Genomic DNA, 72,089 nt, shown 5'->3' with positions numbered 1-72,089 from the left:
ATGAAGACTTGCCTGTTATTCCCGAGGGTTATGTTTTTGATAAAGAAGCTTCTTTAGGTATTTTAGCTTGCAAGGATAGACACGAACTCAAGAGGTTATTAGCTAAATGGAATAAGCAATCTCTAAATGCTAGAATGAAACCTGGCCCTACTTTTGCTACTTCACCTATCTGTGTTACTGATAAGGATTCTGAATTATCTGTTGATCCTGATATAATTACTTTGGTTGAATCTGATCCTTTTCATGCCTATAAATCTGAAACTGTTGTGGCGCATCTTACTAAATTAAATGATATATCCACCCTATTTACTAATGATGAGAGAACTCGCTACTTTTATACCCTTAAAATATTTCCGTTCTCATTAAAGGGTGATGCTAAGATATGGTTTAATTCTCTTGATCCTGGTTGTGTGCGTAGTCCCCAGGATATGAATTATTACTTCTCCACTAAATATTTCCCTGCTCATAAGAAACAAGCTGCTTTAAGGGATATACATAATTTTGTGCAAATTGAAGAAGAGAGTCTCCCACAAGCTTGGGGGAGGCTTGTCCAATTACTTAATGCTTTGCCTGATCATCCTCTTAAGAAAAATGAAATACTTGATATCTTTTATAATGGACTAACCGATGCCTCCAGAGATTACCTGGATAGTTGTGCTGGTTCTGTTTTCAGGGAAAGAACACCGGATGAAGCTGAAATTCTATTGAATAATATGTTGACAAATGAAAATAATTGGACACCTCCGGAGCCAATTCCTGAGCCTATTCCTAAACCAACTCCGAAGAAGAGGGGTATTCTATTTCTCAGTCCTGAAGATATGCAAGAGGCAAAGAAATCTATGAAAGAAAAAGGTATTAAAGCTAAATATGTTAAGAATTTACCTCCTATTGAAGAAATACATGGTCTTAATTTACCGCCTGTTGAAGAAACATATGATCTTAATCCTTTACCTATTGAAGAAACTCATGGTCTTGATAACCCGACACAGGTAGTAAAGGTAAATTCTCTCTATAGATATGATAAAGCTGAAATCCCATTTACTAAGTTTGCTAGCCCATGCTTAGATGAGTTTGATAAATTTATGGCTAAGCAAGAAGACTTTAATGCTTATTTTGGTAGACAATTGAAATACAATTCAAATATGCTTGAACACTTGGGTGATTATATGGCTAATGTCAAAGGTGAACTTAAACTTATTAGTAAACATGCTTCTATGGTTACCACTCAAGTAGAACAAGTACTTAAAGCTCAAAATGATTTGCTCAATGAATTGAATAGTAAGAATAATGATAATGCTGTTAGAGTTATGACTAGAGGTGGTAGAATGACTCAGGAACCTTTGTATCCTGAAGGCCACCCTAAGAGAATTGAGCAAGATTCTCAGAGAAATAATATAGATGCACCTAGTCCTTCTAAAAGGAAGAAAAAGAAAAATGATAGGACTTTGCATGCTTCTAGTGAACCTATTACTGAAACACCTGAGAATCCAAATGATATTTCTATTTCTGATGCTGAAACACAATCTGGTAATGAACCTGAAACTAGTGATAATGTTAATAATGTTCATGATGATGCTCAACCTAGTAATGATAATGATATAGAAATTGAACCTGCTGTTGATCTTGATAACCCACAATCAAAGAATCAACGTTATGATAAGAAAGACTTTGTTGCTAGGAAACACGGTAAAGAAAGATAACCATGGGTTTAGAAACCCATGCCTTTTCCTCCCAAACCATCCAAGAAAAAAGATGATGAGGATTTTGAGCGCTTTGCTGAAATGATTAGACCTATCTTTCTGCGTATGCGATTAACTGATATGCTCAAAATGAATCCTTATGCTAAGTATATGAAAGATATTGTTACAAATAAGAGAAAGATACCGGAAGCTGAAATTTCCACCATGCTTGCTAATTATACTTTTAAGGGTGGAATACCAAAGAAACTTGGAGATCCAGGTGTACCCACTATACCATGCTCCATTAAAAGAAACTATGTTAAAACTGCTTTATGTGATCTTGGAGCCGGTGTTAGTGTTATGCCTCTCTCTTTATATCGTAGACTTGATTTGAATAAGTTGACACCTACTGAAATATCTTTGCAAATGGCTGATAAATCAACTGCTATACCTGTCGGTATTTGTGAGGATGTGCCTGTTGTAGTTGCAAACGTTACTATTTTAACGGACTTTGTTATTCTTGATATTCCCGAGGACGATAGTATGTCTATTATTCTTGGAAGACCCTTTTTGAATACTGCAGGGGCTGTTATTGATTGCACTAAAGGCAATGTCACTTTTCATGTTAATGGTAATGAGCATACGGTACACTTTCCGAGGAAACAACCTCAAGTTCATAGTATCAACTCTATTGGAAAAATTCCATCGATTATATTTGGAGGTTTTGAATTTCCTCTTCCTACTGTCAAGAAGAAATATGATATTCTTATTATTGGGGATGTGCATATCCCCGTTGAGGTAACATAGTGTTATTCGAAATTTCTCCGGCTCCATGTTATTCGGAATGAGTTCGTTAACACGACTTGATCAACCTTGTTAGTGGATTCCTTTTGATGATCATGAGAGGGATGAAACTAGAAGGCACAACCTTCTATACTCCACTTTTAGTTTCTGTTATTTATATTAAATAAAATAAAAATAGTATTTTTCTGTCTGTTATCTGATTATCCGTGCAATATAAAAATACCCCGAAAATAAAAGTTCTCCAAATGCCCTGAAATTTAAATATGATTTTTTCTGGAATATTTGAGAATATTTGGCACTAAGAACACAGCAGGGGGGTCAACCACCTGCCCACGAGGGTGGAGGGCGCGCCCTACCCCCTTGGGCGCGCCCCCTGTCTCGTGGGCCCATGGTGGCCCAACTCCACTTATCCTTTCACCCACACACTCCTTCTTCCTCCCACAAACACGAACAACCAGCTCAAACCCGAGTCCAAGCTCGTTTTGCTGCCATTTTCGATCTCCTTGCTCAAAGCACCTCTCACAAAACTGCTTTGGGAAATTGTTCCTTGGTATGTGACTCCTCCATTGGTCCAATTATTTTTTGTTCTAGTGCTTTATTCATTGCAAATTTGTGCTGCCTATGTGACCGTGTTCTTGAGCTTGCATGTCAAATTTATATGGTTCCAAAGTAGTTTTGATGCATGATATAGGCCCTAGGCACTTGTAGGAGTAGTTGCTATCAATATTATTGAGTTTGGTTTACTTTTATTTTGAAGTTACTAAAATTTTTCAGAATTTTTCAGAGGAAGAAATATGCTTAGGAAAATGTTTCAAGGTGGTTCTTCAAGGAAGCAAGGACCCAGGGTTGCAATACGTGATGCTGATGACGAGCCACCAGGAGACGCTCCAGTGCGTCCTTGTGAATGGCCTTCTGAGAACTTTATGGATCGAGCGGGAATTAAGGAAGAATTTAATGCATATTTGCGTAACGCTGATTTTGTGAGCTTCGAGGAAGAGAAGTGCAGCCAGTATCACAATCTCACTAGTACCTTTGTGAAGAGGTTTGAATTTTCATCTTCACGTAATTCTCCAACTGTCCTGTTTGATCTTTATGAAAATTCTTATACTATGGACTTAGAGGATTTTACCACTGCTTGCAAACTTCCACAATGGGGTAGTATCAGGGATCCTCGCAAATCTGAATTTAGGGATTTTCTTGCTAGTATAACTGTGGGGGAATCTAGAGATATAACACAAGCTACCATAGGGAGCATTCACTTTCCTGCTATACATTATTTTGTTCTCTTCATAGGTAGATGCATTAATGGTAAACATGAAGCATGTCACATGTGTGTTCCTGACCTCAGTATTTTTAGGAGTGCTGTGTTAGGAGACAAATCTTATAATTTGGGAGCCATTGTTGCACGTAGGTTGCATCTTAATAGATTTAATGGAGATTTCTTTGGAGGAATTTATGCAACCCGCATAGCTAATTTTCTTGGTGTTGCCATACGCGAAGATGATATTGAATTACCACCTGCTTACCTAGACTTTAATGCTATGGTTCACCACCAGTTTGTCGAGAGGAATGAATCACCTCTCCAGTATCGACTAATCTTTGACAGACGTCGTGCTATCCATATTACTCTCCCTGCTCCTGCCTTGTTTGATCATCAGGCAAAAGGAAGATATTTTATTACTAGAGGGGAGGCAGATGAGTACGAGAGGAGAGCGGAGGCCGCTCGTTGCCACGCTGTAGCTCAGCAGGCGATAGCCGCTGCATCGCAGTATGACCCCAACTATTATTATGGATATTCTCCAGGCCAGCCGTGTCCATATACCAACTTAGGCCAAAAGCCTAAGCTTGGGGGAGTACGTATTTCCCACCGACATTACATTTATGTTCACACACTCATTGCTAGATGTCGGTGCTCATACTTTTTCATTGTATCATACATGCTAGTTTATTTTCCTTTTATGCTTTCTTCTTGTGTGTTTGATAAACCTTAAGAAAAACCAAAAAAATTAGTTGTAGCTTTTAATTAGTTTACTTTGCATGCCTGTAGTAGTAATTAAAAAGAAAACCCAAAAAGACTTCCTGTTCTTCTTTTACTTGTTGGGAGCTCTCCCGTGTAAATAGTTTCATTTATTTTCTTTTCTTTGGGGGTCGATAGGAGAAGACCATAATTAAATTGTTGAAGTGGGTCTTATATAGATTATTGTTGATCTGACAAAAGAGCCCATATTGCCTTGTCTTCTCCTGTTTATTGATTGCTTGCAGATTCCAGCTTAGTCCAATGCACGTGCACTATTATTATTATTATTCACATCGTTCGGTCATGCAAGTGAAAGGCAATTATAACGATATATGATGGACTGACTGAGATAAGAAAAGCTGGTATGAACTCGACCTCTTTTGTTTTTGTAAATATGATTAGTTCATCGTTCCTGATTCAGCCTATTATGAATAAACATGTTTGCAATGACAACTAGAGATCATAGTTTCTTGTGCCATGCTTGATTAGCTATGAGTTATAATGGTTTACCTTGCGTGCCAACATGCTATTAAAATGGTTATGATGTGGTATGATAGGGTGGTATCCTCCTCTGAATGATTTAAGTGACTTGACTTGGCGCATGTTCACGCATGTAGTTGAAACAAAATCAACATAGCCTTCACGATATTTATGTTCATGGTGGATTATATCCTACTCATGCTTGCATTCGGTGTTGATTAATTTTAATGCATGTTCATGACTGTTGTCGCTCTCTAGCTGGTCGCTTCCCAGTCTTTTGCTAGCCTTCACCTGTACTAAGCGGGAATACTGCTTGTGCATCCAATCCCTTAAACCCCAAAGTTATTCCACATGAGTCCACTATACCTACCTATATACGGTATCTACCTGCCGTTCCAAGTAAATTTGTATGTGCCAAACTCTAAACCTTCAAATAAATATCCTGTTTTGTATGCTCGAATAGCTCATGTATCAACTAGGGTTGTCCGTATCTTCCATGTTAGGCGGGTTATTCTCAAGAGGAGTGGACTCCGCTCCTCACTCACGAGAAAATGGCTGGTCACCGGGATGCCCAGTCCCATGCTTTATGCAAACTAAATCAAAATAATTGCAAACAAAACTCCCCCTGGGACTCTTGTTAGTTGGAGGCACTCGTTGTTTCGAGCAAGCCATGGATTGATGCTTGTTGGTGGAAGGGGGAGTATAAACTTTACCATTCTGTTTGGGAACCGCCTATAATGTGTGTAGCATGGAAGATATGCCATCTCTTGGTTGTTATGTTGACAATGAAAGTATACCGCTCAAAATATTATTCACCTCTATTTCAAAACCGAGCTCTGGCACCTCTACAAATCCCTGCTTCCCTCTGCGAAGGGCCTATCTATTTACTTTTATGCTGAGTCATCATCCTCTTATTAAAAAGCACCAGTTGGAGAGCACCGCTGTCATTTGCATTCATTACTGTTAGTTTACATTGAGTATGACTTGACTGGATCTCTTTTACCATGAATTACAATGTCTAGTCAGTCCTTGGTCTTTAAAGGTGCTCTGCATTTATGTTTTGCGGTCTCAGAAAGGGCTAGCGAGATACCATCTTGTTATATCATATTATGATTGTTTTGAGAAAGTGTTGTCATCCGAGATTTATTATTATTGCTCGCTAGTTGATTATGCTATTGATATGAGTAAACTTGAGACCTAAGCGTTATTGCGAATGTGGTTAGTTATAATCTTTGCTGAAAACTTGAATGCTGGCTTTACATATTTACAACAACAAGAGCAAACAGAGTTTGTAAAAGTTTTTCTTTATCACTTTCAGTTTGTCAACTGAATTGCTTGAGGACAAGCAAAGGTTTAAGCTTGGGGGAGTTGATACGTCTCCATCGTATCTACTTTTCCAAACACTTTTGCCCTTGTTTTGGACTCTAACTTGCATGATTTGAATGGAACTAACCCGGACTGACGCTGTTTTCAGCAGAATTACCATGGTGTTATTTATGTGCAGAAACAAATGTTCTCGGAATGACTTGAAAATTCACAGAGCAGCTTTTTGGAAAATATAAAAAATACCTGCAAAAGATGAAGGCCAGGGGGCCCACCACCTGTCCACGAGGGTGGGGGGCGCGCCCCCTACCTCGTGGGTCCCTGGAGCTCCTCCGACTCCAACTCCAACTCTATATATTGTGTTTCGGGGAGAAAAAAAATAGAGAGAAGGATTCATCGCGTATTACGATACGGAGCCGCCGCCAAGCCCTAAAACATCTCGGGAGGGCTGATCTGGAGTCCGTTCGGGGCTCTGGAGAGGGGAATCCGCCGCCATCGTCATCATCAACCATCCTCCATCACCAATTTCATGATGCTCACCGCCGTGCGTGAGTAATTCCATCGTAGGCTTGCTGGACTGTGATGGGTTGGATGTGATCTATCATGTAATCGAGTTAGTTTTGTTAGGGTTTGATCCCTAGTATCCACTATGTTCTGAGATTGATGTTGCTATGACTTTGCTATGCTTAATGCTTATCACTTGGGCCCGAGTGCCATGATTTTAGATCTGAACCTATTGTGTTTTCATCAATATATGAGTGTTCTTGATCCTATCTTGCAAGTCTATAGTCACCTATTATGTGTTATGATCCGTTAACCCCGAAGTGACAATAATCGGGATACTTACCGGTGATGACCGTAGTTTGAGGAGTTCATGTATTCACTATGTGTTAATGCTTTGTTCTGGTACTCTATTAAAAGGAGGCCTTAATATCCCTTAGTTTCCGTAAGGACCCCACTGCCACGGGAGGGTAGGACAAAAGATGTCATGCAAGTTCTTTTCCATAAGCACGTATGACTATATTCGGAATACATGCCTACATTATATCAATGAACTGGAGCTAGTTCTGTGTCACCCTAGGTTATGACTGTTACATGATGAACCGCATCCGGCATAATTATCCATCACTGATCCATTGCCTACGAGCTTTCCATATATTGTTCTTCGCTTATTTACTTTCCCGTTGCTATTGCTATCATCATTACAAAATACCAAAAACATCACTTTTACTACTGTTACCTTTTGCTACCGCTACCACTATTATCATATTACTTTGCTACTAAATACTTTGTTGCAGATATTAAGTTTCCAGGTGTTGTTGAATTGACAACTCAGCTGCTAATACTTGAGAGTATTCTTTGGCTCCTCTTGTGTTGAATCAATAAATTTGGGTTGAATACTTTACCCTCGAAAACTCTTGCGATCTCCTATACTGGTGGGTTATCAATGGTTTCCAATTTGTTTTCAACCACGTGAATGTGCTTGTTCTCGCGCATGCTCTTCCTACTAGGATTTCGCCACGTATAGCCATTCCAATAGTAACTTTTTAAGCTCCCTGTTCAATAGTACTAGTGGAGTACTGACAACATCTGTAGTAGAGTATGCAGTGCTCATAGTACTCCCTCCTTCCATTTATATACTAGGGCCTAAGAGCAAGTCTAATAACGCCTAGTCAACAGGCTATAAGACTTGTCATGTCATTAAAATCCTACTTGGAGGAGTGAGGAGAGAGGAGAGAGAGTGAAGCGGGCTCTTATATTCTACAGCCCGGCCATAACACATAGATCAAGAAAAAAAGTATGCATGCAACTCTCTTCCAATCATATACCTTCCTCATGCAAATATTAAATGCTTAGAGCCAACCTAATAGCCATTAAGAGCCAACTTACATGGCACTTTTGCGGATGTGAAGGAGAGAGATCTGAAAAAGTAAGGGGAGTGAGCTATCATGCAAGAGCCTAGCTATATATGCATTCCTAGGTAAATACAATAAATATGAAGAAAGAGATAGTAGAGAGGAGATGGGAAAAAGTACTAATACAATAGCCGACATTTTATATTATTTTTTTGCGGGAAATAGCCAACCTTATAGCCCACACTATTGTATGAGTGCATATAGATGATGGCTATAGATGACATGGCAGTTCGTTATAGCCATCGGCTGGCTATATTATTAACCATGCTCTAATGCGTTTTTCAAAACCGCCTTTGACTATTGACAAGGTTAATAGTACATGAGATGTATAATGTGAAAATTATATCATTGGAAGCTCCTTTTACATACGAATTTGACTGTATGCTTTGTGCAAGTTGCATGTCATATATTATTACTCCAACATTTGGTCAAAGTTAGCCTCGAAAAATGCATTAGGCCCTGTAGATGGAAGGACGGAGTGGTAGTGGAAGTGGATCCTCTGACGTAGGATCCCTGCCTTACCCTCCCTTTCGGTCACTTACTGGCGGACCCATGCTTGCTAGGCCCCGCATGTCAGTTACTCAATGGGTTCGGCCACGTCAGGGGATCCTCATCCGTAGTATACTTCCTCTATTTTTATTTACTCCGCATAAAACAGAGGGAGTGGTAGTATAAATGACGCGGGCGGGGGAGGGGGAGGGATGTCATTTTGCTCTCAACTGCGGTCCCACAAGCGAGCGAAAACGCAAGACGAAGCGTGTTCCATTCGGTGAACAACGTGGAGGGTCCAGCGTGCCGGGGTGCAACAGGAACGCAACAAGAGCGATGTACAGTCAAAACTGATTGACCGATTGTCACATGAACCACTATTCACACCAGAACCTTCGCTGCTCAGCCTACGCCAGGTACTGCCCCAAAACCACACCTCCTTTCCAGCCCATTCCCCCACCTTTAGATCCCCTAGCCCGCATCAAGCGTCCCCTAGTTCGCCGGAAAGCCATGGTGCGCCGCAAGATCACGTACTACAAGATGCTGACGCCGGAGCGCCACGCAGAAATCGCGGCGGCGGACGACGCCACAGACCTCAGTTCCCAAGCTCGCTTTGCGGCGGGCCAATCCCCGAGTTCTCTAGAGCCAAGATACGAGGAGGAGGAAGCCGATCCAATGTTCATGGCGGCGGTCACGGCGCAGAAGGCCCCCGATGGTTATGAGATGATGGACGTCGACTTCGTGCCGGTGTCCGGGTCCCCCATGGTGCAGGTGGACTAGTGGTTCAACCTGGCGATACTAAAGGAGGATCGGGAGGCAGAGGCTCAACTCGACACGGAGCGCGCGCATGCCACTGCCATCGAGGCTCTCCTGCAGGCGGAACCGGATGTCGTGGATGTGAACCGGGCGGCGGAGGCTCAACTCGATGCGGAGCGCGCGGATGCCGCTGCCATTGAGGCCCTCCTGCAGGCGGAACCGGACGTCCTGGACTTGAACCAGGAGGCGGAGGCTCAACTCAACGCGGAGCGCGCGGATGCCACTGCCATCGAGGTCCTCCTGCAGGCGGAACTGGATGTCCTCGACTTGAACCGGGCGGTGTCTCATCCGTGCAAAGCGCCCGCATGCTCCACGTGAACAAGTAGCTGGAGGACAAGGACAACCACGGTGCGGAGACACACGTCGGTAGCTACGGCTGGTTCGCGCCGGCAGCCAAAGACAACGAGGCCGTCTCGTTTCGCGAGCAGTGATAGTTTTTCTTTATGTTGTTGTTTTTAGGGATCTTTTGCTGTGTAAAAACATATATTGTTATGCAAGCCGCCTGACTTTCATCATTTGGGTCAGTCTACCATTTCAGGCGGTTGGATGAATATCGTACGTCTCCTAACCCTTCTTCTTCACCTCTTCTTCTTCCTCAACAGACCACCGCACCGGCCATACGGTTCCACCCCAACATGCGGTTGGATAAACATAATGTATGAACGAAAATTATCTATCAGTGGTAGCACGTGTCAGTGAGGGTGTGTTCCCTTGGTTGGGTTTGTGGCATGCAGGAGCGACTGTGTGAGGGTGCGGTGTGACCGCCGCATGCAGGAGCGGCCGTGTGAGGGTGCGGTTCGATACAAATCATTGTTTGACGTGTCAAATAATGCGTATTTTTTCCTCCAAAGCCCAAAGAGCTAACCATCTCACCCCTCATCGCTTGATTAATGCAGCACCATGCAAACAAACCTTCTCACTTCCGCATGCATGCAAGGGTATATTAATGTCCTTGGTTGCTAGTACGAGGCAAACCCCATCAATTTTGACTCGATTAGTGTTAGCGGCCTTTTGCAAATTGTAATTTTGATATACTGGCTTGGTGTACAAAAAAATGGAGGTAGTAACTATTTGACTTCCTTCCCCATTGCGGTGACGTCGATGATATCTTGAATGTTGTGGTTTGGCAAAGTGCGTTCGACGGAGAACGCCATTGAGGGAGACCACGGTAAGTCATTCGCAAGTGCCTCCTGCAAGCTGAGACAACCGCCTTATTTGCATCCAGGAAGTTCGTTGAACCAAAGGACGTGTAAATGTACTAGTACTACTGGTACACAATAGCGTTGTCCGTCCAGCTTAGTGCGGTGAGTTGGTTTCTCGTAGAAGACGATGGAGAAGCGGAGTTGATAATCCCCAAGTGCAGGGAATCATCGTAGCAATTCCCAAAGGTGGAAGTGATAAGTATGGAGTGTCGAACCATCAAGGAGCTAAAGGTAAGATCAATATTCTCTCAAGTCCTATCTGCCACTGATACGACTCTACGTACACCGAACGTTTTCTTCCAACTAGAAATGAGAAATAAAACTACATTGTGGGTATGAGGAGGGTAAGTTTGCATGGTATCGGAGAGATAAAATATAAAAGTAAGGGCTGTTTTCATAAAGTTAGAATATATTACTAAATATTATAAATAGCGAGTGTCGAATAATGATGGATCGGTGTGCGGAATTGTCTTAGGCAATTGTTAACAAGACCGATAGTCGTCATTGCAATTTGATATGAGGGAGAGGCATAACCTAACATACTTTCTCTTCTTGGATCATATGCACTTATGATTGGAACTCTAGCAAGCATCCGCAACTACTAAAATCATTAAGGTAAAACCCAACCATAGCATTAAAGCATCAAGTCCCCTTTATCCATACGCAACAACCCCCTTACTCGGGTTTATGCTTCTGTCACTCAAGCAACCCACTATAAGCGAATCATGAATGTATTGCAACACCCTACAGCGTGAATCCCTCACGCTTGCGCAACACGGAGGGCACAATAGGATAGCACCAAAATAAAAACATACAACTCGTACCAATCTAGATCATTAATCAACCCAAAGACAAAGGATATCTACTCAAAACATCATAGGATGGCAACACATCATTGGATCATAATATGTGGCATAAAGCACCATGTTCAAGTAGGGATTACAGCAGGGTGCGGGAGAGTGGACCGCGTAAAAGAGATGAGGATGGTGATGATGATGGTGATGTTGATGAAGACGATCACCGCGGCGATTATTCCCCTCCCGATGGCACTCCGGCGCCACTGAGAGAGAGGAGGAGAGGTTCTCCCCCTTGTGCTTCCTCCTCCATGGCCTCCCCCCTGGATGGGCAGAGGTCCCCCCTCTGGTCCTTGGCCTTCATGGTGATCATGGCCCTTCCGGGATCCTCCTCCATAGCCTCTAGTGATGATGGCCCCCTCCGGCAGGGTGCCAGAGAGGGCCTAGATTGATCTCTCGTGGCTATAGAGGCTTGCGGCAGCAGAACTTCCGATCTAGGTTATTTTCTGGAGGTTTGGGCATTTGTAGGAGAGGTTGGCATCGAGAACAAGTCAGGGGCCCCACGGGAAGTCCACGAGGCACAGGGGCGCGCCCAGGGGGGTGGGCACGCCCCCTCCCTTGTGGGGCCCACGGGTCTCCCCTCCGGTAGATTTTTGTTCAAGTATTTTTATATTTTTCAGAAAAATTCTCCGTTGATTTTCATCGCATTCCGAGAACTTTTATTTCTGCACAAAAACAACACCATGGTAGTTCTGCTGAAAACAGCGTCAGTCCAGGTTAGTTCTAATCAAATCATACCAAAATCATATAAAACTATTGTAAACTTGGCATGAATACTTCATAAACTATAGATACGTTGGACATGTATTAGGAGTCAGCGAAGAGTGAAATGATGATTGCTTCGTCCATGCTTTGTGATTTGATGCCTCACTACTCTGTGATTTGTGATAGAAGGGACAAGGGAGTAGACTCTATGCTCTATACCGTACATGCGTCCAAGCACGGGAGAAAGAGGAGAGACGTTGAATTTTTCTATTCCTTCAATCAATCAGGGAGCTTCGGTTCCATCTTTTTGGCTTTGGCAACACCGTCCACAAATGGTTCCCATTGATGACAAAAGCTATTTTCACATTTGGCTACACATTGTGGATGCCCTTAACTGTACCACTTGGTTTTGCTCCTGTGTGCTATCTATACAAATCTCAATTATATTAATCTAAAAAATTATAGAATCAAGATTAGTAAAAAGGAGGTGGCTTTGCCGTGCGGATGGCGAGGGAGGTTTCTTATTTTTAAAGTACGTTGGCCTGGCGGTTTGCTAACATGCGGTCCCATGTGTCAGTGCTTTACCAAGCCAAACCGCGTCCTGCATGAGGCAGAACAACGACAGAAGCAACACGTGGTTAACTTGAAGAAGATGGGAATAATCAAGAAGATGAGGAAAAAGAGGATTCAACAATGAGTGAAATGATGGTTGCTTCGTCCCTCCAAATTATTTTTTTACTAGCATTATTATTACTTCATCCCTCCAACTTAACCGCAAGAAAGGTGCAACTTTCTGATTTGACGCATCATTGCTCATTACTACGCCGGCGCCATGACTGGGGTGCTTCACCCCTGCTGCTCTGCACTGTATTTTGGTATGGCACGTGGACCCGGTAGCTTGATGTCCACATGTTGGTTAAAGGGACTAGAACATTTATGAAAGCGAGCGCTCCACTCTTACGACGTAGGAGTACACGACACGGCGGCCCAGTGAACTGTCACTTGTACTGTATACTAGGACTATAGTTTTGCTGTTTCGCACGATCCATCGATACAAACCCGATTAAATAGGAAAGGGTGGGATTTTCCCCGGGCGGTAGATGATACTGGCCATACATTTCAAAGGCAATTTTAATGTACGCAAACTGAATAATTAAGTAACAATATGATATCTAGTAAAACTAAAAACACATATGATTTATTGTGTTAGAGTGTAGTAGTAGTGCTGTATTGCATAGTTGTTAGATGTAACATGCGAGAACGTGTAGAGATGTAGTTTTGGAGGGCCTACAGAGTGAAAGCATAATACGGTCACCGAACTTCAGAATACGCTCATTACGGTCACTATATACGTTTTGCGGTGATTATATGGTCACTTGCTCACCGTTCAACATCGGATTGCACTCTGTTGACTGGCCAAATAGTCTGCATGGCACCATGTTGACTAGTTAAATTGACCACGTTCCTTATGGGTCCCACCTGTCAATTCGCATAGGAAAAAGGTCAGATAAACACAAATTTATGCAGGCGTGACAAGACTCCAACCCGTGCGCGGGAATCACCTGGTTGTGTATGTGTTTGTCAGGGCCTGATGGGTGCGCATGCATGTGTAGGTTGAGCACTTGAGCATGAGAGTGTCTGTTGGTCGTGTGGTGTGTGCATGCATGCGCGCGCGTGTGCGTGTGAGTGTTGCGTGCGTGCGTGGCTGCGTGTGTACGTGTGAGTGTTGCGTGCGTGCATGGCTGCATGTGTTCGTGTGAGTGTTGCGAGCATGCAGTTCGTGTGCATGCATGCGTGTGTGTGTATAATCACCACACCAGCTCCTATGTGTTAAAACAGACGGCTCAGCATACCAATACAAGGCCACCTTGTCCGCTGTGCCCACGGTCATGACTTCGAACCACAGTCCAATATTTTTTTGTCATTTGTTTTCATTCTTACTAGCAAGATGCCAGTGCGTTGCATGTAACATCAAGATGCATTTGTATGACTAGTTTATCTTGTGAGAGAAAAGGATGAACGAGGGAAGGCCTTATTTGCAAATGTGAAGAGGTGTGTGGCCTTATTTCCATATAAATCAGATGGCCTATATTGCAGGATGGCAGGCACACCATCATCACCAACTCTGTTTTTTATAAAAGTGTAGAAGAGTAGATACAAGCTGACAGGTGGGCCCAATGGTAGTGAGATAATGTGATGCAACACTAGATGTGCCACATGGAGCGTTTAACTGGTCAACTAGTCATGACTTGAGCAAATACAGAGCTGTACGGTGAGCCCGTGACTGTATAATAACCACAAAACGTAAATGGTGACCATAATGAGTGGATTTTGAAGTCCAATGTACATATCGTGCTTTCGCTCCAAATATAATGATCGTCACTGTATATATCATGAGAGAAAGATGAAACATGCGTGAATGTGCTGGGGGCTTAATTTTAGAGGACCTGGAGATAGTTTGTGTGCGTACGTGAAAGGGGCGTAGAGGGGGTGTATGCGATGGGGAGATAGATGCTCTTCGTTTCTCTTTATTATGACTAACTTTATATATAGTATAAAAATATAAAAATTCACAGTGTGGAATAAATATCATTGTGGGCACCATGCAACAAATTAACGTTCATACTCCTCCATATAACTTTGTAATGTTATATATATGTAGAAATTCTAAAATAATTTTTTGGCCACACTTTATTCAAAATGAATGTTGTATGCGAAATAAATGTGAAGAGAGGGCTTTTTAGATCAATGGGGTACGTGATGTAACATGTGCGAATGTGTAGTTGATGTATTTGGCAGGGCCTAGAGAGGTATGTGTGTGTATTACATATTCGAGAGAGGCATGGATAGAGGGGCCGGTGGGGGGAGGGGGCGTGGGAGAGATAGCATGAGAAATGAGAGATCTAGAGAGAGAGACTAATATGATGTCACGGGGAGAGATTCCCTTGAGTGTGTATATGCAAGGGGGGAGGGGATAGAGGCACGAGGATATTTTTTGTGTGGTGTCTGTGTTGGTATGTGTGGGTGTGAGAAGATAACGAGACCTGGGGGTAGAGGGTGTGTCACCGCATGAGGTCCTGTGGGTCGAGGTGAGGCCCTTGGTTCGTTTCCTGCGCCACATTGGTCGGCCCGTGACACATTTAGGGAGACCCATGCATAACTTGTCGTACAAGACAACGATAGCAGAATTGTGAAGGACTCTGTGTCCACTAACAAAGCCGACTAGGATTTGTAACCGTGGGTTCTCGGACTAAGGTTACCCCTTGTCTCTGATATTACTATTCATCCAACCTAACTTGAAGGGGCATCCTACAGAATGCTCTGCTAGAATCATACTCGTCGATTAGGAAGAGATGTGGGAGACAATGCGTGAGAGACAGACCTAAAGATAATGTGCATACAAGAGACACGTAGGAAGGTCTATGTATATAGAAAGGGTCGATGGGGATTGTGTGTGTGTATGCTTGTGAGAGGAAGAATGCTTGTGATAAAGGTTAGTGAAAACAGTCGTAAATGGTTACGAGAGGGAGGGAGGGTTATATCGAGAGCATGTATGAGAGAAAGACACCTCGGGATAGAGTGTGTGAGCATGTGTGAGATACCACTGATGGAGAGTGAAACTACACGTAAAAGACTGATGTACACATTGATTAAAGATATAAATTGTATCCAAATATTAGGATGTGATCATGATATTTGCAATTCGCGTAAGGAACGGTCATTGATCCATCAGACATCTAGATTCTATCGAATTTGAGCATGTCTAAGTTATTATTCGACATAATTGATCCACATAGTTAGTATTTTGAACTCCAGACAATGCATCGCTTTAGCAATCGAATATAAACGTGAGTATAGTTCATGTTGTGTGTGTAAAGCACATTATACATACGAAAGTTACACAATGAACATTATAAATAGCTAGCTACGAACTAGTATACATTTGAATTCAACTTAAGGTGGTTTAAAAAGACTGAATTCAACATGAAGTCTATTCAATTATTTGAATTCGATATCATGGAATTTGTAAATCATACCTAAATTATGGGGGCACCAATCTTTGCTCTGATTTTGTACATAATAGCATATATATAGTCGTGTACAAAATAGATTCAAATTTAGCTCCTCCATTCCAAAATAATCGTAGTTATAGGATTTGCAAGTGTCAACATTTCAAAAAGAAGCGGATAATTTAGTGAGGTTTTCAAACATATAAGGTCAAATTCAACATTGTCTATTTAGGTCAATGCTCAAAGTTCAAGAGTACTCTAAACATGAATGCTTCTGTTTCAAAATTTCGAACGAAGCGCCAAAAGAGCCTCTACTCGCCCGAAACCACGTGAGACCAATGTTTGGTAGTAGAAGGAAATTACTTTTCTAGCTCCGACCCGTGAAACCTACCGGCCCGACATCCAAAGGTCTAAACCGGGGTAGGTTTGTAGCTTCATCTAGATGCCACGCACCCGCCACCGAAAAACATTCATACACAATGGCGGACTAAGCCCACATGCGCGCGGCCGAAATCGCTCCCGCACACTATTTGAGACACCTGGGATTACCATCCTACCCCCGACCTGCAGTAGGTCTGAAATTTAAGAGGGAGGCAAAGTTTGTACTTTCCCCAAATTTCAAACAAGCGCGTCCCATATGTTCAAAAAAGCCAAAAAAACAAGCGCGTCCCAGACCGAAACATGGTTCTCCCTGAGCTCCCCCCATCCGATTCCCCATTTGTACTCCGTGGGCGCCAAAACTACCTCTCCACCAGCCGCGAAACCCCGGCGTCCTCCGTCCGCCACCCCATCCCACCCATCAACCGCCGCCCTCCTCCATCACACCAGAGCCGATACCCCGACGTCGTCGTCCACCGCAACCTCAACCGCAACACCCTCCAAGCCTAGTAGTTGAAGCCGAGGCCGAGCCGTCCATACCCGAGCCAGTGCAACCACGCCGCCCTGCGCCTCACCGCTACCACTCCAACTTCGCCACCATCCACCGCACCGGAGCTATTCTTACTATGCCGTCCTTCGCCGCCTCGGATCTGCTTCCCCTCTGCCAACATACAACCACAGCAACACAGTCAACAATTTGGCCATGGGTTTGTCCAAGCCCGCACCCTCCTCCAAAACATCGGTTTCCCCGGCAAACAGATCGACACGACATGTGGAAGCGAACACACTAGCAACCGGAAATGGTACTCCTCTTTCCTTATTCGTGCAAATCTTACATGTCTGCTTGCACGGTATTCATCCCACAGAAGACACTAGTTGACCGCTTCTTCTTGATACTAGATGTTCCTAGTTAATCGCGATGCACAAGGTTTCTCCTCATATACTATTTCACCTTAGCTAGAGGTCTGTTGCCCCCTGGATTTCAATTCCTAGTCAGTTGATTCCCAATTAATGGAAGCATTCCCAAGTGTAACAGGCGCTAGTCCGCCTATTACGTCGGGGAAGCAGAGCCTTGGTTTTTATCTTAGGGGCGTGTGGGGCCTAGAGCTGCTAGCGCCTGATCTGGAGGTCGGCCGGGATTAAAGGGATGGCCTGGGGGCACTGCCAAGCACGGCGGTGGTGTGAGGTCGAGGGTAGGGCGGGGCGGCGGATGCAGGGGTCTGGGCTGGTGGTCGCTGGCGGTTCGAGAAAGATCGTCAACAGTGACTAGCGGGAGGTAGACGAAGGCCATCTGCCCGTTCCTTATAGATCGGGCGGTTCATAAAAAAATCGACTGACCTATTTATTTTCAGTCGACTGTTATCTTGATAGGACCACATGTGGTGGTGTGCTGGAGGAGTACCTGCATTTCCTGTGCTCATATATTACAAAATCATATGTAGTAGAATCTAATTTTGTTTGCCATGCAATGTTGTAAAGCTATCATATGTCTCCTGTCATTTATTTTTCAGCCACCTTCTATCTGCTACTTTTACAGTGCACTAGTTCTGCACACACTTCACCCATACTGTCACTATTGTGTTTTTATGCAAGGGTATTTCAGACCCTACCTTGACAGAAGCAGAAAAGAGAAGAGAGAAGTCGCTCCAGCGTGGTACGTGGCTAGTCCAGAAACGTTTCAAGACTTTAAAGGGTGTAGTGTCAGCAGATGGAGACGGGGAACGTAGCTCTGGAGTTGATGATCTCGCTCGCCGTGTACCACCATCCTAGGTGCTTGTTTTAACTTCACGGTGTCATATGTGGTTGCATGTTGCATATGGTGTCTAGCTTGTATTCGAAAGGCCAAAGTCAGTCTTTATCAAGATAAGGAAAGATATTTTTACATGAACCACCATCCCGGGAGCACCAGAAGACAAATAGCTAGTCAGGGCACTGGCTGAGCCAGTGACAAGCCCAACACAGACATGCATCACCTGGAAGCCAACTAAAAAGCCACGATGGTGGCGAAGCAGCCCGCCTCCCACCAGGCGCTCAGGTCCTAGATGATCATGCTCACCACTCCAGCCGGATGTCTAGCTTGTACTGCTTCCAATTTGGTTAAATTGCATCTGCTTAGCTTACACACTATACATTTGAATATGACACGCCTTCCTGTTTTTGGCACATACTAGTACATCTGTCTATTAACCATGTTCTTACATCAAACAAATGTTCTTGTGTATCCCTCATCAATCACTTATGATGAGGTAGTCAGGCCAGTGGACTACTATGATAAAACATCCTCATTTAAAGAATGCAGCGTCAGCCTCCCCACATGATTCTCAAGAAAAAGCAAGGGTAGATGAAGATAGTGAACGTAGCTCTATAGTTGATTACCGCATTTCCCCTACACTAGCATTGCAGGTGCTTGCTCTAACTTGGTAGCGTGATATGTGGTTGCATGTTTCATATGGTGTCTAGACAAAAAGGGAGAAAGTCTCACATCGACGCGGCTAATCAACGGGCTATGGAGATGCCCATAAATTGATGTCAATGTGAGGAGTAGGGATTGCCATGCAACGGATGCACTAAGAGCTATAAGTGTATGAAAGCTCAAACTGGAAACTAAGTGGGTGTGCATCCAACTTTCTTGCTCATGAAGACCTCGGGCATTTGAGGAAGCCCATCATCGGAATATACAAGCCAAGTTCTATAATCAAAATTCCCACTAGTATATGAAAGTGATAACTCAAGAGACTCTCTATATGAAGAACATGGTGCTATTCTGAAGCACAAGTGTGGTAAAATGATAGTAACATTGCCCCTTCTCTCTTTTCTCTCAATTTTTTTTATTTTTTTCTCATTTTTTCTCTTTTTTTGGTTGGCTTCTTTGGCCTCTTTTATTTTTTGTGGGCTTCTTTGGCCCCTTTTATTTTTTTTGTAAAGTCCGGAGACTCATCCCAACTTGTGAGGGAATCATAGCTTCCATCATCCTTTCCTCACATGGTACAATGCTCTAATAATGATGATCATTACACTTTTATTTACTTACAACTTAATATTACAACTCGATACTAGAACAAAATATGACTCTATATGAATGCCTCCGGCGGTGTACTGGGATGTGCAATGATCTTGCGTAGCAATTACATCAAAAACGGACAAGCCATGAAAACATCATGCTAGCTATCTTACGATCATGCAAAGCAATATGACAATGAATGCTCAAGTCATGTATATGATGATGATGGAAGTTGCATGGCAATATATCTCGGAAAGGCTGTGGAAATGCCATGATAGGTAGGTATGGTGGCTGTTTTGAGGAAGATATAAGGAGGCTTATGTGTGGTAGAGCGTATCGTATCACGGGGTTTGGATGCACCGGTGAAGTTTGCACCAACTCTCGAGGTGAGAAAGGGCAATGCACGGTAGCGAAGAGGCTAGCAATGATGGAAGGGTGAGGGTGCGATCCACGGACTCAACATTAGTCATAAAGAACTCATATACTTATTGCAAAAATCTATTAGTCATCGAAACAAAGTACCACGCGCATGCTCCTAGGGGGATAGATTGGTAGGAAAAGACCATCGCTCGTCCCCGACCGCCACTCATAAGGAAGACAATCAATAAATAAATCATGCTCAGACTTCATCACATAACGGTTCACCATATGTGCATGCTACGGGAATCACAAACTTCAACACAAGTATTTCTACAATCCACAACTACCCACTAGCATGACTCTAATATCACCATCTTTATATCGCAAAACTATTGCAAGGAATCAAACATATCATATTTAGTGATCTACAAGTTTTATGTAGGATTTTATGACTAACCATGTGAATGACCAATTCCTGTCATCTCTCTAAATAGATATAAGTGAAGCAAGAGAGTTTAATTCTTTCTACAAAAGATATGCCCACTCTCTAACAAATATAAGTGAAGCAAAAGAGCATTCTACAAATGGCGGTTTTCTATGTGAAGAGAAACAGGCAACCCAAACTTCAAATGATATAAGCGAAGCACATGAAGCATTCTATAAAGCCATACTCAAGAGATATAAGTGAAGTGAAATGAGCATTATATAAATCAACCAAGGACTATCTCATACCAGCATTTTTCATAAAATAAAAGTGAAAACTACATGCAAAAGGCGCTCCAAGATTGCACATATCGCATGAACAAAACGAATCCGAAAACATACCGATACTTGTTGTAGAAAGATGGGATGCCTTCTGGGGCATCCCCAAGCTTAGACGCTTGAGTCTCCTTGAATATTTACTTGGGGTGCCTCGGGCATCCCCAAGCTTTATCTCTTGCCTCTCTTCCTTCTTCTCACATCGAGACCTCCTCGATCTTCGAACACTTCATCCACACAAAACTCAACAGAAAGTCGGTAAGATCCGTTAGTATAATAAAGCAAATCACTACTCTAAGTACTGTTGAAAACCAATTCATATTTTGTTTTTGCATTTTAGCTAATTTAATATAACTTTTCCATGGCTTAATCCACTGATATAAATTGATAGTTTCATCAAAACAAGCAAACTATGCATCAAAAACAGAATCTGTCTAAAACAGAACAGTCTGTAATAATCTGAACATTCACCATACCTCTGGTACTCCAAAAATTCTACCAAAATTATGACAAATAAACAATTTTTATATAAAGACAGTGCAAAAAGTTTCAGAACCATTTGACGTTCCAACAATAAATGTAAAATTGTGCGCTACAGCCAAAGTTTCTGTCCTGCACCGTACAAACCAACAAGCATCTAAAACATCCTAAAGGAAAACCTTGGCACATTATTTTTATAATACAATGGAATTGTACAAGGGGACTATTATTTTTGTTGAAAAATTTCTGTAATCAATATTCACAAAGTTTCCGTGAGCATGAACAAAGTTCAAGGAGCTCCCCCACTTTTCAACCATGCTTGTCTCTCTCACTTTCACTTTCCTTTTTGAAAAAGTTTTGGGTTCCCCTCTTTATTTTTTTGTTTTTAAACTTTATAAAAGCACATAGAAGAAATAAATGACTCCCTAAAACTTCCGGGTTGTCTCCCTGGCAGCACCTTCTTTAAAGCCATTAAGCTAGGCATATAGTGCTCAAGTAATGGATCCACCCGGATCTCAAGGTATATCAAAGCCAATTTTAATTAACAATGATTTGTAATTTAGTAGTGAGCACAAGGTAACATATATCATGTAATGACAAAGTATAACTCTCTTCCTATGCATCGGCATGTCATAAAAGAACAATTCATGCACACAAAGTAAAGGCCAATGCATAGTATAAACAGTTTCTTGCAATTTTTTCATGTTGGAAACGTAAAGAGGCGGAGATGTAGTTCCTCTCTCATAATAATTGCAAGTAGGAGAAGCAAGCACATGCATATTATATCTATCAAAATCATCATGTGTAATAGTAAAACGCAACCCATCAATATAATCCTTAATAAGGGTAAACTTCTCCGATATAGTGTAGTTCGGAGAATTCAAAAATATAATAGGACTATCATGCGTGGGTGCAATAGCAACAATTTCATGTTTAACATAAGGAACTATAGCAAGTTCATCTCCATAAGCATAATTCATATTGGCATCTTGGCCACAAGCATAGCAAACATCATCAAAAAGGGATATTTCAAGAGAATCAACGGGATCATAACAGTCATCATAGCAATCATCCTTCGGTAAGCACAAAGGGAAATTAAACAATGTATGAGTTGAAGAGTTACTCTCATTAGAAGGTGGGCACGGGTGATCAATCCGCTCTTCCTCCTTTTGTTCTTCGCTCTCCTCCTCATCTTTTTCATCCAATGAGCTCACAATGTCATTAATTTCTTCTTCCATAGACTCCTGCAAAATACTAGTCTCTTCTTGGACAGCGGAGACTTTCTCAATAAACTCATCAATATCGGCATTGTATTCATAATTCTCATAGCAATATTTAAGGATAGCTAAATTTTCAGGTCTATAAACTAAATCATCAAAATTTTCACACTCTTTAAACAAAGATTCAATTTCATAAGCACCCATAAAAGCAATGAATTCTTCTATTTGTTCCACATCATATTAATCATATATACCATTATCATAAGAAGCCAAGGTTTTATCATCATTAAATTTCCATGAAAAGGGAAGGTGTGGAGCCTTCATCATAGAGCAACAAGTATAATCATATCTCAAGCACAGTTCCCGAGCATACCAATGCAGCATATGAATTTGATCCCATAATAGTTTCCATTTTTGAGTCAAGCGATAATCCCTAAAGTATTCACGTTGATCCAACGTGTCTCCCATTACATAATTGAATGGGGTTTTCTCAGGATTATCAAAGTAGTACATAATATTTTTCCACATAACCAGCATCGAGGGTTTTAGGAGGTTCCCCATCTCCATGAGTAGCAAGTAAACCTAATTTTTTTGGTATTTCGTGTTCCATATCCATAACTAAAGATAGAGAACAACTTAGAACAGCAAATAAAAATTACTTAGTGATAAAGCAAACAAGCACACACGAGAATATTCGCCCCACGCTATTGCTCCCCGTCAACGGCACTAGAAAAAGGTCTTGATAACCCACAAGTATAGGGGATCAATTGTAGCCTCTTTCGATAAGTAAGAGTGTCGAACCCAACAACGAGCTAAAGGTAGAACAAATATTCCCTCAAGTTCTATCGACCACCGATACAACTCTACGCATGCTTAACGTTCGCTTTACCTAGAACAAGTATGAAACTAGAAGTACTTTGTAGGTGTTTTTTGATAGGTTTGCAAGATAACAAAGAGAGTGTAAATAAAAAGTAGGGGATGTTTAGATAAAGAAACAATGAAGTTAGTATAGCGAGTGTAGAAAAGTGGTGGTAGGAGTTGTGAAATTGTCCCTAAGCAATTGACTACTTTACTAGACCGATATCAAGTTTTATGTGGGAGAGGCCACTGCTAGCATGTCATCCCTGAATTGGAATTCTATGCACTTATGATTGGAACTATTAGCAAGCATCCGCAACTACTAACGTTCATTAAGGCCATAGCATTAAGATATATTGGTCCCCCTTCAATCCCGTATGCATCAATTTCTATGCTAGGTTGAAGCTTCTGTCACTCTTGCCCTCCAATACATAATCCTATCAACATACAACTAACCCTATCGTGTGATCCACGCACGCGCTCATATGATGGGCACCAAAGGACAACAACATAACCACAAGAAAATTAAATCAATCATAGCAATTCATCAACCACCGATAGGACAACGAAAATCTACTCAGACATCATAGGATGGCAACACATCATTGGATAATAATATGAAGCATAAAGCACCATGCTCAAGTAGAGGGCGCAACAGGTTGCGGGAAAGTGGACCGCTGTAGATAGAGGGGGGAAGGTGATGGAGATGTTGGTGAAGATGGCGGAGGTGTTGGTGTAGATTGCGGTGATGATGATGGCCCCCGGCGGCGTTCCGGCGCCACCGGAAACGAGGGGGAGAGAGCGCCCCTTATTATTCTTATTCCTTGACCTTCTACCTAGATGGGAGAAGGGTTTCCCCTTTGGTCCATGGCCTCCATGGCATGGGAGGGGCGAGAGCCCCTCCGAGATTGGATCTGTCTCTCTGTCTCTCTGTTTCTGCGTTCTCAGATTCTGCCCTTTCACCGTTTCTTATATTCCCGGAGATCTGTAACTCCGATTAGGCTGAAATTTTAACACGATCTCTATCTGGATATTAGCTTTCCTGTGGCGAAAGAAGGGCATCAACCGCCTTACGGGGTGGCCACGAGGGTCCAGGGAGCGCCTGCCCCCTGGAGCATGCCCACTGCCTCGTGGCCCCCTCGGGCATTGTCCCGTATCGATTTTTCTTCCCAAAAATCACATATATTCCAAAAAAAACTCTGTCAGTTTTTATCCCGTTTGGACTCCGTTTGACATGGGTTTACTGCAAAACAAAAAAACATGCAACAAACATGAACTGGCACTGGATCAATATGTTAGTCCCAAAAATATTATAAAAAGTTGCCAAAAGTATATGAAAGTTGTAGAATATTGGCATGGAACAATCAAAAATTATAGATACGATGGAGACGTATCACTCCTTCCAAACGACGGGCCTCTATAGATTCTACTCCTCCACCGCCCAAGATGATTTCCAAGACAACACATGCATAGACACTCAAAGTAGTTGTGTTGATGATGAGCATGTCTCCCCTAGTGCACCATCACAGGTGCTCCCTCTAACTTGGCACTGTTATATGTGGTTGCATGTTATGTATGATGTCTAGCTTGTATTGCTTCTAATTTTGTTGAATTTCATCTGCTTACTTTACACATTATACTTGTGAATAAGACACGTGTTCTGTTTCTAGAACATACAATATATGTCTATCACACCATGTTCTTACATCAAAGTACTACTGTTGTGTAACCTGCAACAATCACTTACCATAAGACACGTTTGACTTGGAAGTGTGATATAGGTTACATCTCCCATTCTTTTCTAGATTGTACTACTTCTAATTTGTTGAAATGGCACTTATGACGAGATAGTTTTAACTTGGTAGAGTGATATTTGTTGCCTCTTTCATATGGTGTCTTGCTTTCATTGCTTCTAATTTGTTGAAATGCCTTCTCCTTAGTTTACACATCATAAGCTGTGAATATGCAATTGACCTAATGACGAGAGACCTTTAACTTGGTAGTGTGATGTTGTTTGCATCTTGCATATGATTTATTTCTTGTACTGCTTCACATTTGTTTAAACGACATTTATGATGAGACACTGTTAACTTGGCAGAGCAATATTCGTAGCATCTTTCATATGGTGTCTACCTTCCATTGCATTGCTTCTAATTTAGTGAAATGTCTTCTGCTTAGTTTACACATCATAGTTCTGGTTATCTCATGCCATCCTGTTTTTCGTACATATTACATCCTCCTATAATGTGGTTGTCTAACATCAAAGTTCAGTTCGCCTGTATCATGCATCAATTTGTTCTGAAGAACTAAATTGTTATTCGTTTTTCTTGTCGGCTTGACTTAACATGGCACCGAGAAAGAGGAAGCAAGACAAAATGACAGGGAAAGGGAAGCGGAAGAATCCTACAGATTTTGCTGGTACTGATGGTGCAATAGAAGGTCAAAGTCTAGCGGAAAATTGTACCGATAGGTATCCCGTTCTACACGAGCTGCCGAACAAGCCAAATAGAAACAAATAGCTGCCACCAAACAAGCAAAGACAACCCTAGTTGTTGCAACACCTTCCACAGTACCACCAGCTGCACGATTTACTCGTTGGTCAACTCAGCTAGCAGCACATTCCCAAGCTCCCTTGCCACCTAACACTACTTCCGAAGAACTCTTGACACAAGATGAGTTGGCAAGATCAGATGAACTTTGTGAGCTTCAACAACAAGTAGGTAGTTGCTGGAGCCAAGTTACAGTTGCATGCTTCTTTATATGTAGTCTCACAGTTTGATGTACACTAACACTTCCTATGTTTGTTGTTGGACTAACACCTAGGCGCAAGAGGAAACAAACATCATGGATAATGCTCGATAGGTTAACTAAATCTAGAGGAGGAAGAATGGAGATCCGTTTTGAGGCAGGTTTAAAAAGGCCACGTGATGCTACAGAGTCAACCAAGTTAGTATCAGAGGCAACAGATGCTGTTAGGTGTCATGTACATATCCTCCCAACATGGATTCAGTACAGGAATGACAAAGACGAAACCCAGTTCAACACCTTCCTCGATCATTTATCTGTAAGTATGGTTATGTATGGAAACTAGTAATATTGTCTTGCTCTATCCAATACTTTCTAGGTTGCTGATAATGAGAATCCCATAATTTTCAATAGATGAGGTTCAAGTTGGATAGCCAAGATGATGCAACCAGACAATCTTGCACCCATGTTTTCAAGTCTGCTCTGCGACAGTATCACTATAACTTGAGGAAAACTCACTTTGAAGGCAAGGCTAACAGTGAACTTGCCCAAACATCTCAAGTGGAAAATATATCATATGAAGACTAGAGAGGCCTCGTTAAACACTGGTCCAATCCGAAGTATCAGGTACATTATATATATGTGATCAGATCACACGTTGAAGTCCTATTTAGGCATGTGCCACACAAATCTATCTTCTTGTAGGTGAACTGTTCAAAGAACAAGGCCAACCGCACGAAAGTGAAATTCCAACAGACGACAGGATCTCGTAGCTATATTGCACACTGCGAGGCTCTTTGTAATTAGCTGATGTTTCACTCTTTTCGTTGTACCATATTATCAGATCTATATTGACTTGTTCCAAATGCAGAGGAAAGCCCGCAAGGAACAAAAAGTACCTCAACCAAATGCTGTGGAAATCTTCAAGGACTATCACACCAGCAAGACGAAGGGCATGACTACACTAGTCAAAGCCGCTGTTGTAAGTCCTTAATCCTCATGCCTTTTAAATACTACTTACTCTGACTCATGCCTTGAACTGCATGGTTTGCAGCCAATGTCTATTACTCTTTTCAATTTTATACACAATTGTCTTAGCGCATCATTGCACCTTACAAGGTTTAAAAGAGAGGAGTGATGTTCCTTTGATCTTGACCTGTAATCTAGTTCCGTGCTGGACTTGCCCACACAACGTTACAATTGCCTGTTTGTCTGTTCTTAGTTGTTTTGTGATATGAATGATGTCATATTATGCTTACCGTATTATAAACTTTGTGTCTTTATCCTTAGCTGTCAATACAATGTGAAGAAATGGACAATACATTAGCCATGGTACATGGTCATATGTTTGGAACCTGGTTTTATTATGTACTTTGCAGTAAAATACAACTAATATTTTACATGGGTTCACCAGAATAAGTTCTGTATATAGACCAAAGCTATTTTGTTTGGTTTCGCTGCCTCCTTAATATCTTCTGTTTTGGTGCTAATGAAAAAACTCAACTTTTCAGCAAGTTATGGAAAAAATGGTGGAACCGCCACCTTCTGAAGGTGGCGAGGCAACTATAACCGCAATGTCAGCTCTTGCTGCAGTGGGTCAGTAACTGTCCACTAAGAGTGCCAAAAGCACGTTCCTGCGTAATACTGGGTTGGTTGTTAATGCAATCTCCTCCAAACTGCCTCATGATCAAGATATGCAAGCTCAAAACAATGTTATATCTGCGCTCTAGACACAAGTCCATTCCTTAACAGAGACCCTTTGTGAAACAAGGATAGACATTGTTCGATGTCGTCAATATATGCATGGTTTTGAAACCAGACTATCAAACATTTGCTACGTTGTTCAGGAGCCTAGGAGAAATGAAGGCGAAGGTTATGGTGCTCCATCGGACAATACAACATGAAAACATAACAGTCAGGTCAAATGAACTGAGCTTCTACACTTATGGTGGTGCATTTATCTGCCAGACTGTTAACTTTTATGCCAACCTTCCTTTTGTTTTATAGTTGTAATTCGTTTTGTTGTGATACAAAATTTGTTCTTAACGTGCAGCCACCGGCTGAAGAAAACATCAAGCCATTTTTGTATAGTGTAGGGTGTTCCCTATATTTGCACTGGTGGCGATCTTTGATGCCCCGTGGATGTAATCTATGTGATCGCCTTAATAGCCTAGCGTTAGTTTCGGGCTTATTTATTTCTTAGTCCTTGTTTTCCCTGGTTTGCTAGTGGCCACAACAACCATGGGGCATATATGGACCGTGGTAACCATGACCCTGCTACGGGCCGTACAATCCATGGGCCTCCTACGGGCCATCTTTAGATGGGCCCCAACATGGCCGTAGAATCGGTGGGCCTCAGGCTATCGTATAAATGGGTCTACATGGGCCGTAAACGGGAGTAATTGGTATCGACCTAGCATGGTAATGGGTCGTTAACAGGCCAGAGGACAGCAAAGGCTTAATTATGTCACATGCATAACGGGTCGTTAATGGGCTAGAATATAGGACGGGCTGGAAACGGCGCAATAGGTTAACAAGCCAGGAACGGGCCGACTCTTGCCACGGGCCGAATTTGGCCCATTAGGGGAACAGGCCAGTAACGGGCCAGAAGTAATCGAGGGCCGGAAAGGAGCCCAAGAACGTATGGGCCGTCAGTAGGCCGAAAGCTAACACGGGCTGGAAACGGCCCATGTGAATCATGGGCTGTTAATGGGTACAAAGAAATTTACTGTTCATTCTGGGCTAGAGTCATCGTGGGCCTTTAAAGGGCCTAAAGATACGAAGGCCTCATATGGGCCGAAAGACGTCGTGGGCCATACATGGGCCGAAAGTGAAACGGGCTGGTGTTATATTCAACGGCCCACATGACATTATTGGGCTGATTTCGGGTAGGCCCTAACGGGTCATGAGTTACTGGGCTGTAAAATGGGCTATTTGCGAAGAGACCATTAATAGGCTTTTCATGGGCTGGCCCGCTAACTTTTGACCAAGTCAAACAAGCCGGCCTTTGTAAGCTAAATGGGCCAGTGGTGGGCCGTCGCATGTGTCGACATATCATAGGCGCCTATCTGACCAACTGACGAGCTGACACGTGTTTCCTCCGGCCAATCAGAAGTTTACATGTGGAAATTTCCCATTGGTCCGGGTTGTTAACAGGTTATCGGATCCAAAACCGGACCCGATAGCTTAATGACGACCCGTTATGGTGGATGCCATGTGTCGGTCACCCTTGACGAAAGCACTTTTGTGACACGCGATTTATCGTCATGGAAGTGGATAATTCCGTGTTGATAATTTTGGTAATGTCATGGAACACTTCTACGATAGCACATGTATGACTATCTTGATCCGTTCATAAAATTGTCATGGATGTACATGCATTACAGAAAACGTGACCTACTGTGACAAACACGTATCATCACGGAAGTGTCTATTTTTTGTTGTGCGGAGAAGGACATCGAAGAGCTTGGGGAGGCGAGGTATTTGATAGCGGAGATTAGGCATAGACTCCCTGCCAAAGAGCAGATTGTCCCCACTCCAGAACCTGGTGAGAGGGTCGTATTCCTTCCTCACTTTCTCCGTGGACTAGGATTTCCCCTACACCCCTTTTTCCGAGGTCTCATGTTCTATTACGGGCTGGATTTTCACGATCTGGCCCTTAATTCCATTCTCCACATCTCGGTGTTTATCGTCATGTGTGAGGCATTCCTCCGCGCCCCTCCACACTTTGACCTATGGCTCAAAATGTTCAATGTGAAGCCGAAGGTGGTCGACGGGCAACACGCGGACCACGACGGTGCCATGATAAACAAACTTCCCAAAGTTATCTGGCCCAAAGGGGATTTTGTGGATTCCACCAAGATATGGCAACATGAGTGGTTTTACATTAATGAACCCCGCGGCACCAAATGGGCAGCTGCCCCTGCATTCAGATCCCGACCCCCGCTGGGGCTTGCGTCTTGGACCAACAAGGGTCTGGATTGGGGATCATCCGATGAGGTGCTGATGCTGACAACGCGCATCAAAAATATCATAGAGAAAAACACTAGCGTCATAGATGTGATTCAAGTGATGCTCATCTGCCGGTCTCTTCCCAGCCAACGCTGGCCTCTCCACATGTGGGAGTTCAATCCGAAAGGGCCACGGACCCTGACGCGACTCTTTGGCACGATGCATAAAGTGATCTGGAAGCTATTTTTCAAGACTCAAAAGTCATGGCCAGAGACGTCCAAAGACATCGGCCTCGACTCCAATCATCCAGCCTCCCCTGTAAGTGCTATTTTTTCTAACATAACATAGTCAATTAATCAAAAGAGAAGACAGACTGATAATTCCATCCTACAACACAGGGCTGGACGAAGAAGGCGGAGCAAATCAGATGTCCAGCTCCATTTCCCGAAAACCCAGCAAATCCTCTTTTAATAAAGATGCTAGTCCCGACGCCCTATCAACCGCCGGAGAATAGGTCTGGAAGAAGAGCAAGGAAGCCAAAGATGGCCTCCATTGCAAAGTTACTTTGGATGGGGCATCCGGAGAGAACGAAACCCATTCCTCCGAGGAGGATGAAGACGAGGAGGAAGAGTAGGCCAACAGCACCCTTTCCCGAAAGGGGAAGAAGAAGAAGAGGGAGGCCTCTGACGAACTGGAGGCGGAGGCGCCCAAAAGGGGGAAAATATCCCTTCCAGACGGCTCGGGTTCAGATACCGAGGCCATCCCCAAGTGGCGCCCCAGGCCGAAGCCCCTTGCCGAATTGTAAGTATCTGAAGATGCCATACATAAATTTGGTTTTGATGAGTATGGTATTAACGTGTTGAATGGTGCAGGCCAGCCCGCGATCTTCTCCAACAATCATCAGAGGGGAACTCCTTGGATCCAAGGATGATGGAGAGCGAGTCACTTTCGCGAGCCTCCCCACCTCTCACCAAGGACGACACCGAGGTGTTGTCCCGAAGGGCCTCTCCAGGGACAAGGCGGTACGGGAGGCCACCAAAACGGCGCCAGAAGGTAACACTTCGGTTGCCGAAGACACGGGGGTAACAATGCCCTCGAGGGCTGGCGGCGGGGGTCTGGATCAGTCCGACCATTAGCCAGACACTACTCCGGAAACCCAAATGGTTCCGGAGCCGAACAAGCAATCCTCCTTGAGGGAGGGGGGAGTGCCAACTCCCACGGTAACCTCCGCTAGTCCAGAGGCGCCGAATACACTGAGGGCGGCACTACAACGAGATTCCATCATGTAGGAGCATCACACCCTGATGGGTGTGGTAGTTGAAAAGGTTCAGTCTGCCAAGAACGGATTGAACAAGGACTTTGCCAGTCTATTAACAGGCTTCGAGGTATGCAACGTAATATTCCTGACCACTTTTCCTGTGAAAAGATGCCTATGTATAGGTAGTAGCCCCTGAGACTCTGATCGGCCCTTTTGTTAAAAAGGAGGCGAACAGAGGATCAATAATTTTCGTAGGAGCTAATGTACTTCCATACGTTGAAAGGTAGGTTTCACTGTTAGCGGCGACCGCCCAGGCGGCTGAGGTATCCGAACTAAAGCGTCAGCTGGGACTGGCCGATGAGGATCTCGTCCGCATCAATAAGGGTTTTGATGAGGCGCAGGGTATGTTTTGAAAACGTTTCATTCAGGCCCGTACCTCTGGAGTTTAAAGCTCATGTGCTGCTATGTGCGTGGTTGCAGGTAGCGCAGATGCGGTTGAGGCCCTTAGGGGTGAGCTTTCCCAGGCCTAAGAGCAGGCAAGGGTGAACAAGGCGGCCACTGAGAAAGAAGCCGAGGACTTGAAGTCCGAACAAGTTGTCCGCTGCCAGTATGAGGAGTGGGTAGCCGAAGTAGAGAAGGCACTCAAGGTTGCCACCGATAAGTATAAGTCTCTGGAGGAGAAGAGTAAATCCCAGGAGACCGACCTCGCCGAGGCCCTTAAAGAGGCCAAGGAGGCGTGAGCCGAATCCCAAGCTGCGCGTGAGGAGATGAAGCAAGCCGGACAAGTAGCGGCTGGTAAACCCCCTCTTCTATAGAGTAAATTTGGGAATCAATCGTATGTTTTACTCACGCAACTGTGGGGTTCCCTAGATGTCCTTGTGGATCTTCCGGAGAGCGCTTCTGATGTGGCGTGGTTCTTCCAAGCCCAGGAGGGGCATGCGACAGAGGAGCAATTCTGGAGCCAGTTTGTGGCACAGGAGCACCCCGCACTGTTGAATGACCAGATGGCGCAGTGGGCCGAGCTGCATAGGATGTCCGATGCGGCTATGAGGGACATCATAGTCCGGCTATGGCCGACCGAACCCGTTCCGAGTAGCTATTTTGGCCTAGTGCGACAACTTGTTGACGCCCTGCCCCGTATTGACGCCCTACCCCGTATTGACATGGTTAGCTGGATTTTTCCCGTGTTAATATGCACTGGGCCAAGATGAAGGCCGCCCGTGTGGTCGTTGAACGTCCGCCCAGAGACAAGATCCATCATACGCCCGAGCGCTATTTCGAAGACGTCCTGGAAGGCACCCGCTTAATAGAGGGACAATGCTCGAAGGAAATCGTGTTCGAATGAACTTGTTCGAATGCCTGGATATTTGCATGAACCAAAGCTTTGTAATATATTTATATTGCTTGTCTTTAAAAGTGTTATTCCTCCTGTGCGGCTGTTGCATACCTGAGAGTTTACCAGTCGTCGGCTTCAGCCCCCACGTAGGTACTACTGGGGTGTTCGGAGTGGCACATGACCGCATGTTAACACAACGTCTTGGTCCGTAAGGGAGGTGTCAGTGCAGCGAACGAGGCAATCGGACTATGTGGCTTTACCACTCTCACTTAGCCATAGGAGTTTGACGATGGGGTTCTAAGATCGCCACTGGTGCGTATGCAGCTTTTGAAATTAGATGCCTTTAGACGCGTGACTGAACAGAGCCAGACTTTCGTGTAATACGAAAGAAATCGCTGGAGATTTAATAAGTCATCGAATTGCTGACCAGCTCTCACCGCATCACGACAGTCAGTTTTCGGCTTTCTCTACTAAGGTGTTTAACCGGGCAAGCCAGAAACACAATCGCAGTAGTTCTCCCTTTACTACCTTAGCCGAAAAACGGAACGTAAGGTGGCAAGCACAGGTGCCGGGCAACCCAACTATTGACCAAAGAAGTGATTCGGAGCCGATGCATATAATGAAGTATTCAGGACACCCAAGTATACTCTGAGAGTGTTCGGACTTCCCATTGTTGAAGATATGTATATGGCTTGAATAGAGACCCTGGCGATTTAGGTCGTACCGAGGTGTATATGACAATTTGAACGTAAACTATTTCTGTTATAATCTGAGTGGTACATCAAAATATATTGTTACAAAATATGCAATAAGCATCACGGCTATTTTATATGCTGAGAACAAGGGAAAGCTGTATACAGGTCCTAAATTTGAACAGATGATCTAGAAGATCCTTTGGACATTTCTGACGCACGTCTGCGCTGCTTTTCACCTTCGTGTAGGATCCTTTGAGAGGATCGATAATCCAGTATATATAAGGGGGCCCTTGCTAGCTCCATAAATAGATGTGAGTTGTAAAGAATGTGAAAAAATAAAAACAAGAATAAAAAGGTGGAGCAATGTGTAGGTTCGAAAAGGGTCAAGCCATATTGCGGACCCTATGTTTAGCATGCCTCCATCCTTGCCCATGGAATTTTTAACATGTAGTTATGTACGCGCGGTACATATGTGATCACCCACAAGCATAGGGGATCTATCGTAGTCCTTTAGATAAGTAAGAGTGTCGAACCCAACGAGGAGCAGAAGGAAATGACAAGCAATTTTTAGTAAGGTATTCTCTGCAAGCACTGAAATTATCGGTAACAGATAGTTTTGTGCTAAGGTAATTCGTAACGGGTAACAAGTAACAAAAGTAAACAAGGCGCAGCAAGGTGGCCCAATCCTTTTTGTAGCAAAGGACAAGCCTAGACAAACTCTTATATAAAGGAAAGCGCTCCCGAGGACACATGCGAATTATCGTCAAGCTAGTTTTCATCATGCTCATATGATTCGCGTTTGGTACTTTGATAATTTGATATGTGGGTGGACCAGTGCTTGGGTACTGCCCTTCCTTGGACAAGCATCCCACTTATGATTAACCGCCCTTGCAAGCATCCGCAACTACGAAAGAAGAATTAAGGTAAACCTAACCATAGTGATACGTCCATTTTGCATCATGTTTTTATATCGATATTTATTGCATTATGGGCTGTTATTACACATTATGTCACAATACTTATGCCTATTCTCTCTTATTTTACAAGGTTTACCTGAAGATGGAGAATTCCGACAGTTGGAATTTTGGGCTGGAAAAGGAGCAAATATTAGAGACCTATTCTGCACATCTCCAAAAGTCCTGAAACTTCATGGGAGCATGTTTCAGAATATATAAAAAATATTGGGTGAAAGAAGTACCAGGGGGGCCACCCACTGATGACCCACAAGTATAGGGGATCTATCGTAGTCCTTTCGATAAGTAAGAGTGTCGAACCCAACGAGGAGCAGAAGGAAATGATAAGCGGTTTCCAGCAAGGTATTCTCTGCAAGTACTGAAATAAGTGGTAACAGATAGTTTTGTGATAGGATAATTTGTAACGAGCGACAAGTAACAAAAGTAAATAAAGTGCAGCAAGGTGGATGTCGATGTCAAAACCGGCGGATCTCGGGTAGGGGGTCCCAAACTGTGCATCTAAGGCGTATGGTAATAGGAGGCAGGGGACACGATGTTTACCCAGGTTTGGGCCCTCTTGATAGAGGTAATACCCTATGTACTGCTTGATTGTTCTTGATGATATGAGTATTACAAGAGTTGATCTACCACGAGATCAAAGAGGATAAACCCTAGAAGCTAGCCTATGGTATGATTGTCTGTTGTCCTACGGACTAAAACCCTCCGGTTTATATAGACACCGGAGGGGGCTAGGGTTACACAAGGTCGGTTACAAAGGAGGAGATATACATATCCGTATTGCCTAGCTTGCCTTCCACGCCAAGCAGAGTCCCATCCGGACATGAGACGAAGTCTTCAATCTTGTATCTTCATAGTCCAACAGACCGGCCAAAGGATATAGTCCGGCTATCCGGATACCCCCTAATCCAGGACTCCCTCAGTAGCCCCTGAACCAAGCTTCAATGACGATGAGTCCGGCGTGCAGTGTTGTCTTCGGCATTGCAAGGCGGGTTCCTCCTCCGAATACACCATGGAAGAGTTTGAATACAAGGACAGTGTCCGACCTTGCAAAATAAGTTCCACATACCACAGTAGAAAGAGTAATATTTCCACAAATCTAATCTTCTGACACATTTTGACAGCATGACATCATGCCATGGCCCAGTCATTATTCGAACCTATTTTCTCAACCAGCTCTGCACATAGCACGAGGCGGTTTTCTTGACACGTCTTGTCAAAGAAGAGATCATGTTCCCCTTATCATGGGATTCTCATCAATATGGACGTGGGTAACCCAACCGCGCCATCAGTTACGACGCCTAGAGAATAAGCGGTTTTGCCAGGCAAGTGGGGAGACACATCACCTCTTCTGCCCTTATAAAGGGAGAAAGATTTACTTTTTTCACCCACGCCTTCTTCCTCCTCGCTTACCCATTCCCGCACACTCGAGCTCTAGCGCCCAAGCTCGCGTTCTTCTTCTCAAACCACTCCAAGCATGTCTGGAGCAGGAGGCAAGTGGATGGTCTCCTCCATCACAGAGGAGAACACCAAAAAGTTACGGGAAGCCGGATACCTAGCCGCGGATATCACGCACCGGCTGCCAAATGCGGGGCAGATCGTCCCAACGCCCGAACCCCATGAGAGGGTAGTTTTTCTTACCCATTTTGTCCACGGACTGGGATTTCCCCTCCACCCATTTGTCCGCAGGCTCATGTTCTACTATGGGCTGGATTTTCATGATCTGGCCCCCAACTTCGTCCTCAACATCTCGGCGTTTATCATCGTGTGCGAGGCCTTCCTCCGCATCAAGCCCAACTTTGGCCTATGGCTGAAAACCTTTAATGTCAAACTGAAGGTTGTGGCTGGCCAGCAAGCAGAGTGCGGAGGCGCCATGGTGGGCAAGATGCCTAATGTCACCTGGCTCGAGGGCACCTATGTGGATACCATAAAGGGGTGGCAATCGGGATGGTTCTACATCATCGAGCCGCAGGACTCCAACTGGGCGGCGGCCCCCAAATTTTGATCCGGAATCCCCACACGGCTCACCTCCTGGAAAGAGAAGGGTCTGTCCTGGGGTTCTTTGGTAGAGTTGATCGGACTCCAGACCTGTATCCGGAACATGACGAGCAAGAAAATCAAGCTCGTCAACGTGGTCCAGGTCATGCTCTTCTGTCGGATCCTCCTGTGTCAATGACGGACATTCGATTTGTGGGAGTTCGACTCGGCCAAGCACCAAACGCTGCGGGAGCTTTATGACACGATGCACGAGGATGTCTGGAGGGTGCTGTTCAAGGGCGCCGAGATTCCTCCTTCCCTCACCGAGGACCGCAGACTCAGCACAAAACGCCGTGCCAATTCGGTAAGTTTTTATATCTCTCAGGGTATTTATTTGCCCTGCTTTAGTTATATGCAGGATCTAAGCTTCTATGCCATTAACAGGACTGGATAGAGATAGTGGAGCAGCTTGATTGCCCAGCCCCCCTGCCCGAAGATCCTGCAGGCACTCTCCTAACGGAGACGCTAACTCCGGCACCTTACAAGGTTTTGGTGAAGAAGACCAAGAAGAAAGCCGCGGGGACCTAAAAGGGTCTCCGGCGCAAGGTTGTATCGGACTCATCGTCCGATGACTCCGACGCGCACTCCTCCCATGAAGATGAGGAGGAGGAAGAGGAAAATTCTCCCCCCCCCCAGCTGGGGGAGACAAGAAAAGGAAGGCTGTCCCAACCAGGGAGGCCGAAGGGTCCAAGAAGGGAAGGACTCTCCCTCCGGACTGCGCCACGACGGCCGCCGACTGCGGCGACGAGTGGCTGCCCAGGGTCAAGCCCCTGGCGAAATCGTAAGTGTCCGGGCACCATAGCACTTCGTGGTATGTTTTATTACACTGCCTGTCCTCATGCCGAACATGATTATGCAGTCCGTCCCAAGCTCACCTGGACGTACCCTCGTTGAGTGGCTCTCTGTACTCATCGGATATGAACAGCGGTTCTCTCCCGACCGCTACCACCCCTCTCCCTACGGACAACGCCGAGGTGTTGTCTCAAAAGGCACCGAGCCAAGGGGAGGTGGTTCTGGGGGTGCCTCGAGGCGACTTCCCGGACCCTGGGTACCAAGGGAGCAAGGTCCCTACGGGCTCCAAGTTCGGCCCCCAGTAGGACACTGCGCCGAAACTTTGATGGTTCCGGACTCCGGCAGGCGGTCGCCTGTTAAGGGGGGCCAACCATCCGTGCCGGTGTCTTCTGTCCAACCGGAGGCTCCGGATAACTTGCTGGAAGCGCTTCACAGCGCTTCCATCGATGAAGAGCACCGCACTATTATGAGTGCGGTGGTCGAGAAGGTTCAGTCCACCAAAGACGGACTGACCGAAGCTTGCACCATTCTCCTAACATGCTTTGAGGTAAGCAATCAAAATATAAGAAAATATTACCACATAGATAGTAGCCCCTGATGCTCTGTGCGGCGTTCACGAGGAAAAGCCGAATAGAGGTTCAAATATAACTGAGGAGTCTAATTAGAGTATGTCTATGTGTATGTACATGCTTCACTGCTGGCCACTGCCGCACATACTGCGGAGGTCTTTGCGCTGAAGCAGGACCTGAAGCGGTCCGAGGACGAGCTCGGCCTTACCAAGAGGCAGCTCGAAGAGAGCAAAGGTAAGAAATACCCTTGCCTATATAGTTAAAAATAAGTTTGGGAGTAAAGTAATAGGATCATCATGGATTTGTCAGGGGCCACGACCGAGGTGGCGACCCTGAGGAAGGCGTTGTCCGAGGCCGAAGACAAAGCGGCCAAAGAACGCATTGAATGGGAGAAACAAGAAGCCCGAGTAGGCGAGGTGCAACAAGAGCTCGAGGCTCTCACCAAAAAGCACGAGTCCTTGGAGCTTGACTCCAAGACGCGAGAGTCTGAGCTCGGGCAGGCGCTTGAAAGTGTCCGGAGCGCCAAGGCCGAAGCCCACAAGGCCCTCCAGGAGATTGATGCGGTGAAGAAGATAGCAGCGGGTAAGGCATTCATTATGCAAAGCAAGCACGTGAAGGAGACTTTCCTTTTTCTTACCCGAGTTTGGAGCTCTCCAAGAGCGTCTGTAGATCTTTCCCGTAGTGTATTGGATGCCGCGGAGTTTTACCGGGCTGAGGAGGGGAGCTCAACGAAGAAGTTGTTCTGGTCTTAGTATACTGGGACCGAACACCCCATGCCCTTGAGCGACCAGCTGAAGCAGTTGGTCAAACTTCACAAGGTGGCCGGACAGGCCATGAGGGGCCTTATAGTTCGGATGTGGCCTGGCGAGCCCTGTCTGGTAGCTACTTCGGTCTGGTGAGGCAGCTTGTGGAAGCCTGCCCATGGCTTGAAGTCATCAAGCGGTCCATCTGCATCGAGGGTGCACGCAGGGCTTTTGCCCAGGCGAAGGTGCGCTGGGCGAAGCTGGACGCCGTGAAGCTGGTGAAGGAGGGGCCGCCAGAGGGCAAGGAGCATCACTGCCCCGAGAATTACTATGAGAGTGTCCTGAAGGGTTCCCGCTTAGTGGCAGATGAGTGTGCCAAGGATGTAATTTTTGAATGAACATGCTCATGTGATCATATAATATGAGACGAGTTCGTTTGTGCCATGCGACACTTTCTTAATTTAAAATATTACCTTATGTGTGGCCGTTTATAAAATCTAAGAGTTGGCCAGTCGTCGGCTTCTATTCCCATGTAACTAGTACTGGGGTGTTCGGGATAAACCTGAACACTCTTTACCCAAATTTTGGGTCCTTCAAGGGAGGTGTTCAGCACAATGAACCAGGCAATCAGACTATAATGCTTTATCACTCTCACTTAGCCATAGAAGTCTATGATTTTAAATTTTTGGCGAAGCCCCTGGTATTCGGAGGGCCGAATTTGGTGCGCTATACACGCCTAAGCCGGACAAGGCTGACTCCTCGCCCGAAGCGGAAAAAGTCTTTAAGGACTTGATACCTCTCGAACAGCGACCAGTCTCTCGCCTTATCATGACAGTCAGTTTTTGGCTTTCTCTACTGAGGTGCTCATCCGGAAGAACCAGGACACAATCGCAGTAGTTCTCCCACCGCTACCTTAGCCGATATAGCGGAACATAAGGTACCAAAGCATGGGAGTCGGGCAACCCAACATTTGACCAAAGACATGATTCTGAGCTGATGCATATAATGCTATAAGTTCGGGGTGCCGCACTGTCGAAAGTGTTCGGACTTCTTGCGCCGTATTATGGGGTAAACGAGGACCCCTGGTGAACTGACCATACCCGTACGTGCGGGTGCGGATTGTCGTAAATGGACATATAAGAGAAAGAGAAAAACTTAAATAATGCAATGACAGATTAATGATATGCATTGCTATTTAAATGATATGTCGAAGCGTACTTGGTACAAGTAGTGCAATAAGCATAAAGTAGGACAATTCTAAGTGTCCTATCCCAGGGCAAGCTACACATAAATAGTGAAAAGCGGGTATATCAATTATTACTAAAGACCACCTGGCGGTTCCCGTGTTCATCTTAGCTTCTTGCCACCTTGGTTGTTGCTTCCGGAATGTGTCCGACAATCGTACTGCCGGAAAGAGCTTCTAGAGATTTAGGCCCTGAAAGAGAAAAGGAATGTCAAAGGTATACAGCCCCTAGTGTGGTTAAGCCACAATGCGGGGTGTGTCCTGATCGTGCCCCCGCCTATGTCCATGGTATTTTCAATGCGTAGTTATGTACATGCGGCACGGATTTCGTCGCTTCACTGGGACTGGGACGGGGACCGAATTGCTAGGCGAGCTCTGGTCGTGCTAGGCGATCCTGTTGCAGCTTGTTCCAGACTTGCTTGAAGGTGTCCGGGGGCCGTGACGCCGAATGAGTGGTCTGCCTGAACAGGCTGCTTTGTGCTTCTGCTGCAAGGGCCGCATTGTGCTCTTCCGTATGGAGCGAGCGTTCTGTGTTTCCATTTACTATTATGACCCCGCGAGGTCCTGGCATTTTGAGCTTGAGGTATGCGTAATGCGGCACTGCATTGAATTTTGCAAATGTTGTCCGTCCGAGCAGTGCATGATAGCCACTGCAAAACGGGACGATGTCGAAGATTAACTCTTTGCTTTGGAAGTTATCTGGTGATCCGAAGACCACTTCCAGTGTGATTGAGCCTTTGCAATGGGCCTCTACACCTGGGATGACGCCTTTAAAGGTGGTTTTGCTGGGTTTGATCCTCGAGGGATCGATACCCATTTTTCGCACTATATCCTGATAAAGCAGGTTCAGGCTGCTGCCTTCGTCCATAAGGACTCGAGTGAGGTGAAATCCGTCAATGATGGGGTCTAGGACCAGTGCGGCGGATCTGCCATGACGGATGCTAGTGGGGTGGTCCCTGCGATCGAAGGTGATCGGACAAGCAGACCATGGGTTGAACTTTGGGGCGACGGGCTCCATCGCATAGATGTCCCTTAGTGCACGCTTTCGCTCCCTCTTGGGAATGTTGGTTGCGTATATCATGTTCACCGTCTTCACCTGTGGGGGAAACCCTTCTGTCCTCCTGTGTTCGGCGGCTGGGGCTCCTCCTCATCATCGCTATGCAGCCCCTTGTACTTGTTCTCGGCATTTAACTTGCCGACCTGCTTGAACACCCAGCATTCTCTGTTTGTGTGATTGGCTGGCTTGTCGGGGGTGCCGTGGATTTGACAAGAGCGATCCAGTATGCGATCCAGACTGGACGGAGCCGGAGTATTCCTCTTAAATGGCTTTTTCCGCTGACCGGATCTAAAGCCTCTGAATCCGGCATTGACTGTCGTATCTTTGGTGTTATCGCAGTTATTGCGGTGCTTTGGTCTGTTATGACGCTGCCTACCGTTGACATCTTTGGTATCCGAGGTATCCGGATTCCTCGATGTGTTGTTGCTGCGAGCCAACCAGCTATCCTCGCCCGTGCAAAAGCGGGTCATGAGTGTTGTGAGGGTTGTCATGGACTTCGGCTTCTCCTGACTGAGGTGGCGGGCGATCCACTCGTCGCGGATGTTATGCTTGAATGTCGCTAGGGCCTCTGCATCCGGACAGTCTACACTTTGGTTTTTCTTAGTCAGGAACCGTGTCCAGAATAGTCTGGCCGATTCCCCTGGCTGCTGGGTTATGTGGCTCAAGTCATCAGCATCCGGTGGCCGCACATAAGTGCCCTGGAAGTTGTCAAGGAATGCATCTTCCAGATCCTCCCAACTTCCGACCGAATCTGCTGGCAAGCTGTTCAGCCAATGCCGAGCTGGTCCTTTGAGTTTTAGTGGGAGGTACTTGATGGCGTGTAGATCATCACCGCGAGCCATGTGGATGTGAAGGAGGAAGTCCTCAATCCATACAACGGGATCTGTTGTGCCATCATATGATTCGATATTTACGGGTTTGAAACCCTCTGGGAATTCATGATTCATAACTTCATCAGTGCAGCATAGGGGGTGTGCGGCGCCTCTGTGCCGGGCTATATCCTGACGCAGTTCATATGAGTCCTGTCTGTTGTATTTGGCCCGGCCGGATTTACTCTTGGTGTATCCGACGCGACGATCATCATCCCGTGTTGGCGCGCGTGCCCGTGTCCCGTATATTGACCTTGCGATTTTTGCCTTACTGTCCAATATGTCTCGCGGGTCCTCTGTGTAACCCCGGATCTTAGTATTTTTGATTGAGCGGCGACGGGGTGCGGGCTGAACTTCAGGCTGAAACGCCTCTCTGGCTCGGCCGCGTAGTGGCTGGACAGCCGCATCATACACTGGTGAATAGGGTTTCAATGCTTCCTCCTCGAGGTGAGGTAGCAACCTGCGTTTTGGGTAACTCTTGGACGGGCACTCGAGTTCATGCTCCTCGGTCGCAAGGACTTTGGTCCACCTGTCTGCTAGCAAGTCTTGATCAACTTGAAGCCGTTGCTGCTTTTTCTTCATGATATTTGCCGTGGCCATAAGCCGGCGCTTGAAGCGCTCTTGCTCGACGGGGTCCTCAGGCACGATAAACTCATTGTCGCCGAGGCTCGCCTCGTCTTCGGAGAGAGGCATGTAATTGTCCTCCTCCGGTTCTCCATCTGCTGCCTGCTTTGGAGGACTAGCTTGTTCATCTTCCAGCTCTACAACGTGCTGGAGGGGATTGTTGTTGTCTTCGGCACTATCCAGAGTGTTATTATCTCCTATGCCAGTATCACTGATCTTGCTGTGGCGGGACTTAGATCGGCGCCGCTGACGTCGGCGCTTGGGTTGCTTCCTGGAGGGGTCATCCTCCGCTGTCTCGTCGCCATTGCCTTCTTTGGGGGTGTCCACCATGTATATATCATATGATGAGGTGGCGGTCCAGCGCCCTGAGGGCGGCTGTTCCTGTTCGTCTCCTGCATCGTCGTCCATACCGTCGATGTCTTTGGAGTCGAAGTCGAGCATGTCGGTTAAGTCGTCGACAGTGGCTAATAAGTGGGTGGTGGGTGGGCAGTGAATTTCTTCGTTGTCCGCATCCCATTCTAGCCGGACATAGTTTGGCCAAGGTTCTCTTGATAGGGAGAGAGACCTTAATGAATTTAGCACATGTCCGAAAGGTGAGTGCTGACAGATATCCTCGGAGGTGAACTCCATGATCGGCGCCCAGTCGGATTCGACAGGCATGGATGTAGGCGGCTCGGAGTCCGTGGCCGGGGATAAATCCAGTGGTTCGGCGACGCGGCTCTCGAAGGGGTGAAGTCAGTATCTGGCTCTATCGCCACTGAGAGTGCGGCCTCCATGGCGGGGTCTATCCCTCCGCTGTCGGATGGTGCGATTTGCTCCGGATTAACGGCCGGAGTAGCTGCGGATTCGATCTCCCGAACACTGTCCGACGACAGAGTTACGTCTAACTCGTCGCGACTGTGTGGCGCGTCCGGCATGGGCTCGAATCCATCGAAGATCAAGTCTCTGCGGATGTCGACCGTGTAGTTCAAGTTTCCAAATCTGACCTGATGGCCAGGGGCGTAGCTCTCGATCTGCTCCAGATGGCCAAGCGAAATGGCCCGCAGTGCGAAGCCGCCGAATACGAAGATCTGTCCGGGGAGCAAAGCCTCACCCTGGACCGCATCGCTAGCGATGATCGAAGGAGAGCCATCAAGCCTTATGGTGACGACACAGTGGAACTCTCAATGAAAGCACCAATGTCGGTGTCAAAACCGGCGGATCTTGGGTAGGGGGTCCCGAACTGTGCGTCTAAGGCGGATGGTAACAGGAGGCAGGGGACATGATGTTTACCCAGGTTCCTGCCCTCTTGATGGAGGTAATACCCTACATCCTGCTTGATTGTTCTTGATGATATGAGTATTACAAGAGTTGATCTACCATGACATCAAAGAGGCTAAACCCTAGAAGCTAGCCTATGGTATGATTGTCTGTTGTCCTACGGACTAAAACCCTCCGGTTTATATAGACATCGGAGGGGGCTAGGGTTACACAAGGTCAGTTACAAGGGAGGAGATAGACATATCCGTATTGCCTAGCTTGCCTTCCATGCCAAGCAGAGTCCCATCCGGACACGAGACGAAGTCTTTAATCTTGTATCTTCATAGTCCAATAGTCCGGCTGTCCGGAGACCCCCTAATCCAGGACTCCCTCAGTGGCCCAATCCCTTTTGTAGCAAAGGACAAGCCTAGACAAACTCTTATATAGAGAAAAGCGCTCCCGAAAACACATGGGAATATCATCAAGCTAGTTTTCATCACGCTCATATGATTCGCGTTCGGTACTTTGATAATCTGATATGTGGGTGGATCGGTGCTTGGGTACTGTCCTTACTTGGACAAGCATCCCGCTTATGATTAACCTCTATTGCAAGCATCTGCAAATACAACAAAAGTATTAAGGTAAACCTAACCATAGCATGAAACATATGGATCCAAATCAGCCCCTTACGAAGCAACGCATAAACTAGGGTTTAAGCTTCTGTCACTCTAGAAACCCATCATCTACTTATTACTTCCCAATGCCTTCCTCTAGGCCTAAATAATGGTGAAGTGTTATGTAGTCGACGTTCACATAACACCACTAGAGGAGAGACTGTAACGCCACGGACACACCTACCGGTGGTCGTTACTACTGGCGGGATCTGGACTGGCCCCACAGATCAATACTAGTCTTTTCTGCGCACTTTGTCCTCACTCATGCGCACCCGGGAGCAACTTCCCAGTCGGTCACCCATCCTGACACTACTCCAAGCTGAGCATGCTTAACTTTGGAGTTCTGTCCGAATGGGCTCCCAGAAAAGAAGGAATTCCTTATTGATATGAGTAGTCTATCATCCCTAATAAGCCAGCCCATCACAGAGACAACATACATCTCATCAAAATATCAAATAAAGACCAAATTCACATGACTACTAATAGCAAGACTTCTCCCATGTCCTCGGGAACAAACGTAACTACTCATAATGCATATTCATGTTCATAATCAGAGGGGTATTAATATGCATATAGGATCTGAACATATGATCTTCCACCAAATAAACCAACTAGCATCAACTACAAAGAGTAATTAACACTACTAGCAACCCAGAGGTACCAATCCCGGACTTGGAGACAAGAATTGGATACAAGAGATGAACTAGGGTTTTGAGAGGAGATGGTACTGGTGAAGATGTTGATGGATATTGCCCTCTCCCGATGAGAGGAGCGTTGGTGATGACGATGGCGATGATTTCCCACTCCTGGAGGGAAGTTTCCCTGGCAGAACAGCTCCGCCAGAGCCCTAGATTGGATCCGCCAAGGTTCCGCCTCGTGGCGGCGGAGTTTCGTTTGAGAAGATGGCTTATGATTTTTTTCCCATCTAAAGACTTCATATAGCAAAAGATGGTCATCGGAGGGCCACCAGGGGGGCCACGAGGTAGGGGGCGCGCCCAGGGGGTAGGGCGCACCTCCCACCCTCGTGGGCAAGGTGTGGCCCCCCTGCTGAACTTCCTGCGCTCAATATTTATTATATATTCTAAAAACGTCTTCCGTGAAGTTTCAGGACTTTTGGAGCTATGCAGAATAGGTCTCTAATATTTGCTCCTTTTCCAGCCCAGAATCCCAGCTGCCGGCATTCTCCCTCTTTACGGAAACCTTGTAAAATAAGAGAGAATAGGTATAAGTATTGTGACATAATGTGTAATAACAGCCCATAATGCAATAAATATCGATATAAAAGCATGATGCAAAATGGACGTATCAACTCCCCCAAGCTTAGACCTCGCTTGTCCTTAAGCGAAAGCCGAAATCGAAAAATATGTCCACATGTTTAGAGATAGAGGTGTCGATAAAAATAAAATACAGACATGAGGGCATCATGATCATTCTTAGAACAACAACTTATATAATTCTTGTCATATAATTTCTTATGCTAGAGTAATAATTCAATCACAGTTTCAAGTATGGATCATAAACTTCATTGACAACTAACAAACTATAATCTCAATCATTGGAGCAATTGCAATTTATCATAACATAGGAAAGTGTCAACATATAAGAGCTTTTTAGCAAGTCCACATACTCAACTATCAAATAGTCTTTCACAATTGCTGACACTCACGCAATACTTATGGGTATGGAGTTTTAATCGGACACAGAGAAAGATAGGGGCTTATAGTTTTGCCTCCCAACGTTTTACCTCAAGGGTAATGTCAACAATAATAGTTCATGAAAACTCACATCCAATTAGCCATATATACCAGGATCTTTCCAACATACTGCACTTGCTAAAGGATAAAATGTAAAAAGGAAGGGTGAAGATCACCTTGACTCTTATGCAAGGTAGGAGATAAAAGTAAAAGATAGGCCCTTCGTCGAGGGAAGCAGAGGTTGTCATGCGCTTTTATGGTTGGATGCACAAAATCTTAATGCGAAAGAACGTCACTTTATATTGCCACTTGTGATATGGACCTTTATTATGCAGTCTGTCGCTTTTATTTCTTCCATATCACACGATCGTATAAAGCTTATTTTCTTCCACACTAATAAGTCCTACATATTTAGAGAGGAATTTTTACTGCTTGCACCGATGACAACTTACTTGGAGGATCTTACTCAATCCATAGGTAGGTATGGTGGACTCTCATGGCAAAACTGGTTTAAGGGTATTTGGAAGCACAAGAAGTATCTCTACTTGGTGCGATGAATTTGGCTAGCATGAGAGGGAAAGGCAAGCTCAACCATGTTGGATGATCCATGACAATATAATTTATTTCAGATGTAAGAAAACATAACCCATTACAATGTCTTCCTTGTCCAACGTCAACTTTTTAGCATGAGTGTTCACAATCATAAAAGATGTCCAAGATAGTATATCCATACGTGAAGACCTCTCTTTCTTTATTACTTCCTATTAATTGCAACGATGACCAAAACTATGTTTGTCAACTCTCAACAACTTTTATTCATCATACCTTTTTCTATGTGAGCTCATTACTCTCCATGAGATCCACATGATCTCTTTGTTCTCTTTTTAGTTCTTTCTCTTTTCTTTTATTCACTTAAGATCATGGCAAGAGAATCAAGCCCATGACTCAACACTAATCTTTATTACATAGCTCACTGACTCGATTACATAGAAGGATCACAAAGCAAAACTCACAACTAGATCATACTAAGAACTTTTTATTCTACTTCATCAAGATATTACCAGAAGGATCGAACTAAGAAAAACGGTAAAGATAAAATTGATGGTGATACGATACCAGGGCACTCCCCCAAGCTTGGCAGTTGCCAAGGGGAGTGCCCATACCCATGTGATTATGTTTCTCTTTTCGGGGATGGTGATGTGATATTCTTGGCGATGATGCCCCTCAGGATACGATTCTCCTCCTTGAGCTTATTGACTTGCTGCTTGAGGTCTATTATTTCCTTTTGGAGTTTTCCTGTAAAAGCCAAAGCTCCCTGCACCCAAGGGTGCTGCATAGCTGCGGGAGAACCAGTGACACTCTTTTTCATATTCTCATAAGAAAGAAATCTAACATTGGAAGGAATAACCGAATTTGGAATAGTCGAGCTCTGCAGTTCTCCCATTATGAATCTAGCTCGGAAGCAGGAAGTGACTTCTTGATCCTCTTCCATGGCATCTATCCTCTTCAATTCAGCCTCCATTTCTTCCTCCGTTGCTGGCCCAAAGAGGTCAACATTGTTGTTTGTCATTGATCTCGGTGCCGGATGAGACACCCGAATCTCCCCGACCGATTCTTGCGAAGACATCTTGCTCTAATCTGCAGCAACAACAGCTCGAAACACTAACAGAGGATAATTGCATGATACGGGAGTCAAAACCCCCAGGAGATTATATAATGAATTTTTACCGACCAAAATACGTGTCGTGTACGAAAACGGAGTCCGGAGAGCGCACGAGGCGCCCACGAGGTAGGGGGGCGTGCCCAGGGGGTAGGGCGCGCCCTCCACCCTCGTGGAGGCCTCGTGTCCTTCCCGGACTGCTACTTATTTTTCTATTTTTCTAAATATTCCAAAACGGAGAAATATTGCCTTAAAAACTATTTTGGAATCGGTTTACTTACCATACCACATACCTATTCCTTTTCGGAGTCTGGAACGTTCCAGAAAGTGTCCCTTATGTATTCCTCCGGAGTTACAGTTTCAATAACATTGGTTTCAACATTTATGGGATTACGTGAAATATAATGTTTGATTCTTTGACCGTTCACCACCTTCGGATTTGTGCCTTCGAAGTTGTTGATTTTTATGGCACCGGAACGATAGACCTCCTCGATAATGTAAGGACCTTCCCATTTAGAGAGAAGTTTTCTTGCAAAAAATCTTAAACGAGAGTTCTATAGCAATACATAATCACCTACATTAAACTCACGCTTTTGTATCCTTTTATCATGCCATCTTTTAACTTTTTCTTTAAACAACTTGGCATTTTCGTAGGCTTGGGTTCTCCATTCATCGAGTGAGCTAATATCAAATAACCTCTTCTCACCGGCAAGTTTAAAATCATAATTGAGCTCTTTAATAGCCCAATATGCCTTGTGTTCTAGTTCGAGAGGTAAGTGACATGCTTTTCCATAAACCATTTTATACGGAGACATACCCATAGGATTTTTATATGCAGTTCTATAGGCCCATAATGCATCATCAAGTTTCTTGGACCAATTCTTTCTAGATCTATTAACAGTCTTTTGCAAAATTAATTTGAGTTCTCTATTGCTCAATTCTACTTGACCACTAGACTGTGGATGATAAGGAGATGCAAGTCTATGATTAACATCATATTTAGCAAGCATTTTACGGAAAGCACCATGAATAAAATGTGAACCACCATCAGTCATTAAATATCTAGGGACTCCAAATCTTGGAAAAATAACTTCTTTAAGCATCTTAATAGAGGTGTTATGATCAGCACTACTAGTTGGAATAGCTTCTACCCACTTAGTAACGTAATCAATAGCAACTAAAATATGTGTATATCCATTAGAGGAAGGAAAAGGTCCCATGTAATCAAAGCCCCAAACATCAAATGGTTCAATAACAAGTGAATAATTCATAGGCATTTCTTAACGTCTACTAATATTACCAATTCTTTGACATTCATCACAAGATAAGACAAACTTACGGGCATCTTTGAAGAGAGTAGGCCAATAAAAACCAGATTGCAATACCTTATGTGCAGTTCTATCTCCAGCATGGTGTCCTCCATAAGCTTCAGAGTGACACTTGCGTAGGATCTGTTCCTGTTCATGCTCAGGTACACAACGTCTAATAACACCATCTACTCCTTCTTTATAAAGATGTGGGTCATCCCAAAAGTAATGCCTCAAATCATAGAAGAACTTTTTCTTTTGTTGGTATGTGAAACTAGGTGGTATGAATTTAGCAACAATGTAATTAGCATAATCAGCATACCATGGAGCAGTATGAGAAGCATTTATGACATTTAATTGCTAATCAGGAAAGCTATCGTCAATAAGTAGTGGGTCAACAAGCACATTTTCTAACCTAGACAAGTTGTCCGCAACGGGGTTCTCAGCTCCCTTTCTGTCAACAATATGTAAATCAAATTCTTGTAGCAAGAGAACCCATATAATAAGCCTAGGTTTAGCATCTTTATTTTCCATAAGATATTTAATAGTATCATGATCAGTGTGAATAGTTACTTTAGAATCAACAATATAAGGTCTGAACTTATCACAAGAAATACAACAGCTAAGAATTCTTTTTCAGTAGTAGTATAATTTCTTTGAGCATTGTCTAGGTGTAGCGACCCGACCTCAGATGGTCAAGTCTCTATGCTTCAGTGTCATCCCTGGATCGGTAATGCTAACACACACAGTACTCGAAGGATTTATAACAGAGTGGCAATCACACACTTATTACATCGAATGTCTCCAAAGAGAACTTATTACAATAATATGGCTTAAGGCCATCTAATACAATAACAGCGGAAGGCTTGGAAGATAAAGTGAGTCCATCAACTCCAATGGCATAACTGAGCTGCACGACAATGACCTAACGACCTTACTCCTCGTCTGAAAAGTCTGCAACATAATATGTTGCAGCCCGAAAACGGGTCAGCACATGGAATATGCTAGCAAAATAACACAGTAGAGCAAGAACAGAATAATGCCATCACTACATGCATATTTGGCTGGTGGAAAGCTCTATGGTTATATTTTTTGCGAAAAGCCAATTTTTCCCTATAACAAAGGAATAGATTTTAATTTAACTATCATGGTAGTTGAAACATCATTGAGAAGGTTCCTCCAACACAATCCCAATTAAAGTGATTAACATCCCAACAATATTAATTAAGAATGATGAGATACATGTGATAACCCAAATACTAGATACTCAAGAATTGTCCATAACCGGGGACACGGCTAACCATGATTAGTTTATACACTCTGCAGAGGTTTGCTCACTTTTCCCCACAAGACTCGATCGCCTCCATTAGATTTCTCGCACTACAAGGTGTTTGAGAAATGGATGACCGAGACACAGTCTTTCAGAAACATTAACTCTCTACTCCGGACAGACCATACCAAACCTACATCCCACTACCTGCTGATCTGCCTCTTCAAGAGCTTCATGTAACTTACTCAACTATGCTAGAGCCCATAATAGCTTGTGGCTGCACACAGAAGTTTCTATCATGAATCATCTCAGTTCCCTTTGAGCCTGGGTGGCGGTCCATAGGAAGATCACACGAGTACTCCAGGATTTCCAAAAATACAGGCAACACTGGGTACTCCAGGTGCCTCAATCCACCCAGATGTTAATTTAAGTTGCCACCTTAAGTTGAACCATTAATTAACAATCTCACATCTGTCATGGACTTCACTCAAACCCAAACCACGTCTACGAGCATAGTATAGCATAGTAATATAAGCAGCGTAGAAGTAACTCCCAGGGTTCGAATGTAACAGGGGTAATAGGTTCTACCTCAACAACTACTTCCCAACCCACAAGTTAAATGACATCCTAATCATGCAATGTTTGAGGATTGGAATTAATGCATAAAAACTGGGTGATAAAAGGGATATGATCAAAGTGTTACTTGCCTTGCTGACGGTCTGCAAAACCTAGGGACTCGTAGTAGCACGCTTCACACTCCGGGTGTTCTATCGCAAACAAACAATAACTTACATAAGCAACAAGCAAATATGCACAATCAAAACTCAAATAAAAGAGGTTGACCAGAAAGTTCAACTTAAGAACTCCGGTTCACAAAAAGAATCAAATCAAACGGAGCAACGAAACTCAAACGGCGAAAGAGAAAAGCTTCGTTTACTAATCTGAACCTAGGTCAAATTTTACGATAGAAAAAACTTATTTAAGTTGGTTAAACGAAAAGAGGGTCTCGACACAAAGATCTAGGCGCTTGAATCGCATGATTCCGACTAACGAGCAAAAAGATAAACAGAAACTAAGATCGGATCAGAAATCACGATCAGAGAAATCGCGGAATAAATCTGATCAAAGAAAACTGACAAACAGACTAAGGAACGAGCATTCGTTAGCTGTATCTAACGGGCGAAGAACTGTTCATTAAAACAAACGTACGGACGAACGTCCGCTAACTAGAAGAACCGAGAAAAACCAGCGAAACCGAAAAAAATGGATCTAGGGTTTCTAAAAAACCGGATGATTTTTATAAAAAAATCGGCGGCGGAGTCCGGCGGCTACCTCCGGCGAGGGGCTCCGGCGGGGCAAGGTGCGGGCAGCGGGGCAGCGGCGGCAGCACGCGCGGGCGATGGCGAGGCGCGGCACGGTGGCGGCGGCAGCTGCGGGCGGCGCGGCTGCAGGCGGCGTGGGCGGCGGTGGTGGGGTGGTGTTGGGGGGGCGGGGCGGCGGCGGCTTGGAGGAGGGGCCAAGGCAGGGCGGCGGAGTGCGGCTCGGACTCCTCGTCCGAGTCGGTCGGCGGCGGCGGCAGGCCGGCCTGGCTCGGCTGGGCCTTAGGCCCAGTCGGGAGGGGAAATCTTTTTTTAAATAAATAATTTCGCCGACCGAAATAAAATCCTAGAAAAAATAAAAATCTAAAAATGCCAAAATAAATGTTCATCGTCTAAATAAAATATTTAGAACGAGATGAACATTTTCTTCGCCCTAAAAAGCAACTTTGAAAAACATGCAATTTTTCTAATGCAAACAAAATTGCAATAAAATCCAAATAAAACAAATATTTGATTTTAATATTTTTCCTCCAATATTTCAATTATCTTGGAGAATTCATATTATCTCCTCTCATATATTTTAATATGAAATATTTTCGGAGAAAAATAATTAAAACCAAATCCTCGTTTCAATATTTGATAAAAATCAAATATGAAAACCGGGAAATCCCCAACTCTCTCTCCGAGGGTCCTTGAGTTGCTTAGGATTTCGAGGATCACGAGATGAAAAACAAATAAAATATGATATGCATGGATGACTATGTATAACATTCCAAGTTGAAAATTTAGGATGTTACAAACCTACCCCCCTTAAGATGAATCTCGCCCTCGAGATTCGGGGTGGCTAGAAAATAGGTGTGGGTGGTCTTTGCGAAGATCATCCTCTCGTTCCCAGGTGGCTTCGTCCTCGGTATGGTGGCTCCACTGAACTTTGCAAAACTTGATAACCTTACTGCGGGTGACTCTGCTGGCAAACTCAAGAATCTTTACTGGCTTCTCCTCGTAAGTCAAATCACTGTCCAACTGAATTGCCTCCAAGGGTACTGTATCTCTTAACGGTATATCGGCCATCTCAGCATGACACTTCTTCAGCTATGAAACATGGAACACATCATGAACTTCTGACAATCCTTCGGGTAATTCCAACTTGTAGGCGACTTCTCTCATCCGTTCCAAAACACGATACGGCCCTACAAATCTCGGAGCTAGTTTCCCCTTAACTCCAAAACGTTTCACTCCTCGCAAGGGTGATACTCGCAGATATGCTCTCTCTCCAATTTCATAAGTTACCTCTTTGCGTTTTGAGTCCGCATAACTCTTCTGTCTGGACTGAGCAATCTTCAATCTATCACGAATCAATTTAACCTTCTCCTTTATCTCGGCAATCTCCTTGTCATCCTTCTGAGCTTCCCGAATCTTGTCCAGCAATGTCGACTGGACCTCCATTGTTGCTACGAATCCTCTAGGAACAATCTCCAATCGAAGTTCCATGATATTCTCTGCTAACTCCTTCGGCAATCCCTTACTTTCAAGGATATTAGCATAACTCTTCCTGCTCAAAGCATCTGCTACAACATTGACCTTTCCTAGGTGATAGTGTAGCTTCATATCATAATCCTTTATAAGCTCCAACCATCTCCTCTGTCTAAAGTTCAGTTCCTTCTGGGTGAAAATGTACTTCAAACTCTTATGGTCCGTGTATACATCACATCGGTTTCCAATAAGGTAATGCCTCCAGGTCTTCAATGCATGCACTATGGCTGCTAACTCCAAATCATGCGTGGCATAGTTCAACTCATGAGGTTTTAGTTGTCGTGAGGCATACGAAACAACTCTTCCATCCTGCATAAGTACACATCCAAGTCCTAAGTGAGAGGCGTCGCAATACACTTGGAATTCCTTATGTATATCCGGCAATGTTAGCACTGGTGCTGTAGTAAACCGTTTCTTCAACTCCTGGAAACTTGCCTCGCATTCGTCTGTCCAGTTAAACTTGGTATCCATCTTTAACAGTTCAGTCATTGGCTTCGCAATCTTGGAAAAATTCTCAATGAATCTTCGGTAGTATCCTGCGAGTCCAAGAAAACTACGGATCTCGCTAACTGAAGTGGGTGCCAACCATTCAGTGACTGACTGAATTTTGCTGGGGTCTACTGCTATACCTTCTCCTGATATAACATGTCCAAGGAATCCGACTTCCTTCAACAAAAACTCGCATTTGCTAAACTTAGCATACAACTAGTGTTCCCTGAGTTTCTCGAGAACTAAGCGCAAATGCTCCTTGTGCTCCTCCTCGTTCTTCGAGTATACCATAATATCATCAATAAACACCACAACAAACTTGTCCAAATACTCCATGAACACCTTGTTCATCATGCTCATGAAATAAGCAGGGGCATTAGTCAGTCCAAACGACATGACCGTGTACTCGTATAATCCATAACGCGTCGTGAACGCTGTCTTTGGTATATCCTTCTCACGTATCTTCAACTGATGGTATCCTGATCGCAGGTCGATCTTTGAAAACACCTTAGCTCCTTGCAACTGATCAAACAGATCGTTGATCATCGGCAGTGGGTACTTGTTCTTAATCGTCACCTCATTCAAGGCTCGATAATCAACAACCATCCTTAGGGATTTGTCCTTCTTCTCCAGCAAAAGCACAGGGGCTCCCCAAGGTGATGAACTTCTTTGAATGTATCGTTTTTCCAATAACTCCTTGATCTGTTTCTTAATTTCCTCTAGATCATTTGCGGGCATCCGATAGGGTCTCTTGGATATTGGTCCTGTTCCTGGCAATAGTTCTATCAAAAACTCAATGTCTCTATCTGGTGGCATGCCTGGTAACTCCTCTGGAAAAACATCCGGATAATCCTTCACTACAGGCACTTCCTCCTGAACAACTCCCGTAAGGGCATTCACTTGGCTCCTCCTAGGAACATGCCTAGACACATACTTAATCCTTTTTCCCTCTGGGGTGGTAAGAAAAATCGACTTACTAGCACAGTCAATACTCCCTCCAAACTTTGACATACAGTCCATACCTAATATCACATCCAATCCTTGTGACTCCAAGATAATTAGGTCAGGCGGAAAAACATGTGTGCCAATGGTTAGGGGTACCTGGTCACACCATCGACTAGCCATGTATTCTGCTCCAGGTGAACTTACTAACAGAGGGGTCCTAAGGTTTGGGTTGGTAGTTTAAACTTATCCACAAATTCCCTTGATATGTATGAATGCGATGCACCAGTATCGAAAAGAACTAGAGCGGTAAATGACTTAACCAAAAACTTACCTATTACCGCGTCCGGCTGCTCTTCAACCTCCTTCACATTAGCGTGGTTCACTTGTCCTTTGTTGAATGGATTGGGCTTCTTCCCAGCGCTCCCATTTTCATTTCCATTCTTTCCTTCAGGGCACTCCGTGGTGTAGTGTCCAGTCTTCCCACACTTGAAGCAAGTAACGTGACTTAGGTCTCTTTTGGTGGGTGTGGCTGGATTGGGGCAGTTCTTATTATTGTTAGTTCCGTTCCCATTCCCATTCTTGGAACCATTGTGGTTATGGCGATCCTCCTCCGGTGTGGTTGTGACCTCCATGGTTATGAACAAGTCTTCCTGAGTTAGGGGTTAGGCGAGGCTTCTGCTGAGCTCCTGAGTTATACTTCCCCTGTCCATACTTCCTCTTGCGGCTCTCAATCTGCTACTGCTTCCCTTCAACCATAAGAGCCTTATCTACCAACTCCTGGTAGTTGTTGAAGGTTTCTACCATCAACTGCATGTTCATCTCATCATTCAGCCCTTCCATAAACTTCTCTTGCTTTGCGGCATCTGTGGCCACATCATCAGGGGCATAGCAAGATAACTTGCTAAACTTATCCACGTACTGAGCCACGGTACGGTTCTCCTGGCGTAGGTTGCGGAACTCCCGCTTCATCATCTGCATAGATCCAGTTGAGACATGGGCCGTGCAGAAAGCTTGCTGAAACTGGTCCCAAGTGATGTTGGCTATGGGAAAAGTGTTTGTGTAATTCTCCCACCATGATGTTGCTGGTCCATCCAACTGATGTGCGGCAAAACGCACCTTCTCAGCATCAGTGCATCCCGCAGTGGTCAACTCCCTTCTCAACAACTATTGGCTCAGTGCTACTGGAAAACACCAGCGGTTGTAACCTTAACAAACGGGCTAGGTTGTCCACTGGCGGCGGGTTGTTGTTGTTGTTATTGTTGTTGTTGCCCTGGTTCTGAACTAGCAATTGCATCAAAGTATTCTGCTGCTGGATCAACTGGGTGAGCTCCGGCGGGAAAGCAAAACCGGTGTCACGTCTCGGAGGCATCTGATGGGTTTAGATGGAAGAGATCAGAATACAAAAGGGGTCTAATGAGGAAACACTACCCATATGCACATGAGACAAAAACAAACATTTCACTCAATCAACCAAGCAAGGGCATACAAATGGTCTAGGACTATCGCAAAAGTGCTCATCTACTACTAATTACATGGGGAAAAACTACTAATATTTGGTGGTCATCTAGAAATTTTGATCGGTGGAAGACTCCATGATGTCTACTCCAGCTTCGTCTTCAAAGTCATCATCACTAGGATCGTAATCGGTGTTGTCGATGATGATGTAGTCCTCGGGGCGTGTCTCCTTGGGTTCTTCTTCTTCTTCTATTGGTGCTGGTCCTCCCATGAATACTCCGATCTTCTTGACTAAGTCGTCATTCTTCTCCAGTAGTGTCTTGATTTCCTCCTCATATCCATCACGTGTAAACTTGAGTTCTTCCTCCAGCTTGATGATTCTAGTCTTCGCCTTCTTCAAGTCCATCATGTCTGCGCACATCTGGTTCTCCTAACATCGAATGTGCTGGTTTAGCTCCTGAATGAAAGCTGCAATGGATCTATCCTTCCTGGTGTTGATTACTTCCCATTGCTCGTCTCGGCGCCCACATATTTGATAGATAGTGTCCTTAAGCTCCCTGTTGTAGACTTCTCCAATGCGTTCCATGGTAATGTGGGCTGCCATGCTCTTGCCTAGAATCCAGGTGGGTGCTTCGAAAGAAAATTCTATGGGTTTAGAAGTTGGCGAGAACGTTCTTCCTGGAACTTGTACTTGTACCATCCAGCGCTCCTCTTCAGGTAAAGTGGCGTTGTACGTTCTGGTGAAGCTTGGTATTCCAATGTTCAAGTACCTAGTGACTTCCTTCAAGTGGCGTCTAGAAGGTGTGTCTTCATCCGGTTGTGCAAACTTGTTCTTCATCTCCGCCATCCTAAGGAGTAGAAAATGGAGAGGAGTCAGAAATGAGTAGAGAAGTGTGACCTAGGGTTTATCTTAGTGGTCGTGTCCTACACTCAGCGTGTGCTCTGATACCATCTTGTAGCGACCCGACCTCAGATTGTCAAGTCTCTGTGCTTCAGTGTCATCCTTGGATCGGTAATGCTGACACACACAGTACTTGAAGGATTTATAACAGAGTGGCAATCACACACTTATTACATCGAATATCTCCAAAGAGAACTTATTGCAATAATATGGCTTAAGGCCATCTAATACGATAACAGTGGAAGGCTTGGAAGATAAAGTGAGTCCATCAACTCCAATGGCATAACTGAGCTGCACGGCAACAACCTAACGACCTTACTCCTCGTCTGAAAAGTCTGCAACATAATACGTTGCAGCCCGAAAACGGGTCTGCACATGGAATATGCTGGCAAAATAACACAGTATAGCAAGAACAGAATAATGCTATCACTACATGCATATTTGGCTGGTGGAAAGCTCTATGGTTATAGTTTTTGCGAAAAGCCAATTTTTCCCTACAACAAAGGAATAGATTTTAATTTAACTATCATGGTAGTTGAAACATCATTGAGAAGGTTCCTCCAACTCAATCCCAATTAAAGTGATTAACATCCCAACAATATTAATTAAGAATGATGAGATACATGTGATAACCCAAATACTAGATACTCAAGAATTGTCCATAACCGGGGACACGGCTAACCATGATTAGATTAGACACTCTGCAGAGGTTTGCACACTTCTCCCCACAAGACTCGATCGCCTCCGTTAGATTTCTCGCACTACAAGGTGTTTGAGAAACGGATGACCGAGACACAGTCTTTCAGAAACATTAACTCTCTACTCCGGACAGACCATACCAAACCTACATCCCACTACCTACTGATCTGCCTCTTCAAGAGCTTCATGTAACTTACTCAACTATGCTAGAGCCCATAATAGCTTGTGGCTGCACACAGAAGTTTCTAGCATGAATCATCTCAGTTCCCTTTGAGCCTGGGTGGCGGTCCATAGGAAGATCACACGGGTACTCCAGGATTTCCAAAAATACAGGCAACACTGGGTACTCCAGGTGCCTCAATCCACCTAGATGTTAATTTAAGTTGCCACCTTAAGTTGAACCATTAATTAACAATCTCACATCTGTCATCGACTTCACTCAAACCCAAACCACGTCTACGAGCACAGCATAACATAGTAATATAAGCAGCATAGAAGTAACTCCCAGGGTTCAAATGTAACAGGGGTAATAGGTTCTACCTCAACAACTACTTCCCAACCCACAAGTTAAATGACATCCTAATCATGCAATGTTTGAGGATTGGAACTAATGCATAAAAACTGGGTCATAAAAGGGATATGATCAAAGTGTTACTTTCCTTGCTGACGGTCTGCAAAACCTAGGGACTCGTAGTAGCACGCTTCGCACTCCGGGTGTTCTATCGCAAACAAACAATAGCTTACATGAGCAACAAGCAAATATGCACAATCAAAACTCAAATAAAAGAGATTGACCAGAAAGTTCAACTTAAGAACTCCTGTTCACAAAAAGAATCAAATCAAACAGAGCAACGAAACTCAAACGGAGAAAGAGAAAAGCTTCGTTTACTAATCTGAACCTAGGTCAAATTTTACAGTAGCAAAAACTTTGACAAGTCCGGGATTGGTACCTGTGGATTGCTAGTAGTGTTGATTACTCCTTGTAGTTGATGCTAGTTGGTTTACTTGGTGGAAGATCATATGTTCAGATCCATTATGCATATTAATACCCCTCTGATTATGAACATGAATATGCTTTGTGAGTAGTTCCATTTGTTCCTGAGGACATGGGAGAAGTCTTGCTATAAGTAGTCATGTGAATTTGGTATTCGTTCGATATTTTGGTGAGATGTATGTTGTCTTTCCTCTAGTGGTGTCATGTGAACGTCGACTACATGACACTTCACCATTGTTTGGTCCTAGAGGGAGGCATCGGGAAGTAATAAGTACATGATGGGTTGCTAGAGAGGCAGAAGCTTAAACCCTAGTTTATGCATTGCTTCGTAAGGGGCTGATTTGGATCCATATGATTCATGCTATGGTTAGGTTTACCTTAATACTTCTGTTGTAGTTGCGGATGCTTGCAATAGGGGTTAATCATAAGTGGGATGCTTGTCCAAGGAGGGACAGTACCCACGCACCGGTCCACCCACATATCAAATTATCAAAGTACCGAACGTGAATCATATGAGCGTGATGAAAACTAGCTAGACGATAATTCCCATGTGTCCTCGGGAGTGCTTTCATTTGTATAAGAGTTTTTCCAGGCTTATCCTTTGCTACAAAAAGTATTGGGCCATCTTGCTGCACCTTATTTACTTTTACAATTTTTTACCCGTTACAAATTACCTTATCACAAAACTATCTGTTACCGATAATTTCAGTGCTTGCAGAGAATACCTTACTGAAAACTGCTTATCATTTCCTTCTACTCCTCGTTGGGTTCAACACTCTTACTTATCGAAAGGACTACGATAGATCCCCTCTACTTGTGGGTCATCAAGACTCTTTTCTAGCGCTGTTGCCGGGGAGTGAAGCGCCTTTGCTAGGTAGAATTTGGTAAGAAAAAATTTATATAGTGTGCTGAAATTTACCGTCACTTGTTACTATGGAACATAATCCTTTGAGGGGCTTGTTTGGGGTATCTTCACCCCGACCAGTAGAGCAAAGAGTTGCTCCTCAACCTACCGAACCTACTGAAATTTTTTACTTTGAAATTCCTTCGGGTATGATAGAGAAACTGCTAGCTAATCCTTTCACAGGTGATGGGACGCTACATCCCGATTTGCACCTAATCTATGTGGATGAAGTTTGTGGATTATTTAAGCTTGCAGGTATGCCCGAGGATGTTATCAAGAAGAAGGTCTTCCCTTTATCATTGAAGGGAGAGGCATTGACATGGTTTAGGCTATTTGATGATATGGGATCATGGAACTACTACCGATTGAAATTGGAATTTCATCAGAAGTTTTATCCTAGGCATCTTGTTCATTGTGATCGTAATTATATATACAATTTTTGGCCTCGCGAAGGAGAAAGCATCGCTCAAGCTTGGGGGAGGCTTAAGTCAATGTTATATTCATGCCCCAATCAGGAGCTCTCAAAAGAAATGATTATTCAAAAAATTTATGCTTGGCTTTGTCTCAGTAATCGCTCCTTGCTCGATACGTCTTGTACTGGTTCTTTTATGATGAAGACTATTGAATTCAAATGGGATCTATTGGAGAGAATTAAATGCAACTCTGAAGATTGGGGTCTCGACGAAGGTAAGGAGTCGGGTATAACACCTAAGTTTGATTGTGTTAAATCTTTTATGGATACCGATGCTTTTCGTGAATTTAGCACTAAATATGGACTTGACTCTGAGATAGTAGCTTCTTTCTGTGAATCCTTTGCTACTCATGTTGATCTCCCTAAGGAGAAGTGGTTTAAATATAATCCTCTCATTGAAGTAAAAGTAGTTGAACCTATTAAAGTTGAAGAAAAGACTATCACTCATAATGATCCTGTTGTTCCTACTGCTTAAATTGAGAAACCACCTTTCCCTGCTAGAATAAAGGATCATGCTAAAGCTTCAACTGTGGTTCGTAAGAGTAATACTAGAACACCTACACCCTCTGATCAAATTAAGGTTGAACCTAGTGTTTCTATGGTTAAAGATCTCTTGGCCGATAATATTGATGGTCATGTTATTTACTTCTACGATGAAGCTTCTAGAATTGCTAGACCTGATACTAAAAATAAACATAGACATGTTGTAGGCATGCCTGTTATTTCTGTTAAAATAGGATATCATTGCTATCATGGCTTATGTGATATGGGTGCTAGTGCAAGTGCAATACATCATTCCTTATACAAAGAAATTATGCACGATATTGCACCTGCTGAGTTAGAAGAAATTGATGTTACAATTAAGCTTGCCAATAGAGACACTATTTCACCGGTTGGGATTGTTAGAGATGTTGAAGTCTTGTGTGGGAAAGTTAAATACCCTGCTGATTTTATTGTTCTTAGTTCCCCACAAGATGACTTTTGTCCCATTATATTTGGTAGACCGTTCTTGAATACTATTAATGCCTAGATAGACTACAAAAAGGATATTGTTACTATTGGTCTAGGGGGCATGTCTCATGAGTTTAATTTTGCTAAATTTCGTAGACAACCCCATGATAAAGAATTGCCTAGTAAAGATGAAATTATTGGTCTTGATTCTATTGTCGCCTTTAGAACAATATTTGCTAGACCATGAAAATGATATGTTTATGAATGAAAGAAGGGAAATAGATGAAGTATTCTTTAAACAGGGACCTATTTTGAAACACAACTTGCCTGTTGAAATCCTAGGGGATCCTCCTCCACCTAAGGGTGATCCCGTGTTTGAGCTTAAACCTTTACCTGATACTCTTAAATATGCTTATCTTGATGAGAAAGAGACATCTCCTGTTATTATTAGTGCTAACCTTTCAGAGCATGAAGAAAAGAAATTATTGAAAACTCTGAAGAAGCACTGCGCTGCTATTGGATGTACTCTTGATGATCTTAAGGGCATTCGTCCCACTCTCTGCCAGCACAAAATAAAATTGGAGAAAGACGCTAAACCGGTTGTTGATCACCAACGACAGTTAAATCCTAAGATGAAAGAAGTAAGAAAAGAAATACTAAAGCTTCTGGAGGCAGGTATAATTTATCCCATTGCTGATAGTCAGTGGGTAAGTCATGTCCATTGTGTCCCTAAGAAGGGAGGTATTACTGTTGTTCCTAATGATAAAGATGAATTGATCCCACAAAGAATTGTTACAGGTTATAGAATGGTAATTGATTTCCGCAAATTAAATAAAGCTACTAAAAAGGATCATTAACCTTTACCTTTTATTGATCAAATGCTAGAAAGACTATCCAAACATACACATTTTTGCTTTATAGATGGTTATTCTGGTTTCTCTCAAATACCTGTATCAAAAGAGGATCAAGAAAAGACAACTTTTACTTGCCCTTTCGGTACCTTTGCTTATAGACGTATGCCTTTTGGTTTATGCAATGCACTTGGTACCTTTCAAGGATGTATGACTGCTATATTCTCTGACTTTTGTGAATAGATTGTTGAGGTTTTCATGGATGATTTCTCCGTTTACGGAACTATTTTTGATGATTGCTTAAGAAACCTTGATTGATTTTTGCAGAGATGTGAAGAAACTAATCTTGTCTTGAATTGGGAGAAGTGCCACTTTATGGTTAATGAAGGCATTGTCTTGGGGCATAAAATTTCTGAAAGAGGTATTGAGGTTGATAAAGCTAAGGTTGACGCTATTGAAAAGATGTCGTGTCCCAAGGACATTAAAGGTATAAGAAGTTTCCTTGGTCATCCTAGTTTTTATAGGAGGTTCATTAAGGACTTCTCTAAAATTTCTAGGCCTCTGACTAATCTCTTACAAAAGATGTCCCTTTTGTTTTTGATGATGACTCTGTAGAAGCATTTGAAATACTTAAGAAAGCTTTGATTTCTCCACCTATTGTTCAGCCTCCCGAGTGGAATTTACCATTTGAAATCATGTGTGATGCTAGTGATTATGCTGTAGGGGTTGTTCTAGGACAAAGAGTTGATAAGAAATTAAATGTTATCCAATATGCTAGTAAAACTCTAGACAATGCCCAGAGAAATTTTGCTACTACTGAAAAAGAATTTTTAGAAGTTGTATTTGCTTCTAAAGTAACTATTCACACTGATCATGCTGCTATTAAATATCTTATGGAAAAGAAAGATGTTAAACCTAGACTTATTAGATGGGTTCTCTTGCTTCAAGAATTTGATTTGCATATTATTGATAGAAAGGGAGCTGACAACCCCGTTGCAGACAACTTGTCTAGGTTAGAGAATGTTCTTGATGACCCACTACCTATTGATGATAGATTCCCTGATGGACAATTAGCTGTCATAAATGCTTCTCGTACTGCTCCATGGTATGCTGATTATGCTAATTATATTGTTGCTAAGCTTATACCACCTAGTTTCACATACAAGCAAAAGAAAAAGTTCTTCTATGATTTAAGACATTACTTTTGGGATGACCCACATCTTTATAAAGAAGGAGTAGATGGTGTTATTAGACGCTGTGTACCTGAGCATGAACAGGAACAGATCCTACGCAAGTGTCACTCCGAGGCTTACGGAGGACACCATGCTGGAGATAGAACTGCACATAAGGTATTGCAATCTGGTTTTTATTGGCCTACTCTCTTCAAGGATGCCCGTAAGTTTGTCTTGTCTTGTGATGAATGTCAAAGAATTGGTAATATCAGTAGACATCAAGAAATGCCTATGAATTATTTACTTGTTATTGAACCATTTGATGTTTGGGGCTTTGATTATATGGGACCGTTTCCTTCCACTAATGGGTACACACATATTTTAGTTGATGTTGATTACGTTACTAAGTGGGTAGAAGCTATTCCAACTAGTAGTGTTGATCATAACACCTCTATTAAGATGCTTAAAGAAGTTATTTTTCCGAAGTTTGGAGTCCCTAGATACTTAATGACTGATGGTGGTTCACAGTTTATTCATGGTGCCTTTCGTAAAATGCTTGCTAAGTATGATGTTAATCATAGAATTGCATCTCCTTGTCACCCACAGTCTAGTGGTCAAGTAGAACTGAGCAATACAGAGCTTAAATTAATTTTGCAAAAGACTGTTAGTAGATCTAGGAAGAATTGGTCCAAGAAACTTGATGATGCATTATGGGCCTATAGAACTGCATACAAAAATCCTATGGGTATGTCTCCATATAAAATGGTTTATGGAAAAGAATGTCACTTACCTCTCGAACTAGAACATAAGGCATATTGGGCCATTGAAGAGCTCAACTATGACTTCAAACTTGCCGCTGAGAAGAGGCTTTTTGACATTAGCTCACTTGATGAATGGAGAACCCAGGCTTATGAAAATGCCAAACTGTTTAAATAAAAAGTTAAAAGATGGCATGATAAAAGGATACAAAAGCGTGAGTTTAGTGTAGGTGATTATGCATTGCTATACAACTCTCGTTTAAGATTTTTTGCAGGCAAACTCCTCTCTAAATGGGAAGGTCCTTACATCATCGAGGAGGTCTATCGTTCCGGTGCCATAAAAAGCAACAACTTCGAAGGCACAAATCTGAGGTTGGTGAATGGTCAAAGAATCAAACATTATATCTCAGGTAATCCCATAAATGTTGAAACTAATGTTATTGAAACCGTAACCCTGGAGGAATACATAAGGGACACTTTCCAGAATGTTTCAGACTCCGAAAAGGAATAGGTACGTGGTACGGTAAGTAAACCGACTCCAAAACAGTTCTAATGGCAATTTTTCTCCATTTTGGAATATTTAAGAAAATAGGAAAATAAGAAGTAGTCTGGGAAGGACATGAGGCGCCCATGAGGGTGGAGGGCGCGCCCCCTGCCTCGTGGGCACCTCGTGTGCTCTCCGGACTCTGTTCTCTTGCAAGATACATCTTTTGGTCGGTAAAAATTCATTATATAATCTCCCGAAGGTTTTGACCACCGTACCACGCAAAAATCTCCAATTTTTGTTCCGAGCTGTTTTCTACCAGGGTTATCAAGGCCAGGCATCATGTCATCTCCCTCCTCCTCAAACAATGAGGGCAACGATGCTTGGCTAATGAAGATAGAGCTGAAGAGAGAAGAGCATGTAGAGATTAACAAGGATGATGGGATCAAGAAGGCCGTGGGGGATCAAGTTTCGGCAGTAGTAGAGGAAGACATCCTTCGACCTCATCACAATCTCTTTACCCCAATGGAGATTGAAGCTTTCGAGATGATTGAGTTAGCTCGTATTCAAAACAAGTATCTCACAAGTGAAAATATTTTGTTGAAGGAGCATATCATCGCACTAAAAGGCATTATCCGCAAATTGGAGGACCTCCTACGCTCGATGTGCGACTATCCATCATCACCAACGCCCTCTTCACCGATAAAGAAGGAGACATATACACATGGGTATGGGCACTCCCCTTGGCAACGGCCAAGCTTGGGGGAGTGCCCCGGTACCATATCACCATCACACCTTTATCTTTATCGTTTTTATTAGTTCTATCCTTTTGGTAATATCTTGATCTAGTAGAATAAAGTTTTAGTATGATCTAGTTTTGAGTTTTGTTTTATGATCCTTCTATGTAATCGAGTTCGTGAGCTATATATAATAAAGATTAGTGTTGAGTCAAGGGCTTGATTATCTTGCTATGATCTTGAGGGAATAAAATAAAAGAGAAAACTAAAAAGAAATAAAGATATCATATGGATCTTATGGAGAGTAATGATTTCACATACAAAGAGTATGATGAATAAAAGTTGTTGAGAGTTGACAAACATAGTTTTGGTCATCGTTGCAATTAATAGGAAGTAATAAAGAAAGAGAGGTTTCCACATATAAATATACTATCTTGGACATCTTTTATGATTGCGAGCACTCATTAAAATATGACATTCTAAAGAGTTGATGTTGGACAAGGAAGACAACATCGTTTTCTTACATCTGAAATAAATTATATTGTCATGGATCATCCAACATGTTGAGCTTGCCTTTCCCTCTCATGCTAGCCAAATTCTTTGCACCAAGTAGAGATACTACTTGTGCTTCCAAATTTCCTTAAACCCAGTTTTGCCATGAGAGTCCACCATATCTACCTATGGATTGAGTAAGATCCTTCAAGTAAGTTTTCATTGTTGCAAGCAATAAAAGTTGCTCTCTAAATATGTATGATTAATTAGTGGGAGAAAATAAGCTTTATACGATCTTGTGATGTGGAAGAAATAAAAGCGACGAACTGCATAATAAAGGTCCATATCACAAGTGGCAATATAAAGTGACGTTCTTTTGCATTAAGAGTTTGTGCATCCAACCATAAAAGCACATGACAACCTTTGCTTCCCTCTGCGAAGGGCCTATCTTTTATTCTTGTCTTATACTTCATACAAGATTCATGGTGATCTTCACCTTTCCTTTTTACATTTTATCCTTTGGCAAGCACAATGTGTTGGAAAGATCCTGATATATATAGCTAATTGGATGTAAGTTTTCATGAACTATTATTGTTGACATTACCCTTGAGGTAAAAGGTTGGGAGGCAAAACTATAAGCCCCTATCTTTCTCTGTGTCCGATTAAAACTTTATACCCATAAATATTGCGTGAGTGTTAGCAATTGTGAAAGATTAAATGATAGTTGAGTATGTGGACTTGCTGAAAAGATCTTATATTGACTCCTTTCGATGTTATGATAAATTGCAATTGCTTCAATGACTGAGATTATAGTTTGCTAGTTTTCAATCAAGTTTATGATTCATACTTTAAATTGTGAATGAATGGTTACTTTAGCATAAGAGATCATATGACAATATATATATATATATATATATATATATGTTGTTGCTCTAAGAATGATCATGATGCCCTCAGGTCTATATTTTATTTTATCGACACCTCTGTCTCTAAACATGTGGACATATTTTTCGATTTCGGCTTTTTCTTGAGGACAAGCGAGGTCTAAGCTTGGGGGAGTTGATACGTCCATTTTGCATCATGCTTTTATATCGATATTTATTGCATTATGGGCTGTTATTACACATTATGTCACAATACTTATGCCTATTCTCTCTTATTTTACAAGGTTTACATGAAGAGGGAGAATGCCGGTAGCTGGAATTCTAGGCTGGAAAAGGAGCAAATATTAGAGACCTATTCTGCACATCTCCAAAAGTCCTCAAACTTCACGAGAGCACGTTTCAGAATATATAAAGAAGTACCAAAGGGGGGCCACCCACCGTCCACGAGGGTGGGGGCGCGCCCTACCCCCTGGGCGCGCCCCCTGCCTCGTGGGCCCCTGGCAGCCCTCTGATACCCATCTTTGGCTATATGGAGTCTTTTGTCGAGGAAAAAAATCATAAGCAAGCTTTCATGAAGAAACTCCGCCGCCATGAGGCGGAGCCTTGGCGGAACCAATCTAGGGCTCCGGCGGAGCTGTTCTGCCAGGGAAACTTCCCTCCGGGAGGGGGAAATCGTCACCAACGTCATCACCATCGATCCTCTCATCGGGAGGGGGTCAATCTCCATCAACATCTTCACCAACACCATCTCCTCTCAAACCCTAGTTCATCTCTTGTATCCAATCTTTGCCCTAAAGTCTCAGATTGGTACATGTGGGTTGCTAGTAGTGTTGATTACTCCTTGTAGTTGATGCTAGTTGGTTTACTTGGTGGAAGATCATATGTTCAGATCCATTATTCATATTAATACCCCTCTGATTATGAACATGAATATGCTTTATGAGTAGTTTCATTTGTTCCTGAGGTCATGGGAGAAGTCTTGCTATAAGTAGTCATGTGAATTTGGTATTCGTTCGATATTTTGATCAGATGTATGTTGTCTTTCCTCTAGTCGTGTCATGTGAACGTCGACTACATGACACTTCACCATTGTTTGGTCCTAGAGGGAGGCATTGGGAAGTAATAAGTAGATGATGGGTTGCTAGAGTGACAGAAGCTTAAACCCTAGTTTATGTGTTGCTTCGTAAGGGGTTGATTTGGATCCATATGTTTCATGCTATGGTTAGGTTTACCTTAATACTTCTGTTGTAGTTGCGGATGCTTGTAATAGGGGTTAATCATAAGTGGGATGCTTGTCCAAGGAAGGACAATACCCAAGCACCGGTCCATCCACATATCAAATTATCAAAGTACCGAACACGAATCATATGAGCGTGATGAAAACTAGCTTGATGATAATTCCCATGTGTCCTCGGGAGCGCTTTCCTTTGTATAAGAGCTTGTCCAGGCTTATCCTTTGCTACAAAAAGGATTGGGGCATCTTCATGCACCTTATTTACTTTTACTATTTGTTACCCGTTACAAATTATCTTATCACAAAACTATCTATTACCTATAATTTCAGTGCTTGCAGAGAATACCTTGCTGAAAACCGCTTATCATTTCCTTCTGCTCCTCGTTGGGTTCGACACTCTTACTTATCGAAAGGACTACGATAGATCCCCTATACTTGTGGGTCATCACATAGCATGAAACATATGGATCCAAATCAGCCCCTTACGAAGCCATGCATAAACTAGGGTTTAAGCTTCTGTCACTTTAGCAACCCATCATCTATTTATTACTTCCCAACACCTTCCCCTAGGCCCAAACAATGGTGAAGTGTCATGTAGTCGATGTTCACATAACACCACTGGAGGAAAGACAACATACATCTCATCGAAATATCGAACGAATACAAAATTCACATGACTACTTATAACAATACGTCTTCCATGTCCTCAGGAGCAAACGTAACTACTCACAAATCATATTCATGTTCGAAATCAGAGGGGTATTAATGTCCATAAAGGATCTAAACATATAATCTTCCATCGAATAAACCAACTAGCATCGACTACAAGGAGTAATCAACACTACTAGCAACCCACAGGTACCAATCTGAGGTTTTGAGACAAAGATCGGATACAAGAGTTAACTAGGGTTTGAGAGGAGATGGTACTGGTGAAGATGTTGATGGAGATTGACCCCCTCCCGATGAGAGGATCGATGGTGATGACGATGTTGACGATTTCCCCCTCCCGGAGGGATGTTTCCCCGACAGAACAGCTCCGCTGGAGCCCTAGATTGGTTTTGCCTCAAGACGGCGGCGCTTCGTCCTGAAAGCTTCCTTATGATTTTTCCAGGGCAAAAGACACCTTATACCAGAAGATGGGCATCGGGGGGCTTCCAGGTTGCCCACGGGGCAGGGGGCGCGCCCTCCACCCTCATGGAAAGTGGGTGGCCCCCCTCTGGTGCTCTCTTCGCCCAATATTTTTAATATATTCCAAAACTGACTTCCATGAAGTTTCAGGACTTTTGGAGTTGTGCAAAATAGGTCTCTAATATTTGCTCCTTTTCCAGCCCAGGATACCAACTACCGACATTCTCCCTCTTTATGGAAACCTTGTAAAATAAGAGAGAAAAGGCATAAGTATTGTGACATAATGTGTAATAACAACCCATAATGCAATAAATATTGATATAAAAGCATGATGCAAAATGGACATATCAGTATGCCGCTATCAGGCTGGGGCATTGGCGGAGGCCGAACTGCTAATCTAGCTCTAGATGAGACGGACTGTCGTTCTACAGGGTAGACCGGACTTGTTTAACAGTGTCCGGGGACTTGACTGCCAGTGCGGCTTTCGGCTTAGTGAGGCCACCATGCACCTCGGCTGCGAGGGCCGCGGTATGCTCCTCTGTACGGAGGGAGCGCTCCATGTTTCCATTGACTGTTATAACGCCACGTTGTCTAGGCATCTTAAGCTTTAGATAAGCGTAGTGCAGGACTGTATTGAAACGGGCGAAAGCAGTTTGTCCGAGTAGTGTGTGATAACCACTTCAGAATGGGACAATGTCAAAGATCAGGTCTTCGCTCTGGAAGTTATCCGGTGAGCCGAAGAGGACCTCCAGCGTTATGGATCCTATGCAATAGGCCTCTACGCCAGGTATTACCCCTTTGAAGGTGGTTTTGGTGGGCTTGATTCTTGATGGATCAATGCCCATTTTAAGGATGGTGTCCTGATAGAGCAGATTGAGGCTGCTATCGCCGTCCATGAGGACTCATGTGAGGTGGAATCTGTCGATAATTGGATCGATAACCAATGTAGCCGAACCCCCATGATGGATACTGGTCGGATGGTCTCTGCGATCGAAGGTGATCGGACAGGCTGACCACGGAATTTCTGGGAGGCTGTTCAGCCAGTGCCTCTTTGGCCCCTTGAGTTTTAGGGCCAGGTACTTGACGGCATGGAGGTCGTCACCACGGGCCATGTGAATGTGGATAAGAAAGTCTTTGATCAATAATGCGGGATCCGTCGTACCATCATATGATTCGTTGTTCACGGGTTTAAATCCTTTGGGGAATTGGTGCTCCATAACCTCATCGGTGAAGCATAAGGGGTGAGCGGCGCCTCTATATCGAGAAATGTCGCGGCGTAGTTCGGATGAAGGCCAAATGCGGTTCTCGGCTCGAGTGAGGTTGTGACTGTCACACCAGGCCTGATGGTCATCCTCTCGTGTCGGCACGCCCCCTTGACCCATAGATTGATCTTGTCTGACCGGCTCTACTGTCCAGGTCTTGTGTAGGTCATAGGTATAGCCTGGGCCTCTGCCTTCCTGCCTCAATGGCGGGGTGGCGCGGGCTGGTGTTCGTCATGGGTAGTTGGTCTTTCCCGTCCGTGTGGTGGTCGGTCGGGTTCGTCGGCAGTTTTATGCTTTGGCGGTATTGGCTCAAGGGCCTCGTCATCAAATTGAGGTAGTAGCTTATGCTTCAGGTAACTCTTGGTTGGGCGTTCGAGGCCGTATTCCTTGGCTACCAGGACATTAGTTCATCTATCATTAAGTATATCATGTTCAGCTTGAAGCTGCTGCTTCTTTTCCAGGCTTCTCGCAGTGGCGATTAGCCTGCGGTTAAAGCGCTCTTGCTCGAGGGGCTCCTCCGGCACGATAAAGTCTTCATCACCGAGGCTCACATCCTCTTCGGAGATCGGTAGGTAGTTACTATCCTCCGAGTCCTCGTTTCCCATTGGATCATCAGGGTTAACTTGCTCGTCCTCCAAATCATCATGTTTGGATGTTGGCTCCATAGGAATTTCGGGGTCTTCGGTGTTCTCCGGAGTGTTATTATCTTCGGTGCCAGTATTGCTGTCTTTTTTGCGATACGATTTTGAGCGGCGCCGCTGTCGTCGATGCTTTGGAGATGCTTCAGCAGGCTTTTCCTTGACCAGATCCTTCTTGCCATCGTCGTCATCTTCTTTGGGTGTATCCACCATGTATACGTCGTATGTGGAGGTGGTTGTCCAATGTCCGATAAACGAAGGGTTTTGTCCTTGATAGTCTCCGGCATCGTCGTCCATACCGTTGATGTCTTAGGAGGCTAGTCTAGCATGTCGGTTAGATCTTCGACGGTGGCTATAAAGTGGGTGGTGGGTGGGACGTAAAATTCCCCACTCTCAGCCCCTAGTCCGGGCTAGGCGTAATTCGGAAGCGATTCCTCTAATATGGCGAGGGATCGCATTAAGTCCAGAGCCTCGTTTAGGAGCGAGGTTTGGACATAGAGGCGAGAGTCCGCTAGGCCGACCGGGGTGAGGGCCTCCTGGCCGCGCCCGCTTGTCGTGGACCTCGAGAGTTCGGATTTAGAGTCCGAGGGGGAGTCCAGCGCTTTGGGGACAAGGGGAGTTCGGTTCATCTTTGGGTTTGCCGATGACGTCGTCCCCTCCAGATCTCCGGTAGCGAGTTCGATAATTGCAGGGAGTCCGGCGGGCTCTAAATTCCCGTCTTCGGACCCGGTGGTCCGCTCTGGATCTAAGGCCAGAGCGGCGGTCGGGGCTGCGAATCCTTCGAAGATCAAGTCTCCTCGGATATCGGCGACATAGTTTAGGTTCCCGAAACTGATCTGATGACCAGGGGCGTAGCTATTGATCTGCTCGAAGTGGCCGATCGAGTTGGCACACAGTGTGAAGCCGCCGAATACGAAGATTTGGCCGGGGAGGAAAGTCTCCTCCGAAACATGCTACCTCTTGAGCACTGCATTGGTTTTCCCTTGAGGAGGAAAGGGTGATGCAGCAAAGTAGCGTAAGTATTTCCCTCAGTTTTTGAGAACCAAGGTATCAATCCAGTAGGAGACTACACGCAAGTCCCTCGTACCTACACAAACAAATAAGAACCTCGGAACCAACGTGATAAAGGGGTTGTCAATCCCTTCACGGTCACTTACGAGAGTGAGATCTGAGAGAGATAATAATGATAAGATAAATATTTTTGGTATTTTTATGATATAGATTGAAAGTAAAGATTGCAAAATAAACGGTGCCAGAAATAACTTTTTGACGGGAGATTAATATAATGGAGAATAGACTCGGGGGCCATAGGTTTCACTAGTGGCTTCTCTCAAGATAGCATAAATATTATGGTGGGTGAACAAATTACTGTCGAGCAATTGATAGAAAAGCAAATAATTATGAGAATATCTAGGCATGATCATGTATATAGGCATCACGTCCATGACAAGTAGGCCGACTCCTGCCTGCATGTACTACTATTACTCCACACATCGGCCGCTATCCAGCATGCATCTAGAGTATTAAGTTCATAAGAAAAGAGTAACGCATTAGGTAAGATGACATGATGTAGAGGGATAAACTCAAGCAATATGATATAAACCCCATCTTTTTCTCCTCGATGGCAACAATACAATATGTGTTGTTTCCCTTTCTCTCACTAGGATCGAGCACCGCAAGATTGAACCCAAGGCTAAGCACT

This window comes from Triticum aestivum, chromosome 2A, assembly GCF_018294505.1.
Source record: "Triticum aestivum cultivar Chinese Spring chromosome 2A, IWGSC CS RefSeq v2.1, whole genome shotgun sequence".
Classification (NCBI taxonomy): Eukaryota; Viridiplantae; Streptophyta; class Magnoliopsida; order Poales; family Poaceae; genus Triticum; species Triticum aestivum.
Note: the sequence above shows the minus strand (reverse complement) of the source record.